The 71,637-nt window shown below is 48.8% G+C and overlaps 1 long non-coding RNA gene across 4 annotated transcripts; it reads left to right on the forward strand.

Annotated features, from left to right (window-relative positions):
• The first annotated feature begins 20,517 nt into the window (after positions 1 to 20,517).
• On the forward strand, positions 20,518 to 42,706 carry LOC122231972. Of its 4 annotated transcripts, none has more exons than XR_006209290.1 (7): positions 20,518 to 20,548; positions 27,001 to 27,091; positions 30,063 to 30,130; positions 30,330 to 30,443; positions 41,526 to 41,651; positions 42,012 to 42,123; positions 42,448 to 42,706. It is a non-coding gene; the product is annotated as an uncharacterized LOC122231972 (long non-coding RNA). The 4 variants fall into 4 exon arrangements; XR_006209288.1 differs by lacking the exon at positions 20,518 to 20,548 and adding an exon at positions 22,996 to 26,863; XR_006209289.1 differs by lacking the exon at positions 20,518 to 20,548 and adding an exon at positions 22,996 to 26,333 and having other exon boundaries at positions 26,737 to 27,091.
• Positions 42,707 to 71,637: the final 28,931 nt, after the last annotated feature.

A 71,637-nucleotide genomic window follows, 5' to 3' on the forward strand; every position in this document is an offset into this window, starting at 1 on the left:
GTGCTCTCCACCCCCACAGGCAATCACCATCCTCATGACTGAGCCCGTGCGTCCCGCGACAGTCACATGTACTTCGGGCTGATGTTTGTCAAATCAGCTAAAATGGTTCTTGAAAGCTAAAGACCACCGTCAACTCTTCACCTTATTCATAAAATCCTGGGCTGGCCTTCATAGAGCTCTGCTGGTTGGTGCTTCTCAACCCTCTGTGTGCCTGTCAGTCACCCAGGGCACCTGTTATATTCCGGGTTCTGAATCAGTAGGTCGGTGGCACTGGGTGAGAGTTCTTGATGTTAAAACCCAAGTCAGGCACAGGTGAAGCAGATGTGTAACAGAGACTCGTGGTGGCTCCACTTAAAGAGAGTTTCGAGGCTCCTGGGTGGCTCAGTTGGTTAAGTGTCCGACTTCAGCTCAGGTCACGATCCCATGGCTCCTGAGTTCGAGCCCTGCGTCCGGCTCTGTGCTGACAGTGCGCGTCCTTCTTCGGCTCCTCTGTCTCCCTCTCTCTCTGCCCCTCCCCTGCGTGCTCTCTCTCAAAGATAAATAAACGCGAAAGAAAGAAATAGAGTTTCACCCCAGCTTCTTCTGAGGGCTTCTTCCCAGCTATTCATTGACATTTTTATGTCCCTCGAGGCTCGCTTCCAATCTGGCACACCCCTACGAGAATGCCAGAATCCTCTCAGAGGCCGGAGAGCGGTGACGTACCCAGCGGCACTGGCCACTGCAGAGAGGAGGCGTTCTGATCATGAGCTGCTTTTATCTGGAGCTCACTGACCAAGCGGTTCCACGTCCCTGGGGAGCATTTGATGGACAGCGCTGCCTCTAGAAAGTGATAGAACTTTTCTGTTGGCAGAATTTGTATTAAAACCTCAAGACGCTCGGTTCTTTTCATCTCCGCTCCTCCTAATTTATAAGACAAAGCCTAAAGTGCTTGATCTGTAACATGCATCTTGCCAACGGCAGGCAGACTTAGGGAGAGCCTCCTCGGCCAGGTAGCTTTCATCTTCAGGGATGTACAGAGCCAGGGAGCCAGGCCTGACATGCAAATGATTAGGTAGTAGCATAAATCATATGCAATTGGGCCCAAATCCATCATTCTTACTTTCAGAAAAAAAAAACTTTCTAAATAAATAACATGTTTTCAGTCTGAAACTAACATGATCCCAAACCATTTTAAAAAAAGAATAAAAGAAAAGGAAAAAGAAAAAACTCGCTCCAGTACATTAATAACCACTGTTAAATGCAACAATTATCAGCATTTCGTTGTAATATTCTTTTGCTTTTCCTGTGTGTCCGTTTTCATGTGTAGACTAATTTTTCCGTAATTCTGACATACGATATGTGTCATTTTATATGCTTCTTTTTTTCACTCACTGTTTTATCTGTCATAAGTATTCTCCATGTGATTATAGCCTTTATCACCATCATTTCCATGTGCTGCAAATTACTCCATTGAATGGTTATACCAACGTTTGTTAATTCAGTTATTAATGCGGCTAAACGTATTAGGCATTTAAGCTGTTTCGAAAGCTTTACAAATACAGTTGGGGCACAAATGTAATTTATCAAGTGTCTGCATACAGAATACAGTGTGTTTCAATATTTTAATGAGCTTGAAGTCCATAACAGATGTATTGATCCAGATTATATGTGTATATATATATATATATATATATATATATATATTAACGCTTACTTATTTTTGAGAGAGACAGAGACAGAGTGTGAGCTGGGGAAGGGGCAGAGAGAGGGAGACACAGAATCTGAAGCAGGCTCCAGGCTCTGAGCTGTCAACACAGAGCCTGACACTGGGCTCGAACTCACGAGCCCTGAGATCATGACCTGAGCCGAAGTTGGATGCTTAACCAACTGAGCCACCCAGGTGCCCCGATCCAGATAATGTTTTTAAAAATGTATTTATGAGAGAGAGAGAGAGAGAGAGAGAGAGAGAGAGAGAGTCCCAAGCAAGCAGGCTGGGCACTGTCATCACAGAGCCTGACACGGGGCTTGAACTCACAAAGCGGGGGATCGTGCCCTGAGTGGAAATCAGGAGTTGGACGCTTAACCAGCCGAACCACCAGGTGCCCCAGATACAGATAATTTTAAAGAGGTATATAACAGGTGACACAATTAAAGCATTTATCAAGGATCTCGAGGAAGCCAACAGGGAACAGACATGGCCTGTCAGCCTCTGCCACGGAGAGGGCGTGGGAAGGGGGGAAGAGGCAGGGATGGTTGCAGAGAGATATGGAGTCCCAGGGGCCAGGGTGAGCGACCACCACTCACCTGGACGTCACCCCATGCCCATGGGTCAGTGACTTCCCTCCCTGCGTCCCAGCCTCCCCATCTTTTTTTTTTTTGAGAGAGAGAGAGCAAGAGAGCGAGTGAGCATGAGCAGAAGACGAGCAGAGAGACAGGAAGACGCAGAATCCGAAGCAGGCTCCAGGCTCTGAGCCGTCAGCACAGGGCCCGACGCCGGGCTCGAACTCAGGAACCGTGAGATCATGACCTGAGCCGAAGTCGGACGCTTAGCTGACTGAGCCACCCAGGTGCCACCCCAGCACCCCCCCCCCATGTAAATCAGATCGGTGCCTACCTCAAAGGACTGTGGCAAGGATGAAGGGAATCCACAAAGTGCTTAGTAGGATACGTGTCCTGGTGCGCATACTCAACGAGGTCAGAAAACACCATTGGGGCAGCGATCACAGGCATCGGGAGCTGCCTCCTCCTGCTGTTCACCAGGTCTCCTGCTCTGGTGCCACATGTCTAGTTACTTAAAAGCAGTAAATGAGGCCAATAAGCCATTTAAAAAATGTTTTATCCTCCCACCTTGATATGCCTTCATGACACAAAAGAGAAGACTCTTTATAGAGAGGCACCTGGGTGTCTCATTGGGTTCAGCGTCCGACTCTTGATTTCGACTCAGGTCATGCTCTCACGGCTCGTGAGATCGAGCCGTGCGTTCAGCTTTGCGCTGACAGCACGGAGCCTGCTTGGGATTCTCTCTCTCCCTCTCTTTCTGCCCCTCTCCCTCTCTCTCTCTCTCTCTCACTCTCAAAATAAATAAATAAACTTAAAAAAAAGGGAACATATTTATAGAGCTATGGTTTTTCTATGACTAAAAAGTAGCAAAATATGGAAGGAGGAGGAATATGATCCTTTGTAAGCCTGTCTGGGATGTTGTTTGGCAAGCGTTGGTTGGATGACTAAAGAATAAAGACATAAATTTATAATTTTTTAAATGTTTATTTATTTTTGAGAGAGTTAGAGACAGAGTGTGAGCAGGGGAGGGGCAGAGAGAGAGGGAGACACAGAATCCAAAGCAGGTTCCAGGGTCCGAGCTGTCAGCACAGAGCTTGACGCGGGGCTCGAACTCACAGACTGTGAGATTATGACCTGAGCCAAAGTTGGATGCTTAACCGACTGAGCCACCCAGATGCCCCAAGACATAAATTTATAAATTATTATATATTTATTTAATAAAATTCATCTTCTTACCTTCATTTCAGTAAAATCATTAATTATATTCTTATAATCAAGAGTTTCACAATCTGTGTTCCAGTGATAGCAGCAATCTAACAGATTAAAAATAAATGTAATTATATTAAAATATACAAAATTGTAATATATTTTAATCAACATGTAGATTAGCATCAATGTGAGAAGCTAAAAATTTAATTATTTTAGATATGTTTTCACAAAACTAATTTTTATTCCAAAATATTCAAAATTATCCATTGTAACTGAAATGCAAATACAAATTACTTAGTGAATATGAAAAGTTAAAATAAAATTATTTAAGTAGATCTGAAGGTTTTTAGAAGATTTTTTTTAGTATATAATTACATCTCAGTGTGTATTTTTATAAAAATAAAACTATTTGCAATTCTAGTAAAATTTGTTTGGCTGCTAATGTCAAGAACTGCTTTTACACAGGTGCACCCGGGTGGCTCAGTCGGTTAAGCGTCTGACTCTTGGTTTCGGCTCAGGCCATGATCTCAAGGTTCGCGTGTTCGAGCCCAACGTTGGGCTCTTTGCTGACAGGGGAGCCTGCTTGGGATCCTCTCTCCCTCTGTCTCTACTCCTCCCCCGCTTGCACTCTTTCGTGCTTTCTCAAAATAAATAAATAAACTTAAAAAAAAAAAAGAACTGCTTTTATACATCACGTATATCTATCTAGGACTATATTTGTGTATATAAGTAATGAAATATGAGTTATGTGGTATTGCAAAATGTATGTGCAATTGTCGGGTATCCTGTGTGTAATTTTTTAGCACCCCAGGGACCCTGGGTTGGAATGTGAAGAGAAGAAAATGGGACTTTCAGCTCTACTGGGAAATAGTTATTGATTACGCAAGAATTTATTACATCTTTGCTATAGGAGGGGAGAATTAACAAGGAAAATATTTTGTGTTTCCTCTTCTCCTGGCATTTCTGCTGCTTGAATTCTCTCTACGCCTCGGAGTCATGAGTCATGGTCATTTCCAACGTCAGTAGTAGTGCGAACACACCTCCTTGGCACTCGGTACTCGGATGCAGGGCCTTTTACTTCAAGGCCAGAGATGCAGGAGGTGTCCCTGGGGCCTGAGCGGTATTGGTCACAAGAGTGGATCTTTAGGATTATTGGTTGTCATGCCTGCATTGAAGCAAAAATGGACCTCGAGTCATGCTTGCACGCACGTGTGTGTGTGTGTGTGTGTGTGTGTGTGTGTATGTCCAGGATCAGAGACTCTCTTGTAAAGGCAACTCTCCAATAAAGAAACACAGGACATCGTGCACAGATATTTCTTGGGATAGATTTTCCACAGTGTGCAAATCCTTCTTATAAATACCATTAACCACAGTTGTTCCCTCACTGACTTTGAATCTATTCTAGAGTCCCGTGCCCACCCTGCATGGCTTGACGTTTAAAACACTGTGTCCTGTGTCCGTTTTGACAATTTATTAGAAAAGGTAGAGGAGAGAAGCTCCCTCCTTTCTCACCACCAGGACCCATTCCAGAATTCAACAGCCCCCGGAATCAGAGCAGCCCGTTGGCGGGAAGGCCCCAAGACCTAGAGCTGCCGAGCAAACGTCCGGAGGAGGAAGGATAGTCAGCAGGTCCAGATGCGGCTCTGAGCCACCACTGTGTTCATTAAGAAGCTCTTCGAAGCTTGCCCCTTTTTTTCATTATCTCTGAAGCTCAGTTGGACTTTCCTTCCTCTCAGAAGCTTCCAGGCGTTTGTCAGGGGAACAAGACTCCTAGGAATTTAGGGGAAGTATGTTTGGATGTGAGGCCACTGTTCTGACAGCCTGGGCTGGGAGAAACTGTTAGGGCCGTCTGCGGAGCTGGGGCTCGGAGCCCGGGAGCAGCATCGGACATCAACCTGAACTGGCCCGCAGAGGGGATCGGAGCCCACACATCCAGGCCCCGAGTCCCACGCCACAAGCCAGGAGGAGCGGCCCGGTGTCTAGTCGTCTAGAAAAAGGCAAAAGGTAGTGCACGAGGCTTTGAATTCAATCAATTCTTCCGTAAAATAAGTCACATTTCTCCTAAAAATCGTTTATACCTTTACCCCTGGCTTATCTTAGATCTCTAGCCTACACTGTTTGAATGCCATCATTTCAAAATGGCAGGTTTTTCTTCTCATTCAGTTAAAGCAGTGACCTCATTTCCCTCCGTGCTACCTTAGCTTTCAAATCATCCTTCTCCCGAGGTATGTTTAAGGGCAGCGTCTCAATACACTGCGTGTTGCTTTATGTGTGATATAACTAAATAATTATATCCTATAACGTTGATACAGATGGCTTTCAGGAATATAAAGACTGACGGAAAGGCAGGGAGAAGGGGAAGAGAATCAATCTACGTTTCCCCTGGGAGATGATAAGTCATTTCGGTGAATCTCTTGAGAGCCCACTGTGTGTCTGCCACTGTCCTAACGCTCGGTTCGGTTGTATATCTTCTCCCGAGCTGCTCGTAATCTTGGAGGGAAGAGAAACCACGTATACCAACGACTGTGAATTAAGGGAGACCGAGCTGAAGTTATGAGAGAAAGATAGTTCAAACCGTCGGCAGCTCTCTGTATGGATCAGGAAGTTTCGTGATGGGTGTCTGAACAAAGGCGTATGAGCAACGTCACGGGGGCCAGGAAATGTCGGCTGCCTCGGGAACTCAGCCGTGTCGGATAGGGTTCGAGATGCCGGGCTGACATGCGTGGCTTCCTTTGGTGGGCAGTGGGGAGCACAAAGGTGGTTAAGCAGGGAGGAGTCTGATGAGAGCTTCCTTTAGGAAGCTAAATCTGGCAGCAAAGTAGACAACAGATTCAAGTAAGAAGAAGCAGGAGATTGAGAGGCCTGTCGGAATGTGTGATGGGGTCTTGACATGGAAGAAATGAGGGTCTGAGCTAAGAGGGAAGACAGGACACTGGCCAAAGACTTCTGGATCTACCGGTAGGGATACACTCCCATCTTCAAGGCCGAATGATACTCCTACCCCCGCCCACGTCTGTTTCTGTTATGCTTTATGCACATCAGTTGCAGGTGTGGACCATGTCGAGAACCTGACCAGTGTGACTTACGTCCCAGGTTGGGACACTCCAGGCACTGTCAGGGTTAAAAGAAGTGTCGCAGGAAGAACACAGCTCTGTTGTTGGCTGTGGGTGTAGGTGAATCCCACAAACACAGTAACGAACACCAGAAAATTCTAGCGAGCCGAAAGGAAAAGAGAAATGAGCCAACAGGCACACAGCGGTGCCAAAGGCCAGGTGGACAGGAAAACTGAAACGCTGGGATGGGTTTGAGACCACAGCCTGCATGAGACCTCCCTTTGTCATCAGGACATGAAGCCTTGCTCAGCGACGTTTGATTAACTTCTGCGTTAGGCGGGATTCCTGGGAATCTGGGTCTGAGGCTGCAAGGTGCACACAGGACATTTATCAGGGAATGCTCTTGGGACTAACGGCCGCTGGGGGTGTGGAGGAAGCCGAAGGGGGGACAGGGAGGGGTGTGGAATTGTGAAGTAGTTGCAATAGCTCTGGAGTCAGGATGGTCCTTAGGGCTTGACCCCAGCTGAGGCCAGAAGGCTGGGCCTGTATCCCCCATCCATTACTCGGTGGCTGCCACTGTTCCCCAGAAGGGTGGAGGGGGACCTTGGTGACTCCCGTCAGGCAGGGGTGGTTTCTGGAGGGAGTCTCAGCTGTGAGCCCTAGGCAGCCAACGCTTCCAGCAGCGGGGGGAATAAGAGCCTCCATCCTGGAGGAGCGATCTCAGAGGCAGGCCACGGCATCTCCAGCATCATCCGCTTTCTGGGGATTTGCCGCGTCTGTTGGGAGACTCTTGGGGTGCAGGCCGGCCGAGGGAACGCTGTCATGTAGAGCTCTGGGCTCGTCCAAGCCGACACATGGTACAAAGCCAGCAGCTGAGGGACACAGAATGGCAAGGCCAGAGCCTCCGAGAGGGCCCAGCCGCGTGACCTTGGGGACACGACTTCATCTCTTTGTCCCTCAGTTTCTCCATTTGTCCAATAGGGACAAAATTAGTACTTACCTCATGAGTTCTTGCAAGACTAACTGAGACAGTGCATGCGAAGCTCGTCGCACTGGCCCATCATATGCAAGGATCTGTGGACAGTGGCTGCCAGAACGTTCATTGCTGCTCATCATTTCACAAACTTGGAGAAAGGCCTGAGACGAATGTTGAGAGCCCAAGTCCTCATCCAAGAGGCCTAAGAGTTAGGGAAGTCGGATCCATCCCAGAAGCGAGAGGTAGGTTTGCGCAAGGCAGGGAGTCCCGACAGATACCCAGCCCGGGACTATTGGCCCTTGACCTTTACATGTTTGTTTTCAACTGGGTTCAACTTGGCGGAGACAGCCCTACCGACAAGACAAGAGCGAAACCACATATTTCTGGTGAAAAAGTTGCTGCCTTCTTCCTTCTGCCCTATTCCTTTAGTTAGGTTTAATGGCAAGCTTAGCCTTCCCACTGAGTTTTCTTCTCCCTTGAACTTGAAATCCTGGCTTTGCCACCTGTCACCTGTACGGCCTTGTGAAAGTCACAGAACCTCTCTGAACTTCAGTGTCCTTGTCCTTAAAATGAGACGGATAGTACTCGATCTCCCTTGGTGGTTGTGAGATTTGAATGAGATATTTGGAAGCAGTTCGCAAATTGTAAAACACAATGTAGATGTCACGGTTATTGGGGGTGTTCTGCTGACTGCTTTTTCTTTTTTCTCTCTCTCTCTCTCTGGATACTGTGTTCATGACCAATAGAGAGGCTGGGGAGGACAGCCACAGGTTAATGAACGCGAAAGAGTGAAAAGCCCCCGGTGAAACTGATCTGACAAGAGCTTTCTTCTCTGAGCAAGGACGATGCTATCTTTTGTCCCTTCATATACGAAGGGCCTTTTTTGTGCCAGAGCCTGTCCGAGGCCCTTAAGGTCTAGAGAGAGAAGACCTCCATTATCTGAAGGTATTCATGTCATCTGTTTTGTCATGTGTGCTAGATTATTTTTCCATTGGTAGCAAAAGATTTGCACACGTTCACCCGCGCTCTATCTCCTCGCCCCTAAGCCATCTAGCTAAAGCCCTCATGGGAACAGTAAGACCCTCCCAGGCCTATGACATCCTCAATTCTTGCCACACTCAATGTGGCAGCAACCTTTGATGGAACACCTCACTTCACGTGCGGTGATACCCACACCAACGCATGTTTAACTTAACTCAATTGGAGTGGAGAATGGGGTCTTCTGACGAACAGAAATTTCAAGGCTTAATGAATTTTAATTCATCGATCTTTCTTTTAGGAGTGGTGCTTGTTGTTATTGTTGTTGTTGTTGATCTAGTTTTCAAAAACCTCTCCCTACTCCATGGTCTTGGAGGTTTGGTTTTGTTTTTGTTTTGTTTTGACATTTGGACCTGAAATGTGACTTGAGTTAGCTTCTATGGCTGTGTGCAGGAGGGGATCTAATGTCTTTTTTTCTCCAAAGGTGTATTTTTTTTTTTTTTTTAAGTAGAGGACACTTCCATGATGATAGGAAATGGGAATGTGTTGTAAGAAAGAAACAAACAGAACTGGGTAGAGATTCCAGGCAGTTCAGAAGAATAGGCCAGTCTCCAGGGTTTATTAAGATAAAGCTCTGCAGGCCAAGGGGTAATCATGGGGGCTAATCCCTATCCTCAAGGAGCTCACTGTCTCAGTGTGAACACGTGATTATGACAGATTTTCATCTATGGCCGGGAACCCCTCACCTTCATTAAAACTTTCACAGTTGGGGCGCCTGGGTGGCTCAGTCGGTTAAGCGTCCGACTTCAGCTCAGGTCACGATCTCGCGGTCCGTGAGTTCGAGCCCCACGTCGGGCTCTGGGCTGATGGCTCAGAGCCTGGAGCCTGCTTCTGATTCTGTGTCTCCCTCTCTCTCTGCCCCTCCCCCGTTCATTCTCTGTCTCTCTCTGTGTCAAAAATAAATAAACGTTAAAAAAAAATTAAAAAAAACAAACAAACTTTCACAGTTAACAAAGGATTCCTATATGTGCTTTTTCACAATGTATTCCCGACCACGTCTATACCTGTAACTGGGATTCACAGAAGCTCAGGGACTCGCCCAAGGTAACACAGCTAGTGAGCACAGGGCCAGACATACAATCTGGAATGTTTTCTCAGCCTGGTGTTTTTTCAGCCACGCTGTCTCTCAGCTTGATCTCCACTTTCCAGTGGCTTTTATTATACAATGAAATCTGCTAAATCTGTTTCTGTCTCTCCATCTATCGGCCCTATTTGTCCTATTTGTCCAGCCACCAGTTTATCTGTCCGTGTATCTACCCATTGTCTATGCATTCATCTGGAATGCAGTCATCTGCCTATCCGCCTACCTATCTGGGAAGGTCGGGCTGGTGATGGCAGAGTACTGGGAGGGTGGGGGGAGGGGGCACCTGAATTCAGCCAGATCCCAAGCTCAGATCCCAAGCTCACCCCCAGCCAGTTGCCTAACATCATGCCGGTCACCTCGTGCGTTTGCAAATCAGTTTCCACGTGTATAAAATGAGGTGTTTGGACTCAACGCTTTTTAAAATGTGGCCCCTTTCTAACTTGATTTTTCCGACTATTGTCTCTAATACTATTTTCTTTACTAATAAATAATTTACTTCACCTCCGTGCACCTTTTGTCTACAGCTTACCCTCATGCCCCTTCCCTGCTTCTTTGATTGCAAGCAATAAATACACAGCTCATAGTCACGCAGGCATGAGGCTGTTGGTTTACACAGTTCAAGTACCGGGTTGATCACAGAGTTGAAAGGAGTAACGGGTAGAAGCAGGGTCTCTGAACTGGAACTGGGGGTTCTAAGTAGCCATCCGTATTTTATTCTGATTATCTGTTCCTGTTTATCTGTAGGTCCTACTCTTTTAAAGGAGGGCCTTTATCCACACTCTGGGAAATATGGCCCCTGCCAGCCCCCGATAAGCAGATCCAGCAGAAAAATTCTCATGCTGTGTATACCATAATTGAAGGGGGAGGGTCTGACTGTCCTCTACCGGGTTTTATGGTTGGGGGACAGGATGATTATAGCCAAGGGCCCTTTAACCCATAACTCTAATGGAACTTTGTGGAATAAAAGAACATCTCTTTTCCCCAAAAAATATATTGAACAGGCCCCCAAAATGTCCTTTACACGCACTGATCCAATAATAAGGTATGGGTGGGCCAAAAACCAACTTGGAAAAGTTAAGGCCGAATAATGGTTAGGATCATGGGCCCTGGAAACAGTTCTCCTGGATGAATTCGAGGAAATTCACGTTGACAAGCCAACGTGGCCAAATTATATATCCTCTTTAGGAGAATAACATTACCTATGGCAACAAGTTATTGTGAGGGCCAAGGACAAAAATGAGGTTGTCTGTTACTACTGTTACTACTGCCACAACTACCCGTTTGAAGAGTGTCACAAATAATAGATTCTGAACTAAAATGATGCCTGCTGATGCCTGACCTAGAACTCCTCCCACCGTCCCGTGATTTGGAAGGTAGCAGATGAAGCAAGACGGAAATGGAATGAGCAACATTGTGACGCTGGCATTTCTGGATCCTTGTCACAGGCCGGTGGCCAGCGTCCCCTCTTTATTTGGCCTCTTATTGCCCCGTGTCACAGAAGAGGGAACTGAGGCATAGAGTGATGAACGTCCAGCTGGGTCACACAGCCAGCTGGTGGTGGAGGCTCCGTTAGGGGCGTTGCTGATGGACGGACAGAAGCATAAGCGGGGTTTCCTAGAGTCTCTGGCCAGACGGGACGAGCTTCGACGTCGTCTCTCTTCATTGTGCTTTGCCTCGTGTGCTGTTGGGCTCGCTGTGGGCGCCCTGTCTTTTCAGAGAACACGCGGACGGATGTCGACCGCGGCAGCTGATGGAGAAGAAAACAGCAAAAAGGTACAACTCAGACGCCAACACTTGTGGGTGAATTTACAGTTGTAGGGAAGAGAAACTTCCCAGGTAAATAACATTGTTACTGTGAATTAAATGCCTGGCTTTTATGCAACCTTGGGATTGATTTCTGCTACGAAGGAACAGTGAACGTAAACCTACTTCAGACTCCGTCATCCTTAGTTTTTACCATCCAGGGATTTCAAAATCAGAAAGGCGTGTCAGGTCATCCATAGACCTGTTGCTCTTTGTTATTCAACCCTGCAGTCTGGCGGTCCGCTCCAAATTTCTGCAGGATGCCTCATCCTGTACCTGCCGCAGAGCCGTGACTCAGCCCTATTGAATAACTCCCTTTTCCCCCGTATGACATGTCAACTTCGTTTCATTGCTATGGCATGTTTCTTGCCCTGTGGCTGATAAACAAGGCAACCCAGGCAGGAAACCAAAGCAAATTCCCTACTTCTGATTCCAAGCGGGAGGTCTGCCAGCATAGACCTGGAAGACACGCTCCCTTACCTTGCCCAGTCCCCTGAGGAAGCTGGTTTTCTCTCCCTTAGCCTCCATCCCTCCTCTCGTTCCTGGCCCCCCCGCCTCCCCAGGAGAGGACCACAAAACCCTGGAGCTCTTTTTACCTGAAAAATAAATCCAGGAGCAAGACCTTTTACATTACGTTTATCAAAAGGGAGGATGTTCGTCTCATGACTCCTTTAAAATGAAGCATTTGTGTCTGAGAGGTTTCAAGTGACTGGTGTCTGTAGGACCGGGATCCACGCTAGGATTCTCTGACTACATCACAGCCGGGTGGCCATGCGGAAGTCTGGGCTCAGAGAGATAGCACGGTGTCATGCGTGCAAAAAGAAAGGCTTTGGGGTTTCCGAGCTTCGCTTTTGTTATCTAAAAATGGGGATTAAAAAACTTTCTTTTTGGGGCGCCTGGGTGGCTCAGTCGGTTGGGCTTCTGACGGCTCAGGTCATGATCTCACAGTTCGTGGGTTCGAGCCCCGCGTCGGGCTCTGTGCTGACAGCTCGGAGCCTAGAGCCTGCTTCGGATTCTGTTTCTCCCTCTCTCTGTCTGCCCCTCCCCTGCTCACGCTCTGTCTTCTGTCTCTCTCTCTCTCTCTCTCAAAATAAATAAACATTAAAAAAAAAAAAAAACTTTTTTTGGGGGATTGTTGTAAGAATGAAATGAGAGTACACATCAACCACATGTGAAGATATATCCCAGATCGGCGTGATGGTAACTTTTCTCATGGACATGTTGTGTCGCGTTCACCGTCATACTGGTTTCTGCCTTAATTGTTTCAAATGACAAAACAGAGCTAATTATAGTTGCCACTAAATCATGTTTTAAAAAGATTGAACTAGTGAAAGTACAAATTCGTAGAACTTTTCTGGAGGCAAATTAGTATTATCTATCAAATAAATATATATGTGTGTATATATATATTTTAATAGAATTTTACTCTAGGAATTTGTTAGGAGAGTAGGCAGATGTCATTCATAAGTATGGTAATCGTGACATGGTTGACAATATGAAAATTTACGAACAACCTATAAATTCTGCATAGGAGACTGGTTAGGTAAATTATTATACATCTATACAGAGGAATACCGTCTAGGTAGCCATTAAAAATCATTTATTCTTATGGGAAATATTCATTTGTGTATCATTAAGTGAAAATTGCAAAGAGTAAACTGGGGTACACTGTTATGTTAATAAATAAGAAAAGCACGTATATACAACGGAAAGAAAAAAAGAAAAAAGGAGGGTTCATACCAAAACATTAATCATAGTTTTCTTTGGCTGGAATCCAAGTGATTTTTGTTGTCCTTTGTGTTTTCTGTATTTTACTAATTTCTTATACCCCATATACTTTATTTCTTTAATTAGAAAAAAACCATGAGTTTAAAATATGGCCACTTAACTCATCATGTTTTCAAATGAGCATTAAGTTTAAGTTTAAAATGCTTCAGAGAGGGGGCACCTGGGTGGCTTCGTTGGTTGGGCTTCTGACCTCGGCTCAGGTCATGATCTCACAGTTCATGGGTTCGAGCCCCGCATCGGGCTCTGTGCTGACAGCTCAGAGCCTGGAACCTGCTTCCGATTTTGTGTCTCCTCCTCTCTATCCTTCCCATGCTCTGTCTCTCTCTGTCTCTCAATAGTAAGTAAATGTTAACACAATTTGTTTTAAGGCTTCAGAGAGACTTTGAAAGAACTTATAAATGTGTACATAGAAACAAAGCTGAGAAGAAACACCTCAAAATGTGCATAACATGATTTCTGTGTGGTGGTTTAGGCAGTCATTTTATTATTGATCTTTTATTTTGCTGAATTTTCAAAATTTCTACAGTCTACATGTATTACTTTTATGAACAGGGAAAATGCTATCAGAGTATCTGAAAAATTGGATAATTATTATTTACTAAGAGTAATATTTTCTCAGTGCCTTCTGTGATTTCTGGTTGATTTGAGCTTTTTTTTTTTTTTTTTTTTTTTCTCCTTTACTGAATTTAGTTTATCTTGCAAGTAAATAAACCGACTCAGAGGCAGCCCGTTTGTCAGTTTCAAGATGTCTAATTTGAAAAAAATCGAATTTCTTTTCTTCTTAAAATCTCTCATTCATATATCAGGGAGACTTTAATTTGTAGCATCAAGTTATTCAAAGCCCAAGTCCTAAGCTGCTGGAGGGAAGACAGTTCCCAAGCACAGCCAGCTGAATCTGAGGAAAGCCTGAAAATCTTCCGGGCGAGTCTGGCCTCACAGGATTGTCAGCCTGATTTTAGATCAAAGGGGCTCAGATAAACGCATTAACTTTCGACTACTTCTCCTCCAAGCCTCAGATCCCCTGGACGCTTGCCCATTTGGGCTGAGACCTGTAGGCGGCTGTTTTTGGAGCAAGGGTGCCTTGAGGTCACAGCTAACGCACAGATTTCCATGTCTGGTAAAACAACCAGCATGTGTTTACCAACATGAATGGTATTTTTCAAGGTCAACCCTGGGTTCCTAGCAAATGGAAAAAATAATTGGTATGCAGGATAGAAAAAAAGCCAAGAAAGTTGTAGGCCTATTGTTAAAGCCCTCTGTACAGCACACAATTTTAGGGAGGCCTCTCGCGGGCCAGTCTGCCATGTGCACTCCACCCTCTCGCCCACAGATTGGATCTCACCCTGGACATGTACAGGGGAATGAAGTTGGGACATGATTACATTTTTCCCCATCTTTTGTCCTCTTCTTACAGGGTCACAGTTATTTTGGTATTGGATAAGAGCTCTTACTGACAAATACGAACAAGGCCGACATGTGCTTAAATACCATCGCAGGTAAGAAAATGAAAAACGAGAAAACTAGCAACGTATTTCTTTCCTGCATCCGTGCGCAGGCCCAACTTAACCCCGCTTTCAGAGACGCCCTTATGGGATGCAAACCTAACTACTGTTCCCCCTTCAAACCTGCTTCTCTCTGGGACAGGACCTGAGCTCCTTGGTGTAGCATTTGGGGGTCTTAGCCACCGCATATCTCTTTAGCCACCTCTACCCCTCCCACTTCACACCCAAACTTCCTGTCATGTCCTGGACCCCAGGAGGGTAGGTCCATAAATAGCAGGACCCAGAACACGGTGAAACAGCAGGCCCTTGTTCAAAACAAAAATTCAAGGATAAGATTAAAAATTTCAAGGGGCTCCTGGGTGGCTCAGTCGGTTAAGCGTCCAACTTCAGCTCAGGTCATGATCTCGCCGTTTGTGAGTTTGAGCCCCAAGTCAGGCTCTGTGCTGCCAGCTCAGAGCCTGGGGCCTGCTTCGGATTCTGTGTCTCCCTCTCTCTCTCTCCCCTTCCCCTGCTCGTGCTCTCTCTGTCTCTGTCTCTTTCAAAAATAAATAAACATTAAAAAAAAAAAAGAAGAAGAATTTCAAAATGGCGGCCACAGAGCATTAAGCCCCAAGTACAAGGCCCATGTGACTTTTTGGGTCAAATGCCCATGAAGTCACCCTAACCTGCAGCACGTTTTCACCTCCGTTTCCTCGCTCCTATGGTGTGTGGCCTGGAGTGTCCCATCTATTGTCTGCTTCCCTCATCTTCCCTCCTCCTTATTCTTTAAGATTCACTTGGCTTGGGTATCTGTGCCAAAGAGTCTCCCAAACTTCCCTCCCACAACCCCGCACCCACAAGTTGGGGTGGGTATTCCTCTTCTGAGCACCTTTTAGACCAGTGATTCCCAAAGGCTGAGCCGGCCACCACCTACTGTATATGTACCTGGGGCGGTTGTGAAAATGGATTTGAATCTCAGGGAGAGGAGCTTAGGCATCTGCCCTTTGAGAGTTCCAGAATGGATATGCATGCACACTGAAGCTTGAGAACGAATGCCCCTTGCTCAGTGTCCTTGCCAAGCCTGTGTTCAGTTCCCTTGTTTCCTTAACATCTGACCCTACCTACACGTGGTTCCTTGTCTGCTGGACGGAGCTAACTGTTCCCATTTCAGGTCTGCCTTCTTTCCGCTCGTGCTTCTCACTGGCTCCCGGGTCCTCAGAGCCTCTCCTCCTTTCCCTCCAGAGTTAATGCAGCTCCACGTGGCCTCTCTGGCTGGCCCCGGACCCCAGGAGTGACCCGTGGGGTTGGCACTTTCGGGACGGAGCTGCCAGGTGGTAACGTGGTAAGTGCCCAGCCTCCATGATTGCGAACCCCAAAGGGAGACCCTAAGTGTTTGCTTCTTGAGGACCTCCAGCTGGAGGAGAGAGAGAGAGAGAGAGGGATGACCCTCTCTCCACAGAGGTGCGCGTGAGAGAGCATCTCATTTTCTCTGTGGTCAGGGGCCCTCGTGTGAGACCTCAGACAGTCTGCAGGCCGAGGAGACTACAGATGGCACCACCAGGCCCCAAACGGCCGGCATGTTGAGAGGCAGCGGTGAGCTTGTCTGTGGATGGGTTTTCTCGGGTCCCGGCCCACATGTTGGGAGCGCTGATCACAGAGGAGCTGTGCACAAGGCCTGGCAGAGCTCCCGTCCCTGTGCCTCAAGCCCGAGCTTGCAGAGGAGGGCCCAGACACTGGAGAGATGTGGATGACAGACCACCCCAGCCCTGAGACTCAACACAGGGCACTGGATGTTTCTTTTGCAGGAAGGGGGAAGAAGTGCCTGGGGGTGGTGCGTGAGCAAAGGAAACAACGGCTTGAGGTGGCCTCCCCGGTGGACTGGGGGCATGAGCTGTCCGTGTGGCCCCCATGCTGGGCTCACCTCAGCTCAGCCCCGAGGTCTCGGCCGGCCACACTCTCAAGACCACCCCAGGGCCTCCGAGACCCGTGAGCCCCACAATGAGCAAGCCAGCTCCAGGTCTTGGGGCTCCCCGTCGAGGCATCTGGGGCACGACGACACCAGCTTCCCTCGGCCCTGTTTTGAGGCCTGTCTACCAGGAGCTGGAAGACCGCCTCCGGAAAACTTGGCCCTCTCTCTCCTGTTTTGATTAGTGTTTTTGCTTTGTTTAACAAATATCTCACGGCTGTTGTTTCAAAAATTAGTTTTTTCTCATTCGGGGCATCGTCAAATCTGGATCCCGTGCCAGCCAAACTAGGCAAAAATTTCTAGGCCTCCAGGAAGCTGTTACAGAGAGGGGAGCCCTGTGGTTCCCACAGCGTGAAGGAGGACAGGTCACCCCACGGACCATTAAGCAATTGTCTGGGAGCCAGTTGTCTGCTGGTCTGTGAACAGTTGCCTGAGTAAGCAGATGTCTCGCGGATCATGAGGTAATTGGGGCCACGATACCCAGTGCTTCAGCCACACGATTTCTCCGTCTCCCCTTGAAATTTTCCTTAATCGTCATCATCATCCTCACTCGCTGTACGAGCTTAAAGCTACTGAGTGCTTAATATGTGCAAGGCACGGTCTTAAGCTTCTCCTTTATTAAAATTTTTTTTTAACGTTTTATTTATTTTTGAGACAGAGAGAGACAGAGCATGAACGGGGGAGGGGCAGAGAGAGAGGGAGACACAGAATCGGAAGCAGGCTCCAGGTTCTGAGCCATCAGCGCAGAGCCCGACGTGGGGCTCGAACTCACGGACCGCGAGATCGTGACCTGAGCTGAAGTCGGACGCTTAACCGACTGAGCCACCCAGGTGCCCCATCTTAAGCTTCTCCTTAACGAGTCTCATTGTTTCCCATCATACCCCTGAAGTGTTGCAGTTATAACCCCTTTTACGGATGGAGTGATTGAGCCTCCGAGGTGCAAGTGTCCTGTCCGAGGTCAGACGGATATCAGGACTCAAACATCCCACGTGTCCTAGCCATAGTGAGCCTCTGCAGATACGATTCTCTCCAAGTGCAACCTGGTCCGAGGACCGCTTCCACTTTGTAGCCTCCCGTTAGCAGGCGGGGCTCGCAGTTCTCTGCAGCACCTGCCACATGCATTTATATTTCTGTCTACCTGTGGTATAGTAAAAAAAAAAAAAAAAAAAAAATGTATATTTTGTCTTTGTCCCTGGTTCCTGGCACAGAGCTCTTAAAACCCTTGGGATTTCCTGAGTGATAGGAATGTTACTTATTTATTTTATTATTTTTTTATGTTTATTTATATTTTTGAGAGAGAGAGAGGCAGAGAATGAGTGGGGGAGGAGCAGAGAGAGAGGGAGACACAGGATCCAAAACAGGCTCCAGGCTCTGAGCTGTCGGCGCAGAGCCCGATGCGGGGCTCAAACTCACAAGCTGTGAGAGCATGACCTGAGCCAAAGGTGGACACTTAACTGACTGAGCCACCCAGGCGCCCCAGGAATGTTATTTATAAAGATCCCTTTGACCATACCTGAGTTTATGCTAATGAGGTGACTCCTGAGGGCTCCCAGAGGAACCAAACACGTGATTACAGGGTAGGAACTTTCAGTCCCACCCCACCTCATCCTCGACCTCCAGAGAGGGGGGGAGGGACTGGGGATTGAGTTCAATCACCAATGGCCAATGCCATTAATCATTAATCAGCGATGCCTACTTATTGAAGCCTCCATTATAAAATCTAAAGGACAAGGACAGAGGAGCCTCTGAGTCGGCAAACACACTCATGTGCCAGGAGGGTGGTGCGTCCCAACTCCATGGAGAAAGAGGCTCCTGCGCTGGGGACCTTTCCAGATCTTGCCCTCTGTACTGCTTCATCTGGCTGTTCATTTCTACCCTGTGCGATAAACTGTATTCTAAGTATAGTGCTTTTCTTTTTTGTTTTTTGGTAATGTTTGTTTATATATGACAGAGAGCACGAGTGGGGAAGGGACAGAGAGAGGGAGAGAGAGAGAGAATCCCAAGCAGGCTCTGTGCTGTCAATTCGGAGCCCAGAGCTGGGCTTGAACTCATGGACCGTGAGATTGTGATCTGAGCCAAAGTTGGATGCTTAACGACTGAGCCACCCAGGCACCCCAGCGCTTTTCTGGTTCTGTGAGTCCATCCGATGAATTGCTGAGCCTGAGGGCAGGTGGCAGGAAGCACTGACCTTGTAGTCAGCCGGTGGAGGTACAGGTAGCCCCGGGACCCCGCGAAGGGCCGGTGTCCGATACGGGGGCAGGATCGTGGGGTCGGTTGGCGTTGGAATTGGTTTGAGTTGTGGGTCACCCAGCTTGTGCCAGAGGACTGGAGAGTGGCTGGTGTGGAAGAGCTACCCCAAACCCCACCGGCCAGTGAGACTTGTAGGTGTGGGGAGGGGCTCGTGTCGCTGGTTAAACGACACGGCGGGGGCGGGGGGGGGGGGGGCTGCAATGCTCAGCATGGCTCACTCCTCCACCTGCAACTTCAGACTCTCAACCCCCAGCGGGAGCTTCTGGAACCTCTCTTCACCTTCAGGGGTTGAGACAGATATCCACTGGGTTGGTTACAGTGAGCCCGACCTTCAAGTGACGGGGAGTAGTAAGTTTCAGCGCCAGGGTCACACTGATACTTGGTGACAGAGCAAGGACCGGGCTTCCCAGTCTCATGACTGACACACCTCTACCTCACCATCTTTCAGCTTTCCGAGGTATCCTTCCTGATCCGATGCCACAATTCTCTGGGGCCAAAATGCAAAACGAAGTCACCGTGAAGCTGCCGTCGACTCACTACGGGACACTGGTTTCCAGGTCGGTGTCACTTCCACTCCGCACTCCAAACTGGACTATTTCCCATCAGGGGGTATAAATGGCCCTTAGGTCTCAGCTTCCTCCCCTCGCCCACCAGATGTTGTGAATCATAGGCCTATGAATCTCAAGGCCTCCGTCCAATAAAGACGCAGGAGCTAAAGGCAGGTGGCGGGGGGGGAAGATCTCGGAAAGTCCCCACTACTGTCATGGCAGGGAGCTTCCATGGCAGGGAGGATTCACCGGGCTGGCTGGGTCCGGAGCTTAGGGGCCAACTGAGAATCTGTCATCAGCTCGCTCTTGTCCCAGAAACAGCTTCTTCAAAGGGGTCTGCAGCAGCGGTGGGGAGGCCTGCTCAGAGTCTCTGGGATTGTTGGAAGGTGGAAGGAGGAGAGGAAGGTGGGGAGGACGCCTGGAGCCCTGCCACCCGAGTGAGGCCGGTGACAGGAAGAATCTATCGATCTTGTGTGCAGAGCCAAATATGGTGCTGGGGCTCAATAGGTAATAAACAATGGTCACATTGCGGGCTCGACAAGGAGAGACATGACAGATGAGAGCCAGGGGCAGCCTGACGTCACTGTGTGCGGCCGAGCCGGCTGGCTCACCCTGGGCTGCAGAAATTCCATATTTGTCCTTTTTGAGCCCACATGTGCTTTCTTCTCCATGCGCTCAGAGCAGGAAGGGGAAACTGAGGCCCGTGTGTCGCTTGGGAGATGTATCCCCGGGGGTGTGGTAGGAATTGAGCCTGTCTTATATCGTGACTTGCTTTTGGCAGTCTTGTCCACATGCAGCCAGGCCCTTAGCGGCAACAGCAAGAGATCCGTGAGTGGAAATCACCAGAACTGGCACTTCAAAAAATTTATTATTATTATTTTTAATGTTTGTCTATTTTTGAGAGACAGAGAGAGAGAGAGCACGCGTGGGGAAGGAACAAAGAGAGAGGGAGACGCAGAATCCCAAGCAGGCCCCAGGCTCCGAGCTGTCAGCACGGAGCCCGACACGGGGCTCGAACCCACGGACCGTGAGATCATGACCCGAGCCGAAGTCGGACGCTTAACCGACCGAGCCCCCCGGGCATCCTGAACTGGTACGTTTGTTAATGAAAATGGTTTAAGCAGACATTAAAGTGTGAGTTTCAGATACTTCAGGACCGGTTTGTTGGGGGGTGGGGCGGGGACACGGGGACACCTAAGGCTGGCCGCTTCTCAGAGCGCTGAAGACAGTCTAGCTGGAGACCAGCTCTCACACGTACAGATCTGAGAGCAGGGCACGGTGTCTTCCCATCCAGGCCAAACGGTTGGTGCGCGTAAGGGCAGTGGGGCCAGGAAACACCCACGCTGTCTTCCTGCACATCACGAATAAGGTGGCACATATTCCTTTCCCTGTGCCTGTCTGTATTCAGGTTTTCTTAACAATGAGATTTCTCTGGAGCGCGTGTCCTATATAACTGCAGAGACGAGTAGCTGACGAGGGAGGTAGTGTCGACTCGCACAGGATTCTGAGCCAGAAAGTCCTGGCTTTGTGTCTTAGAACCCCAGCTGTGCCCATCACCAGCTGTGAGACCTTAGGGTGTTCACCTCACTCCCCATAAAAATGGGGCAATCTCGGGGCGCCTGGGTGGCTCAGTCGGTTAAGCGTCCGACTTTGGCTCAGGTCATGATCTCGCGGTCCGTGAGTTCAAGCCCCGCGTCGGGCTCTGTGCTGACAGCTCAGAGCCTGGAGCCTGTTTCAGATTCTGTGTCTCCCTCTCTCTGACCCTCCCCCGTTCATGCTCTGTCTCTCTCTGTCTCAAAAAAAAATAAATAAACGTTAAAAAAAATTTTTTTTTTAAATAAAAAATAAAAAAAATTTAAAAAAAATGGGACAATCTCTTCCTCTCTGCAGGGCTTTCGGGAGAGGCAGAAAGAGCCTCCAAAAGGGCCGAGCGTGGTAGGTTCTCAGGAAATGGAATGAATTCAGGTTCTCCTACACTGAAATCATAAACTACCTGTAGGTTGTCATTGGCTAGAAACCCTCCTCACTCCTGCTTAGAGCTCTCGAGAACAGGCTGTGGCTTTAAAAATGCAGATGCCTTCTGCAGAAGAGGAAAGGCTGTGTGAGGAAAGCCAAAGGGCACCGTGTCCTAACTGGCACGACTCTGTCTGCACCCTGATGCCTGCCTTGCTGGTCCCAGAATGCTGAGCAGGGACCCGGACCGGGGCTTCTGTGGTTGTGGGCCCAACCGTGAGGCCAGAATACATCACCATTCTTTCCCCGATGGTCATCCCCAGGGAAAATGCACGGTAAGCCTCAGAAAGCCTTCAAGGGGGTCAGCAGCACAAGGTGTGGGAACCGGAGGTGGGGGTGGGGAAGATGCAGTTCCCGGGCTGCCCGGAAGCGACTGGCGCTCTGGAGTGTGTTGCTGATGGCAATATGGCCGCCACACTTGGCGCCGGAAGCGATGGTCGCCATATACATTTTATGCCGTCATGTTGATTAGACCCGCTCCTGTTTGCTCTCTGCAAATACTGCCTGAATGGAAAATTAGGAGAGCCACGTGCATTTGCTTTATATTGTCCAGGATGGAAAACCCCGGCCCTTTGTGCCAGAAGGAAAATATCTGAGAGGCTATTGGTCTAAGTTTGTTTTTTTTAATGTTTATATATTTACTTTTGAGAGAGAGAGAGAGAGAGAGAGAGCGCACAAGTGGGGGAGGGACAGAGAGAGAGGGAAACACAAAATCCAAAGCACGCTCCAGGCTCTGAGCTGTCAGCACAGAGCCCAACATGGGGCTCGAGCTCACAAACCGTGAGATCACGACCTGAGTGGAAGTCAGACACTTAACCGACTGAGCCCCCTGGGCGCCCCGATGGGGTCTGAGCTTTCAATGTCACGGAGAGAGAATGCGCCAGAGCGGCATCAATGCTGATGGACCAAAATGGTGAGGAAAATGGGGTAAAAATGGGAAATAAATTAGGATGTCTGAGAGGAGGTCACTAACACCAGAGAAGGATTAAACCCCAAACACTACTTATGAGTTTTATGTGTAAGTTTGCAATTCATATTAGTCCCACAGAGAAGCTACATTAAGAATAGTGGATTAAATAAATAAAGAAAGAAAGAATAATGGCAGACTGTGGCGATTGTCGTTTGTCACCCATAGTACTCCACGTTTCCACTCGGTGGCAACAAAACCAGTGATCTAAATGTTAGCAAGTGGAACACACGATAAACATTTAGTTATATATTATTATCCCTGTAAAGTCATTACAACAGAAATAAAAACTGTTTTTTATTTTAACTATTAATATTCATCAAATGTTAATGAAAATACCTAACAAATAATTATGAAAAACACATGGCTTAAGTAATAAAGATGAAAGAGATGATAATCGTGAATATTTAATCTGCAAAATAAAGAACATACCATTAATAAGACTTAATTATGTCATTAAATATTTAACTTCACTTTCACTACTAAATTTTGTTTGCACTTGGCATATTTCAAATGCAAAAAGCTTTTCAATAAGATTTGTGGTTTCAGCAACATCAAATGCCAGCGCATCTAAGTTTGACTTACTGTCTTCATCAAATTGGTCAAACATCATTTTATTTATCATTAAGTGAAATGAACGACGCTCTTGGCGTTTACTGCGAGTTATGCTTTATACAAAAGAGGGGTTTAATAATTGATTCTAGGTTAGAGCCACAAAAACAGTGTTTTCTAGTGGTGAGGAAAAATAATTGCTTCTCTCTTAGTTTTTTTGTTTGTTTTGTTTTGTTTTGTTTTTGTTTTGTGGAGTATCACACTACTTTGTGTATTCCCTACCGTTTGCATAGAAAAATGCAGATCTGATTCTGCCTTGGCTTGCTAGAGAATGGATCCTACAGCAGCCACCAATAGACCCACCCATTTCCTCGGAATTGGTCCCTTATAACTCCTGTTTCCCGAAACACGCTTACAAGTAACAGACGGTAAGATAGGTTCCTGGTGCCGCTGAAGGCACTGGGAACTCCCGCCCTCCCCCTGGCATGAAGTGACAGCCTCCTCTCCGTCGCCCAGTGCAGGGCTTGGCCGTATCGCTCAGTGGGCACAGCCAGACCACGCGCACAGCATAGGGACACAGCTGGCCCTGCTCGCACAGCCAACTACGAGCATCTCTTCACATTCTGCGTTCAGCGGCATCACACTGGTGGCTGGAAATCAGCCATGAAACGTTTACACCAAAGAAATGGGCAAATACTACTCTGGGCTCCACCGCGCCCCCCACCCTAGAGGGCCCGTTAAACGTTTACTAGCGCGTCCCTGCATGCACATGCAGGGATCTGGACGTGATGCCCGGCCGTCTCCTCCTGTGCCCTTTCCCTATCCGGGCCTCTGATGACCCGAAGCTCAAACACTCTGTGGTCGCCAGCAGGGCAGGGCACCAGGCACCCACCTCAGGCAGCTCTCACTGCGCGGTGTGGCCGCTCGGTCTTTCTCCCCTGGCCTCTTGAGTCTCCTGACCAACTTTTCTTCCTGGTCAGGCAGCTGAGGCAGGGGCGTAAACGGCCTTGGCAGGCTTTTCCTTCGCTGACTAGAACATAAAGAGCTCTTTGTTGGGAGAGGAAGGCCAATCCTTTCATGGAAGTCTCTAGCTATGTTTGCTGCTCAGTCAGTACCTCAAGTTGGGCCCTGAGGGCCAAGCAGGAAGCTGGACGAGAGGCAAGGGACCCACTGTCCCAGTTGGCCCAGGACTGAGGGCCTTACTGGTACTAAAACCAAGGGTAGTTCCAGATGACCCTAGCTGGTTGGTCACCCTCAGGGCGTCTCCCATCACTTCTCTCTCTCTGAGGCTGGACGCTGGGTGACATCAGGAGGCCCAGATCTTTGGAAAGGCCTCTTCCTCCTCTGATGGCTGCCGGCAAGAACAGGAGAAAGCAGGGAAGAAACCAGAATTCCTGAGGGGAGATGCAGTGTTTCCATCCTGGGGCATAAATGAAGGTCGTGGGCTCAATCCGTCACCCATTAAGGACCCCAGTTACCTAATCTCCAGGGCGTGAGCCCCAGGTGCTGGGAGAGGCCTGCAGGGAGGCTGGTCTGGCCTCCCGCCTCCTGACTGTCAAGCCTGTGCAGGCCCATTGATATTCCAGGGCGGTCGGCAGCCTCAGAGTTTCCCAGCCCCCACAGACATGCTCTTCTGACTTTCCTTTCCAACTTGGCTGTCGGTACCTGACTGGCACACTGGTCCGGCCCTTGGGGGCAGCAGCCTGGCACGTCAGCCTGTCGATACTAGACAAACAGGCCCATCCTGACCCCTGTGGCAGCCTTCAGGGATGTGCTGGCTCTTTTCAGAGGAAACATTGGTGTCTGTGCAAAACTTCCAACTTTGAAAGAATGAACGGTGACCAGAATAATAATGGGGCGAGTCGCCCGGACTCCTCGTGCTCAAACTTGTCTTAGAGTCGAGCCGTTTTTGATCGTCTCCCCGTTTTCCCATCTCTGCGGTGAGGTGGGCAGTCAGGCGGGCCCCAGGGCTGCTGGGCTGGGGGTGGTGTTGGGTGGTTCCCCTTACTCCTGAGGGGCTCTGTCCACATAGGGGGTGCTCGTGCACAGGCTGGAGTCTGTCTTGTTAGCCAGCAAGAGACTGATTAACTGTCCCTAGAGATTCAGAGGCTGGGACGGGTGACTTTAGTCACCGCGTAAGGCCCGGCCACTCATCGGTTTTGCCTCCCTCCACCTGCCTGCCATTTGCCAGCCCTCTAAGGGTCTACTCAGGGACCACCCCTCCGAAGTCTCAGCAGCTCAGTCAGAGGCTCCCTCTCCAGGCTCACCTGGCACTCAGTGCTTAAGTCTTTCATGGCCCTTGCTCATATCAACACTATTTTTTGTCCTCCTTGAGCACTTCTGGGCGGAAGGGAGCTTTTCGTATCATCTCTGTATCGATAACAGCGCCTTATACTCAGTAAATGCTCAATAAATGCCCACCGAGGGTTTTGAATGCTTGCAGGACTCCCTTTGAATCACAGCTCAAGGGATTACCTCTCCCGGGAAGCTTTTTTGGGTTAATCAAGGGTACCTTCACCTTTAAGTATGATCCCGACCCTCCCTTATGTTGGGAAGTAGTGAATATGGTGTAATTAGTCCTGATAGCTAATGTGAGTTGAGCACTCACAACATGCCAGGTGCTGTGGGAAGCACTTCACGTGCCTTTCTGTCCTTAAGTGACAACACCCCACTGAATTAAGTTCCGCTAACATGGTCCCCATTATCCAGATGATAAAGCAGAGGCACCGAGAGGTTAAGAAACTTACATAAGTTGACTTGTCTGGGAAGTGCTGAGGTCAGGATCGAACCCATCTCGTCTGGCTTTCGACTGGCTCGCTCACGATGTCCTACTCTCTCTGAGTTTTATATTTGGTTGCATACTGAATGAATGGTTGAAGTCCCCAGGGTGGCATTTCTGTGATGAAATGTGCCTGCACAGTCCAACCGGCAGCCCCTTTTCCCGTGGGGCTGCTGAGCCCCTGAAATGTGGCGAGAGTGTGCCCAAGAAAATAAAACGTTTACGTTTTAACTAACGTCAGTTTCAATAGCCTCATGTGACTAGTCGCTACTGTATTGGACAGCACAGCACAGAAGCTGAAGGACGTATTTTGACTATCTTTTCTAAGTCTCTTACCACGTAGTCCACGGCCATCCAAGAAGAACTTGGAATGGCTAGTCTTCGTGTCTTTCAGTGCTGGGAAAACACCCAGCTATTACTTGCCCTGAATTCATGGACTAAGTCGATGTCCATCCTTACAGTGTTTTTTTTCTACCTCCAGTGGTTTCCCGCACACGAAGACATGCAGAGCTCTAGTTTCTTCATTCACAGAGCCCTGGAGAAGAACAGACGGTCCAGGGCGGACTGGTAAACTAGCGCTGAGACCAGGGACAGGAAGTGAGCTACCCTAACAACACCTACTACGTGCTGGGCCTTGCGTTGGGCATTATCTTATTTACTCCGAAAAGCGATTGGGCGGCCTCACTAATTCCCATTGTATGGTTGGGGAAAACTCAGAAAGTCACACTCAGGAAGTGACAGAGACGTGGCTTGAGCTGAGTCCGTGTGACTTCACTGGCCCGTCAACTTTCATCTTAATCACAGAATGTTCACTGTTCCACGGCAAAGGGGAATATTCGAGACTGACCACCTGTTCGAAGTGTGTGTGTGTGTTTATTGTTCCAATAGTGATACAAGGCAAGTGGTTAGAATTTAGCGTCCTAGCAAAATGGACCTATTTTGTATTCTTACCTCTCTGTATTCCTCATAGGGTAGAAAATTCTAGAGCTGCAATGTCCAATACAGTAGGCAGTAGCTACTGTGGCTGTGGGCCCTCGAAACGTGGCTCATCGAGATGTGTTACAAGTATAAAACACACACCAGATTTCAAAGATTTGGTATGGAAAAAAAAAATATAAAATACCTCACTGATGATTTCTGTATGGATTATACTGAAATGATTGCATTTTAGATATATTGAGGGTATAGAGCAATTGATGTTCTTTCTTTTTACTTTTTTAAATATGGCTCCTAGGAAAATCTAAGCGGCCTCTGCGGTTCACATTATATTTACATCGGAGAGCGCCAGTGTCTAGGGGAGTGTATTTGCGAATTCTGGATAAAAGGTAAGCGGCTTGTTAAAATTCTCCTCAGCCTCAGAAAACGCTTTCGTGCCACTAACACGGGCCCCGAAAGGAAGCAAAGTTGGGAGGCTCAGTCGCGGCGTGGGCCCGTGCAGTCCTCCTGGCCCCCCGCGGGCCGCGCTGGGGGCTCCGTCATGCTCGTGCCCTTAAACTGCGCCATCATTTCTTTTCTTGAGCAAAGTGCTTCGTCATTCCTCTCTGGGAGGCAGGTAGGTGATGAAACCACGGCACAGAGAAATGACCTGATCTCTCCAAGGTCGTTATGGAAGGCCATGGCCAAACCCCGCGGAGCAGTCTACCGCAGAGTTTACCGGCCCGAAATGCTTTTCCGGTGGGTGATCTTAACTGCAGGGGAGCAGGTTCAATGCCCGGGTGGGGGAAGGGATCACAGTGTCTGCGAGTGCCTGACCCCACCCGTCCCGCGCGTAGTACTCACCGCTCCCTGGGCTCAATAACTTCCATTCTCCTAACGGAGATGGAAAGTGCCGTCGTATCCCTCTTTGATGATTTAAAAGTGTTGTGCGCCTTTTCCTCTTTCCTCTTTCTATCCAGCCCTCTCCCTTCCCCTCGCCGCTTTTCACGTTTCCATAGCAACCACCTCTATTGTATCCGTGACTGTGAAGAGAAATCTTGCAGATGTTAGTAGAGATCCAACACCTTCCAGCACCTATTTTGATTCACAGTCTCCTTATCTCTCGGCGCTGATTTTCTTGTCCTTTCTTCTCCCTACAGCTGCTCGCTTCCCCCCCAAGTACCTGCAAGCCCTTTAGCGTGGCTCCCTCTGTCCTCCAGGAGCCTGGGTGAGCTCGGGGCAGGCCGGCATCTCTGGGGCTCATCAGAAACCTTAATTCTTCAGGTGGCTCTGACACAACATGCTAGACGCGGAAGCTCCAGGGGGGTGGCATCAAAGGCCGGAGGGCAGTGGGGTAGGATCTCCAGATGCCCCTAGACGAGCCCCCTTACCTGAAGGCCCGCAGAACACAGGGAGGGCCTTCCTCGGCCATCCTTCCCGCCTACCACATCCGGCTTTTTCCAGCTCCCGCTCGCCTCCACCCCAGCCTCGTGGAAAGCTCGGGACCACACCCGTGCCTTTGAATGTCTTCATTCTGTGCATTTCCCGCGGAGGGATCAGCCACCTTTCCTTGCTGGTTCAGAGGACAGGGCAGACATGGGAACACGCACACGCACACGCTCTCGTCAGGGCTTTGAAGACCCACGACACCTGAATCCCCCACCTCCCCTCTCAGGGCCAGGCTCAGCTGGCCATCTGGAAAGGCCATCAGAATGGGGCTTTATCGTTCCCCTCCCGAAACTGTTTGAAGAGTTCATAGCCTACAATCCCTCCTTGGAACCGGGCATTATTCTCTTGATTACACAAGCCTGACAGCCTGATCATAATAAACATGTAACTGAAGAGAACCTATTCCTTTCCAGCGGCATTATTTATTCACCTAAAGCAAAGGCTGAGCTATATTTAGCATATGATGTCAGTGGGTTGTTTGGATTCTTGGAAATTGGCAGGAAGCCACCTCTCACATGATATATGAAATCACTGATAAATGCTTCTTTTCACCAAAAGAAAAACAGCTTAATAAATGCGGTCCTTTTCTGCTTTCATCTTCTCCCTCCCTCCCTCCCTCTCCTCCACCGTCCTCCCTCCCCGCCGGCCCCTCCCCCTCCACCTCCTCCCGCCCCTTCCACGTCTGGGATTTGTCTTTCTGTGGCACAGCTCAGCAGAGCCTGTGAAGTGGAAATGAGTTGCTCAGTATCACAGATCAAAATGAGGCTGTTGGGATGCTCGGGATGGTTTTTTCCTCTCCTAGAGCCTGGAAGGCGGCCAAAGCGCGAGTGAATCAGACACACACGCACAAAAAGGCAAATCTATACAGCAGTGGCTTTATGGGGCCCAGTATTTATGGTGCAGCACTCGCTCTGGGTTGCTATTTTGCAGGCGAAGATGGGAAATAGATAGTGATTCAGGATTGCCATTAAGTGTGGAAACAGCCCCTGTACAGATTGTGTGTAATAAACCAAGTACGGAGAGAAGCCGTAAGAAGCCCAGGATTTGCCACACTGGATCAGCCTTGAGGCCCATCAAGTTCAAGCTCCTGATTTGTGTGCTGGCTAATACCTGGTGCTTGGAACAAATCTTGCTGCCTTCCCTCTGTCATCCCCGCCATGTGCTTGGTCCATTATACAAGGCTGTCGGAGGGCTTGGGCGGGCCTGTGTGTTTGGAGTTAAATTAATTCTTGCCCTCCTGTGGAGATCAGTTTATATGGCCCGAAGCGGAAGATTTAATTGCCCTTCTCTTAGCTCCTGTAAAAAGCAGCGTCATTACTGATCTCGTGGATTCACCCAGGCCCTTTCATAATCAGCTGTCGCGTTTAACTCAGTGACCCCCAGCAGGGGCCTGGTGGGTAGTTTTCCTGGCCATGGGGAATGGGGAAGGCACGGCCCCCAATGGCGGTGGTTCATTTACGTTTGTCCTCAGTGCCGTCCCGCGGCCCCCCGGTCCTGGCATCGGAAGACATCCTGAAGACCAGAGATGCACTTGTTTTCAGCCCCTTATTATTTGGGGTGTCTTCATCAGGTGCCTTCTAACATCCGCTCTGTCAAACAGTCCTGCCTGTAACCGCGGGCGTGAGAGTTTCAAAGATGCCACCGTGACACTGGCTGCTGCTGGCCTTTCTTCCGCACCCGCCCCTGGGCTGAGCCGGCTCCCATAACTCTTCAATCTTCAGCCTCAGTGGGAGAGGAGAACCGAAAGGGAGGAGGAGGAGGAAGTGAGAGCAAACCAAAGCTGTGTTCCTCCTGTACCTGCCTCGGTTCTTAGTGGGGTGCGGGATAGATGGACGGGGACAATAGGCAGATTAACCGGGACAGAGGGGGGATGCACCCTGGCATCAATTACTCAGTCAGCAAGAAATCCCACCAAATGAACTCTGGTTGCAGGTCAAAGCTGTTCTCCGATTCCACGGTCAAATTAGCCCTCGCTTGGGACTCCATAATAGGGACTGCAGGTGAGTGGGGAGTCTTTGTTTCAGCTGGGATTATTTGTTTCCTTCTCAAAATGAGGGGTGTTGGACCCTGATGACCCGTTAGCTCCCTTCCAGGCTCTGAAATTCTCAGGTTCTGTAATTGTATGATTCTGTGACTTTATGAGTCACCCAGGGGGATTTAACTCTTTCCTGGGAGGTCACCGCCCTCCTCTCCCTGCAGGTGAGGTGAATGAGCTCTCAGACACAGATGCTTCAGGAACACGCCCTGAGGAACAGAGACAGAGACAGGAACAGGAACAGGGCGCCGAGGCTGCTGTGGGTCCTGAGCGAGCAGGTAAATACGCTTCCTCTGGACGCACATTTGCTCTCACTTGGGGACATGGCTCACTCAGGCTCTCTGGAGGGCCAGATCATGTTTATATGAGGATGATGATTGCTGTTTTCTGCAAGGAACGATTCTTTTGGCCCAGGCTGCTTGAGAAGCGGACTGCCTCTCTGTCAGCCCTCGATCTCACATAGTGTGGTACCATGGCATCTAGCAGGGCATCACGTGACGGGGCCAAATAACCTATTTGCCCATCCCTGGAGGCTGGCCCACGGTTCCCCTAGGGCTGGGCTACAGTCACTGTCTGTTTTATCACATGACCTTGGGTGAGGTGTGGAAAGACCAGATGCAGGTGAAGACAGAGAGAGACTAAGAAATTTTAAAGATTTTATTATAGTCACGGTTCCCTTGAGAGAGCACGGGACACCATGCAGGGTCTCCTGGGTAAGCACCGGGGGCGGTCAGGGAGCAGAAGGAGGGGGCATGTGTGGTTTCCATGGGAGGGAACAGGCGAGGCAGGACAAAGTCACGCTTAGGATCGGCTAGTGTTTGAAACTGGCCTCCCTGTGAAATCTGTGTTCACTGGGACTGTTAGAGTTTATAGTTTAAAGCTATCTGAGGACTCCAAATGTTTATGGGTATATTAGGGTTCTTCAAGGAAACAGAACCAACAGTGTGTGTGTGTGTGTGTGTGTGTGTGTGTGTGTGTGTGTGTGAGAGAGAGAGAGAGAGAGAGAGGGAGAGAGAGAGATTTTAGGTAATTAGCACAATTATGGTGATTATGGAGGCTGGCAAGTCCAAAGTCTGCTGAGTAGGCTGGCCGGCTAGAGACCCAGGGAAGAGTCAATGCCACAGTTCAAGTCCAGAGACAGTCTGCTGGCAAAATTACCTCTTGCATGGGGATGGGTGTGTGTGTGGGGTGGGGGTGGGGGTGGGGTCAGTCTTTTGTTCAATTCTGGCCTTCAACTGATTAGATGAGGCCCACCCACATTATAGAGGACATTGGATCAGAGTCCAATGATTTAAATGTTAATTTCATCCAGATACACCCTCACAGACACGTCCAGAATAATGTTTGACTACATGTCTGGGAACCGTGGCACAGCCAAGTGGACCCTCAGACTCGAACTTCGCATTGGGAGAGTCACAGTTTTGCCTACGGGTCGCTAATAGACCTCCCCCCCCCCCCCCCCACCAACCCCAGGTGGCTGTCAAAGCATGCGCTTTACAGAAATTACAAGTTTGGTTACTAGACGGTCATTGTCTCCATTAAGGGGTAGCTCTCACGTGGCAGGATCTCCAAGGTCTCCTCACCTCTCAGTGCCTTCGAACAGGCAACTCACAGCTACCCCAGGAAAACGCATGGCTTGCAGAGCACATTCCCTCCCATTATCTCCTTGCGTCTCAAGACAGCCAGTGAGGGCAGCAGTCCCGCCCTCCTCTCAGGAACCAGAGAACGTGAGCGGAGAGGTAAGACACCTTGGCCCACTCAGGTCACACAACTTGCAAGTGGAGAGAGCCAGATTTGACACTCATCTTCCAATTCCAAGTGACGGGGGCTGGCTTTTCGGGAGCCATCGTCACGTGCCGGGCATCCCCCTCGATGCTCACACGCGTCCGTCGGCCCGACTTTCTGAACGACCCCGTGGGGGTTGCTTCACCCTTTATGCGCGGGGAAGCTGAGGCCTTCCCACCGCGTCGCACGGCGGGGCAGGGGTGGGGGCCGGGTGTGAGGCCAGGCTGGAGTCCACGATCTTCGCCACCTCCCCCGCGTCCAGGGCTAACGCCACCCTCTCCGCCCGACACACTGCTGCTGCCCGGTCACACCCCACACCCATCGCTGGAGACCAGGAATAATCGCCCGGTCCGGCCGTGTCACTAAAGGCCATGAGAAGGTTGCATGACGTTTTCGAAACCCCACAAGGTGGAGTGAGGTCCCGAGATGAGGCCAGGGCTCCGGAAAGCAAGTGTCACTTCCCCCAACCTCACAGCTGGGGGTTGGTCCCAGGTGCCCCAGCTTATCGGGAGGGCCCCAGGGCCTTGCTTCCCTCCGAAGCGTTCGTTTGGTCTCACGTCTTTTGCCGTGTCCCCACGTGACCTGCTGGGCCCTGACTGCCGTCGCCATGAGAGGCCAAATGTGGGAGACACGTTCATACGATAAACCTTTACCAAGTGCCAGGCACTGTGCCGAGAGCCAAAGCTGAGAGATGACGAAGGGGGCAGATCGGTCAAGCAGACGGCATCAACCGGATGGCAGGGCCACCAGGCCACCTGTCCTGTCAGGCCTCCGGAAAGTACTCCGGACCCACAGGCGGAGGCCTCACCAGCTCTGCCCAAGGGATGCTGGCCGCCCTGCGGGAAGGGGGCGGGTTGACCTGGAGCCGAAACGCCAAGTCCACGGATGGAAGAATGAGGGAAGGGCAGCCAGGCCAAGGGATCAGCCTGTGCAAAGGCACAGAGGCGCCAAGAGCATTCGGTTGCACACAGCTGGAGTCTACAGCATGTGAGGCGTGGCCAAGAAGGCCCAAAAGTCCGGCTGGATAGACCGTCAATAGCCTGATGTCCCGCCGAGAACAAGCTTGGATTCGTTCGCTGAGAAATACGCTGGCTGATCCTGGAGCAAACCCTCCAGTACCGCTGAATCTTTGTCAGCGGTGTGTGAAGGTCTCCGATAGACTCCGGGCGGTTATTGAGTCTTGGTTTGTGCTCAGCCCTAGGAAGGAGCTTCGGGGCACGCAGAGAGGGTTAGGTATGGGTTCCTGACCTCAGAGAGCTTACAATCCAGTTGAGGAGCAAGATTAAGGACGTGAACCATTTCGAAGCCATCCCAGGAAAAATCAGCAGGTATCAGGCAGTGTGGCCTCTTGAGTAAGTGTGGCCAGAGGTGGCGAAGGACGGGACGGTTTATGACGCGGGAGAAGTCACTGCTTCCTGCTGCTGACCCGGGAACGACCACGTCCCCTGACCTCCCCACGAGCCCCTGTCCTTGTCCCCGGCGGATGCTTCACGCACAGCCTCGCCAGCTGTCATTGGCCTGGACGCCACTTTCCCCTTCCCTCCCGTACCTCCCATCTCACGCCTGTCGGAGCTGAGCATGCTTGTCTCGGACCCTCCTACGTTTGCGGTTTGCCTGCAGCCACCCAACTCCTCCGCGGAACGTGGGCCTGGGGGAGAAAGACGCTCTAATGGATTCTTGAATGATGGAGGTGTCCGATATGAGGCTCCGCGTCCTAGGCGGCTCTCTCTTTCTGCCAGAACCCATTTCTTATGGGCTCCTCCGAAGGCACTCGTTTGTGGCTGGCGGAGAGCTCCTTAGCGCGCCCGCCCGTGTGTCTCAGGGCTGTTGCTTCAGAGCCAGGCAGTCGTCTCGGTGCGGGCCCGCGGCAAACGCGTCACCTGCACGCGTGGCCCGTCTTCTCCCCTGCAGCGCGAAGCGGGGATGATTGAAACGCGACGTTTTCAACCCCAAAGCAAGTTACGGCGAGGAATCAGTGTGAAATTACTCTCTTCTGCCCAGAGTTCCTTTTTCAAAGTCAGGCAGCAGCACCCGGGATGAAAGTTGGCCTGTCAGACAAGCCCATTCAAGCTTGCAATTCCTCTGTCATTTGCCCGACAGGCTTGTGATAAAGAGCAAGGATTAAAAAAAAAAAAAAAAAAAAATCTGCCAAAAATAGTGCCACCGAGAACCCTACACCAGGGCAGGCTCAGGAGCCAAGGCCGCCCCAGCGTGGGCCTCTCGGATAGGATGGCGGCGGCGTGGACTTGTTCTGACAGCGATGTCGTGTGACCTCGGATTTCGGCACCGGAGCCGTGGAGAGGAAGCGGGGCACGAAGCCGCATCTGTGAATCAATCCCTGAAGAAAGGAAAGGGAGAACAAAGTTTACATTGAAAATCTTGACTTTCCAAACAGCGTGTCGAGACAGCCCCGCAGCGGACAGGTTTGCTGCAGGCCTGGGATGCGCCCTGGGCTGCTGCAGGCCCGGAGATTCATCTAGAAAGAATACAAGGAGGCTCGTTCTCCCTGGTGCCCAGGGCACTCCCCTTTGCGCTCTTTCGGGGGACTTCGATTCCACTGGTTGGGGGGGGGGGGGTGCCTTGGGGGCCCGAAAGAGGGCGCGTCCCCTCTGCGGCCGGGAGCGCGATGGGCCCAGGAGAACATGGAGGAAGACCTGTCACCTGCGAAACTGTCAAAGAGGCCACTGCAACCTGGTGGCAAATGCTCCAGGTTACAGGGGACGGGCAGATCCTGTTCCAGCCCTGTTGCCAGCTCTCAGGGGGAGGTGGCAGGGCTTCCAGGGCTCGACGCCTGCTCCCAAGGCCGAGGCCGAGGCCTCCAGCCGCCCCCACCTGCCAGGTGACCGTGAGGCTTCTCGCCTCCGAAGCTAAGAGGTCACGCCTGTACCCAGATGCGGATTTTGCTGATTTATCTCACCTCCTGGGGCTGCGTGCTTCCTCTGACGGCCCCTCACCTCCCCGAGGTGAGGCATCGTTTGCTCCAGTCTATAGATGGGACCATTGAGTCTCAGAAAGGTTAGCTACTGTGGCCCAGTTCACACTGCTAGGAAGTGGTTGATCCCAGAGTCCAATCCAGGTCTTTGGGATCGAAGTCCAGTGACTTCCACACAAGGAATTCTCCCAGCCTGCCTCAGAGGCGGCGGCCCATGTGCAAATGGGGAGGGTCACGTGGTCCCTCTGGGTGGTGATTTCACCGTCGTGGGATTGAGCTTCATGTTGGGGTCTATGCTGAGTGTGAAGCCTGCTTGGGATTCTCTCTCTTTCTCTCTTCCCCTTTCCTGCTCTCTCTCTCTCTCTCTCTCTCTCTCTCTCTCAAATAAATAAAAATAAATAAAGGCCAAAAGAGCTGTGACGATTCCAATATGGTAGCCATTTTGCAGCCAAGTCCTTACAGGGGCCACAGCTTCAGAACGGTTCGATAGGCCCCACCGTCTGTGATAGTCAATGTCACCGCTGCCACCACGGTCCTCGTTACCACCAGATTTTACACGTGCACGGTGCTTCCGATCTCTGGCCACCCGGAGAGTTCACCCGGGCCGGGCTGTGCCCACTCCTGCCGACTGTCTTCTGTGTCACTCACAGCCTCCTGCAGGCAGAGACTTCCCTGGGGAGGTTTCCCCGGGGGACCCTTTTCTTTGGCATCCTTGAACAGCTGTCACCCTGTCCCAGTTGTTTTTCAAGAAAGGAGGTCCCCAGGGTTTCGCCGAGCCACACTCAAACTTGACCCCACCATGTCGATTGATTCACTTCTACCCCCTCTGGGGGAAGGGGCGCCAAGCCCTGGGTGCCCGCGGCCAGATGCATCGCCTGTTGTTTCCGACCCGGAATACGAGTTCGGCCATGCGGGGATCGCAGTGGTTCCCGCAAAGGGAACCTTCTCTAGCGGACCCCAGGACCTCTGGGCAGACCGGCTTCGCGCCCCAGGGCGGTCAGCAGAGCGGTGAGAGCAGGGCACGTAGGTAATGCGGTACAGAGGGTGGGTGAGGGAGGCCGTCATTCAGCACGCGATTCTGAATTGGGCATCTGCCAAGAGCTTCTCGGTCATTTCCGTTAGCCATGACTTCTAAACATCCTTGGGACGTGGGCAGGAACTGTTGCCTCCGTCTGGGAATAAGGAAATGGAGAGAGAAATGTCTCCAGGGACACATCCACAGGGTGAGAAGAGGTCAGAGCCCTTTGTAATGACCACTGTCTTTCAGCCCTGGCCCTGCGTGCATCCAGCAAGTTCATGGGGGAGGGCGACCCTGGAGCGTGGCTTCCATCCAGGAATCGTCTGAAACATTAACTTGCCACAGGCCGGGTTGAGGTCTGGGTAACTGTCACACGGCACGTAAGGGGCAGGCTCAGAGGGGTAAGGGATCGGCAGTAAATCACAGAGTGACTGGCACCTTCTCAGCATGGAAAAAGGAGGCTCTTACTCCCCAGCCACGCCTAGGGCCAGCTCTGAAGCAAGATATATTTTTAAACACAAGCCTCGTAGAGAAAATGTTCCCTAGCATGTCCCCATGGCCTACTAATGGGGCAACTGTTGGCAACCAATGCCATCAGCCTGTGCTAAGGGCTGTGTTCTCAATTTTTGGTTCTATTCTTGTCCCCTGGCATACGATAGGGCTTGTGTCCCAGGAGACTGCAGGCCACTGACGAAAAAGAAGGTTTCAGTAGGTTCTCGCCTGCTCTCAATTTCAAGACTCTCTGATTTCGTTCAGACGTCGGGCCTGTGCGCCTGTGCTCATTTACCGAGTTGGAAACTTCTTTTTTTCTTCCTCTTCTACTTCTTCTTCACATAGATGCCATGGAAACTGCCCGATGCTTCCCAGAGGCTGGGGTACCCCCCTGTTTTGCCTCGGGGCGGCGAAGGGCTGAAGTCTGAGAAGGTCGGCTGCCCCTCCGATGCCTGGGCAGGTAGCCACTGTGGTCCTCCCCGGTTTCCCAGCGGCTCTGAGTACCGAGAGAACCACCGCAGGTGACTGGCTTCCCTCCTTTGCAAATGCAAAGAATCATTCCAGGGTCAGTTTTGTTTCTTCTCGCTCTGATCAGGGTCTGTTGCTTAGCCGGAGAAAAGAAAGACACCTTCCGGTCCTCATTAGAGTGGCTCTGGTCTAGTTTATTCAGGGTATCCTGCTAAACCCTGCTGGTGTGCCTCTGTGTGTTATTAGTGTTGCTGTAGTCGGGTCGTTGTTTTAAGGAAGCCCGTTTCTGAGCGGGGCGGGAGGAGACGCCCTCTGTCTGCCTCTCGGCCCTGTGGTCCTGGCCCTCGCCAAGGGAACCGATCTCGCGCTGCTGTGTTTATTTGAGTTATGTAATATAAACAGCTCCAAGGAGATGAGCTCCTCCACGTTTGTGTTTAGACTCAGGCTTCACTTGTCCTCCGCAGAGCTCATCACTTGGGTGGTTTCCTCTCGCCTGCTCTGTTTTGCTGCCGGAGAACAAAACAGCCTGCCCTTGACCCTTCCCCAGGACCGGCCCTTTCCTCCCCTGACCCAGCAATGAGAGCAAGGCGCTGCTGATGCGTGTCCTCAAAGGCTCTTCACAGGCCGAGGGCAGGGGCGGGGGGCCGTCCAAACAGAGCGGAGACCATCGGTGTAGGTACTGACTTTCTCTGTGGCTTCTTCACGGATACGGGGTTCCCCCATGCCAGGAGTATCCCTAGAATATTTAAAACCTAATTCCACTTAGCATATGGATTCACACTCAAGTTTTCAGCAACACCCCCGATGTGTAAAACGTGTGAGGACAGCCAGGAGGAAAGTTCAAAAGGTATTGTAGACGCCCGTTCCACATTATTTTATGGTACACATCCATTTAAATATTTTCAAAGCATTTCGTTGCTCATTGGACCAAGTTCATGGCGTGTCCCCCCGATGACTCCACACTAAGGAAAACATCTTCTCGTTGAGTTTGTGCATCTTCTCGTTGAGTTTGGCTTGGCACCGTGGTCCTCAAGGCCCAGTTGGGTTGTGATACGTTTTTAGGAACGGTTTTCTCGAAACAACTCTCCAAGGGTCGAGTCACTTAGTTCTTTATTTATACAGTTGTCTTAATGCAGATCACAGATATTTTCGGAATCGTTACTGGCTCTCCAATTTCTTATGGAAAGATGTCATCTCTGTCTCTAATAACCCCTGATGCTCATGCTTGCCATTTACCGGGGCCACCAACCTCCTCGCGGTGCGAAGAGTGTTTGCTCTTGTCGTGTCTTCAGACCTGTGAGCTTGGGGAGGCAGGACTAGCAAAACAGAAGGCCTAGAGGTTTGAGCAACAGGGGATGTGGCAGCCACACTTTTCTTCCCACGGTGTTCCCAGAAAATTATGAGAGGAAGGAGGGAAGGAAGGAAGGAAGGAAGGAAGGAAGGAAGGAAGGAAGAAGGACGGAAGAAAAGGAGGAAGGAAGGGAGGAGGGAAGGAAGGAGACGGGGGGGGGAGGGTAGGGAGGAGGGAAGGAAGCAGGGGAGGAAGAAAGGAAGGAGGGAAGGGAGGAGGGAAAGAGGGGAAGAGGGAAGGAAAGAAGGAAGGAAGGAAGGAAGGAAGGAAGGAAGGAAGGGGGGAAGAAAGGAGAGAGGGAAGGAGAAAGAAGGAATTTATAGCAATGAGAGGAGGGGGAAATGGAATTGGAGCCTTGTGTGTTCAATACTCGGAGGTCTACCAGCTGAAGCCCAGCCAGGACCTCTGACAAAGCCACGCAGCATCCCCGGGTGCCTTCAAGCCCTTCAGGACTTCCGTGCATTGTTCCGGCAGCGGCTGCAGCAGCTTCCAACTCTTGCATCCCCTCTAATTTGTGAAGTCCCAGCTCTTACCCTCCCGTCTCCCTCTACATTCCTCTCCTTCAAGGTCAAATCCCAGCGCACCTCAACTTTGCCGTGTTTTCCGGGGCGGTGGCGAGAGCCCCTCCCCGGGGAAAAGGGGGGGGGTGCCGGGGACGGCGTTGCGAGCGGCAGGGCTGGAAGAAATCTGCTGGGGCCTTGACTTTCTCACACATGTTTCAGATGTGCAGGGTGTGATTGTAAACAGCGTCTTCTGCGCTGCCAAAGCTGGCCTCCCCGCCCGAGCCCTGTTCCCAACACCCCAGGGGTTCCAGTAATAGGGCGTAAAGCAAACAAAGAAAAACAGTAATCTGGTGTTCCAATTGCATTTTTCGTTTTTAGAAAATGGTAATGATAGGTTATTTGATTACCCTGGGTTTGGCTCTGCTCGCTCTGTATTAAGCACATCTGGTATTTGGTAACAATATAAGTAGCTGGAGATTTTTGGCTCTTGAAAATAAGCTTATCCAACGTTGCCATGCAGTTTGGAAACCCGTCAGAGAGGCCAGCCAAACTTGTGGAGATACAAGACTTTTTCTGTAGGCTGGGCAGCTGGCCAGGACGGCTAAAAAATGTGAATTGGCTAAGCACGGCTGCCACGCAAACACTTCTGGAAATTTCTGTGCTCGGGCCTGCCAAATGCATTATGCACAACATGAATTACAAGAGTTTCTAGCTCTCCCAGCAGTTGTGTTTTGAATTTAATTCTCCTGCGCGCTTTATGAAACATACACACACAACCAAAATGAGAAAAACACCGCAAAAATCCACTACTAGGTTTTTTTTTTTTTTTTTGTCTCTTTCCATTTGCATTGCCAAGCGTGCAACTTTTCCTGAATTAGGAGAAATGGCCTCAAACTTTGGTTTCAATTACATTAACTCTAACACGTGGGAGGGAAATGTGCTTCCTGGAAATTCTAGAAAGGAAGGATGTCTCGCATCATGGAGACAGCCTAATTTCTAAGTAGGAAAAACAATAAAGCGCAACCAAAGGGCTCAGAAGGAGAAAAACACATACAGCCTGCAGTGCTCACGGCCGGTGATTGGGACTGGGGCCTTGCCGAAGGGCTGTAGTCCGAACGGAGCTGTCAGCAGAATGTGTCTCTCCTGTGCCCGAGACGGCATCCTTGCACAAAGGTCCCTGGTTCGGCCCGGCCGGCCGGCCGAACTATCAAGCTCACGAGGAAATTTCGAGGTGGAGGACGGGCCCCGGAGGACACGCCACAGCCGGTCAAAGGGAAAGCGGGCAGGAGAGAAGCAGCCAAGCCTTCCAGACGGATCCTGGTTCTGCCCAGGCTTCCCTCGCCTTGCAGGGCTGAGAAACGTTTGCATCATCTATTTTGTGATTCCAAATTGAGACTTGCCTCTTTCTTGTGATTCAGATGAGCTGGATTGCTCAGACTCTCTGCCCAGGATTGTAAAAGGGCCTGGAGCTCTCTACTTCTATTCTGGAAATGACATTATTCATAGGACGCATATAATTCAATGCGAAATAATCACACCAGCACATGGAGAAGACAGGACGTCGTACGGCGAAATCCTTCCGATTCCTACCAAGTGTAATGCTTTCTTGATATACGGCCTTTCTCGCGAGAACTTAGATAATCGTGTCAATATTAGTAAGCTGAAACTCTGAAGAGTTCTAACTGAGGGCTAATGCTCCCACCTGCGTCATCTGTCAAGCCACTACGCTAGTCTGTGCCTCCGTTTCCCTCTTGTGTTTGCTTGGCCCTACCGTTCTCCCAGGGTGTGGGAAATGTCTTGAGTTTGAGCATCAGGTCCTGGCTGGGACCCTTGTAACTCTGTGACCTCCTCCCGGTGGCAAGTCTCAGCATAGTGTCCTCACTTGTAAAACGGGGACAGTGGCATCCTTCTGCCCCGGCACGGTCACGAGGAACCCAGTGTAGTAATGACAATGCACCTGTTTTGCGAACTGTAAAGCGGCATACAAACGTGGGTTGTTATTGGTACCTTTCAAGTCCTAATTATAGAACTTTGATCACTTAGATTCCTGTGAATGTGATAGAGAGCGTGTGAGGCAAAGGGGTCCATGCACGTGTGTAATGTGATCTGGGAATGTATTGGGACTGGGTGGCAAGGAGGGGAGACCGTTGCTTTCTGCATATGATGTAGGTTGACCTCTGTCAGTATGACTCTTAATTAAAGTATGTCACCTGCCTCCCCCTCCCTCTTTCTCTCCGCGCCCCCAGCCCCCCCTCTCCACCCCCGCCCCCCCGCTTCCTCCCTTCCTCTCTCTATTCCTTTTTTCACAAATCCATTGGCAGCAATCACGGTTAATGTGCCATTTGACTATGTCGACCTTGGATGGAAGGTGAGCTTGCCCGAGCTAATTAAATTTCCTTTCCCGTAGTGAACTGTATCCCAGAACTATCGTTCACACTAAGCAGTGAAACAGGTTTGGGCATGTGAAAAAAACAAAAAAAATAAAAAGCTGGGGCCCCAAGAAAGTACTCTTGGCCTCATTTCCATTTGGCCCACATTGTCCTGTTCTTGGCTTAAATTTGGATCCCAGGACACATTTTCTCAGTTTCCTTTTCTCATGTTCCTGGATCTTTGTTGTAGAATTGTAGGAAACACAGAGTCAGGGGAGTCAGCCAAAAAGGATTTCTCCCCTTCCCGGGAAGGTCTCGGGTCCTGTCTCAGACACTACAGTGTGGGCGGCCCCCTCTCCACACGATTATTGTTTTCTTCGCCGTGGCCAGAAGTGGGGGGCTTTGAATTCACCTTGGCCAAAGGGGCTTTTTCTGTTCTCAGTTTTAAGGAGCCCCCCCGCCCCCGACTCCCCGCGAAGCACGGCACCCACCAGTGAGCCAGCCTGGTCCGGCTTTGACCTCCAGGATCCGGGGCTTCTGAGGACAGATCTAGAGCTCGTGAACTGGGGTAAGTGTGGCTCAGCGGAAGCATGAACAAAAAGGAGACAGAAGGCCACTGTTGGGCACAGCAGAGGAAGAGAATGGGGCCCGGGGGCGGGGTGACAGGGGCGGAGGAGGGCATGACTGGAAAGAAGGCCGGGCCGCCGCCACTGCCATCCCAGGCGAGGACGGTGACAATAGGCCAACAGCTCACACACAGCACAAGGGCTGCCTCTGCCGGCCCAGCACTCCCTGTTGAAACCAGCTGGCACTGGTGTTAGTGGGGTCACGGGACCAACGTGGAATTTTCTGGAATAAGAGGCAGATTGGGAAGCATTCCCCAGACATTGCAATATCCAACCAGCCCCTCCTGCCATTTACCTTTCAGGCTGACCGCTGTGAATAATAATCATGAATATTGACTGTGCGCCCTCCCTCTCCTGGCTCGCCACTGTGAATTATTTTAGTCTCATGGTCGCGCGGCACAGTTTTGCTATGAGGTAGGCACTGTCGTTATCCCTGGTTTTCAATGGGAAGAACCAAAGCTTGGGTGGTGGGTTAAGTGACCTGACCAAGTTTACGCAGCTCGTAGCAAATGCCGGGCTTCTCTTTGGCGTCCCGTTTATGGTTACCACACGGCCACCGCCCGAGGCTTTGGACAACTGACCTCTCACCCCCATCCTGTGTCGTTAATATTATTTTTGTATTTGGTGGCAAAATGGGCTTCCCGTGGGAGGGGGTGCGCGCAGAAGTGCATATTCTCTGTTCCTTCTACCGGTGAGCTCCGTTGGTGCTACCCGGTTTCCTTGGTTTTGTCTTCTCAGTGGTTGCACCAACTCTGGGCAGGTGGACACATCTCCACCCGGCCAGGTTACTGTCGCAGCCCTCGCTGCATTCTGCTCCCCAGCCCTCGTGACAGCGAGAAAACCCCACGCTTCTACGAAAAAAGCTCGTATTCGAAAGGATCGCTAAGCTTTCTAGTCCACCCCACTGATGACCGTTTCATAGCCAGACCATTTCATCTGACATTTTTAAAGTGAAGATGATGGGTGCCTGGGTGGCTCGGTCGGTTAGGTGTCCAACTCCCGAGTTCGGCTCAAGCCACGATCTCGCGGTTCGTGAGTTTGAGCCCCACGTCAGGCTCTGTGCTGACAGCACAGAGCCTGCTTGGGATTCTCTGTCTCCTCCTTCTCAGCCCCTCCCTGACTTGTGCCTTCTCCCTCCCTCAAAAAATAAACTTAAAAAAAAAAAGTGAAGATGATCTTCCACTTTTGTATATTCAATATTTGCCGAGTACTTACTAGGTGCTTACTGAGTTCCTGCTAGCACAAGTACTGTTTGGGACACTGTCTCCAAGAGTCTGCATGCTTAGGATGGGCGTACTCTCGAAATCCTGGTGTTCCGGGGAAAGCATTTCTTGTGATTTTTCCCACAGCACCCACTCTTCCTCTCCAAGGTGACCCCTCTAAGCCGTGAGAGAAATTAAAAATGCCTTCATGGAATCATTATCCCGTGATCCTCAATGGGATTGCTAACGTTACCACTAGGACCTTTCCGCAAGTCGCCGGTTGAGCACCTGTGTGTATGAGACCGGGAGAGAATGAGGGAGAAAAGACTGCCGTCGCTATTGTTCCTAAATGACAAGATCGGTTTTATCACCATGGTGTAATTATTAGTGTTACGTATCACCTTTACCTCTTATTTATGTAATAGTTCAGAAGCTAAAAAAAATTCTTTATTTCTTGGCAAATCTTGGATTCAACGGCCATTTGTTAAATTGGGTCGAGCACGAGCTTCTCAGATCCTAAGTGTATTTGTTTTTACTGCCGCGTAAAGTTACCATGAGCTCAGCAGCTCGAAGTGACACACGTTTATTATGTCTCATCTTCTACCGGTTAGCTGGGTCCTCTGCACAGGGTCTCACAAGACCGTAGTCAGTGTGTCCACTGGAGCTGGGGTCTCCTCTGGGCGCAGGGTCCTTTCTCTCCCAAGTTCATAGGGCAGAATTCATTTCCTCCCAAGCGTCTCCTGGTAGGTTTGCTTCTTCCAGGCCAGCAAGTGCGAGAGAGGATCTGATGCTTGCTTTGTCTCTGCCCCTCTAGATTTTCTTTTAAAGGGCCCATCTGATTAGGTCAGACCCACCCAAGATAATCTCTCCTGTGATTCACCCAAAGACACCTGATTAGAGACCTTCATTACATCTGCAAAATCCCTTCACCTTCGCCGCTCGCATCATGAAACACAGGGATGAGTGATACCCTTCCACCTTTGCTGCATTCTGTGGTTAGAATGCAAACCAAGGCCCTGTTCGCACTCAAGGGGAGAAGGTTACATATGACCAGGGTGAGGGACACTGGGGATCATTTTAGAATCTGTGGATAGCAAGGTTGTCTGCGTGCTTTTTCATCGATTTATACTCAGCGGAGCAACAGGCATACAATGTAAAAATAATTGACGGGTCCTGAGAATGTAGCGATTGGAAATAAATTCATGTTTTTGAAGGCGCATTGACAGGTCCTGAAAATGTAGCGATTGGAAATAAATTCATGTTTTTGAAGGCGCACTCCAGAGCACACTCTGAAAAAGGTCACTTTCTCCCCCCAGCAGGTCTTAACAGGGGAGGGTGGAGGGAAGCGTGGGTAGGTGACGGTTCAGAAACCACACGAGCTAAAAGAAACACGAGCCGGAAAAATCTAGGTTCCCGTTCTAGTTGCTCCCGAGAAAGCTGTGTGAGCTTCCCCTATCTGGGGAGCAGGGTGGGAGGGAAATAGTAGCTGCCTTCCCTTGCAGGTCTGCTGAACAGGCAGAAAGAGACCAACAAACCTTTGTGGGGACAAAGGTCTTCACTGTCCTGACACAGACTGTCGGGAAGCTGGTGGATCACACTGTGCTTCTGTCTCAAAAGGCGGGTGCGTGATCACATCACCAGGAGCCGTTTTTGTTTTTGTTTTACTTTTTTAAAGTTATTTATTTATTTTGAGAAAGAGAGAGAGAGGGAGAGAGAGCGCGCATCAGCAGGGCCTGGGGGCGGGGGGGTGGGCAGAGACAGGGAGAGAGCGAGAGCGTCCCAAGCACACAGCCCAACACGGGGCTCCGACTCACAAACTGAGATCACGACCCGGGCCGAAATCAAAAGTCGGATGCTTGACCGACTGAGCCACCCACCCAGGCGCCCCTGTTTTCGTTTTTGTTTTTGGCGATAACCAGTGAGGCGTTCTTGAAAGGCACCCACGTCTGTCCCATAAACTGGGGAATGCGTTCTCTGTGCACACGTTAGGGGAGAGAAGAGCCCCTTACACACTCCCTCCAAAGTTGTACCTTAAACTTGAGGTCCAGAACCTCTGATGCAGCCTCTACAGCTGGCTTGCACGGTCCCCTGCATGTCTCTACAAGGCACACAAAGGAAGTGAGATAGGGAGGAGTGTGGGGCCATTCTCGGTCACGTGAGAATTGCTTCTCAGTTAGCCAGATCCGTGCAGCTGCACAAAACAAACACACATACAGTCCAGGCTGGGGAGACCGCCTGCAGAGTGAGCTTCCCTCCTGCAAGGAAACAGTCGTCTGATAATGTGTTAAGATCAGATTAATGTAGGAAGTAAACATGTAATAAATAATGATAGTGTAATAATGGTGTCTGTTGAAAATATGAGACCCGGAGTATGGATTTCTTAGGCTAATTTTGCCCTTATTTAAAAGAAACTGACAGACGTGCTTTATAAAATGGAAGATAATTTAACAAGGAGAGAACAGAAGAACACCAACTCATTTTCCTTGTTTAACCGTTGCCTTATTCTTTTGGCTTAGAAAGGACAAGTGAGTTTTTGCTTTCTTTTCTTTCTTTCTTTCTTTCTTTCTTTCTTTCTTTCTTTCTTGCTTTCTTTCTTGCTTTCTTTCTTTCTTGCTTTCTTTCTTTTTTAAAAAACAATTTTTTTTAACGTTTATTTATTTTTGAGACAGAGAGAGACAGAGCACGAACACGGGAGGGTCAGAGAGAGGGAGACACAGAATCTGAAACAGGCTCCAGGCTGTCAGCCCAGAGCCCAACGCGGGGCTCGAACTCCCGGACCGCGAGATCATGACCTGAGCTGAAGTCGGCTGCTTAACCGACTGAGCCACCCAGGCGCCCCTCTTTCTTTCTTTCTTTCTTAGTTTATTTATTTATTTTGAGAGAGAGAGAGAGAGAGAGCATGAGCGGAGGAGTGGCAGAGAGAGGGGGGAAAGAGAATCCCAAGCAGGCTCCCCACCATCAGCACAGAGCCCGACATGGGGCTCGGTCTCACGAACAACGAGATCATGACCTGAGCTGAAATCAAGAGTCAGACATTTAACCAATTGAGCACTCCAAGTTTTTGTTTTCTTAGAGAACTGATATTTAAATTTCACCCTCCACATCTCCCACCCTGTCCTCAGTTTCCCCACGCCATCCATTACAGATACGAGGCCATGCCTGGGTTCAAAATTCTCCGGGAAGCCACAGGACTTCACCCTCGATGCAGGAAAGAAAACAGGCGTTTTTAATGATCTGGAAGCCAGGTCAGTTTCTGATTTGCACACCTCAGAGCTTTCAGTTAATGGAAAGGCCCCAACAGCGTTATCGCAACGTGTTGTTGCTGACTCATCAGAAAGACCAGTCCTGTGATGAAGGAACCTGGGTCGTTATTTCTGTCGTATTCCTGTATCAACTGAAACATGCATTCTAGCACATGAAGCCATCTGAGTAAGCCACCTAGCTTTTGAGTCACACACCTGAGATATTTTCGTATCTGAGATGCGTAAAGCACAACTACACGTGACTCAGAGACACAGGCAAACAGTGGCCCCGTAAGAAACAGGAAGGGAAACGTCTTATAATAACCGCCTGGTCTGGACTATGGACTTTGTTGGGATTTTCAAATGAGGGGATCTTGTTGGTTTTGAAAGCCGTGTTGACAAACTGATACCGTATTTTTAGCATGCCTTGAATGGAAAACATGCAAGATATGTGAACAATATATTTCCAAATATGACACATATTTATAAAACACAGCAAACGCATGACAGATTGAGTAGGATATGTGGAAAAAAATAACAGCTGCGGTACACCCTATTTCTTAGCAAATTCACACACAACAAATGACATTCATGTCCCATGGTTTGCAAAATCTATTTTTTAAGCATTTTAGGAAAGGAGGTACGGAATGAAAATAAAAGTTTGCAAAAGAAAAAAAAAACAGAAGGTGGATGTAAATTTAAGTGACGTGTCATGTAATTATCATGCATAAAACTAGTTCTGGATAGGTTATCCCCTACCCCCCAGCATGCTGCCCTTTGATGGAAATGATATTAAATGAGGCATTAGAAGTGATTTGCATTTTCAGGTGGGCTCAAATGTCATGTATAAGGGAAGGCATTTGGAAAATTTCAGTATAAAACAACCAAGAAGTGTGCAAAGGTGTTAAGATTTACTTGGATGGAGGAGAATTGGTGCCGATCATAGTTTGGGTTCTGAACTGAGACAAATCTGGGTTCTGAACTGAGACTGGGTTCTGAACTGAGACAAATCTGACCAGAGACACTTGGATTTGGATAAAAGGCCATAGGGATCCATGGTCTGTTCTAAAGCAGGGACTTAGCACGAGAAGCAGTGTTTTTAGGGGGATAGTGTTAGCGCCTGTGAGCACAAAGCAACCTCTGAGGACAGTGGTATGAATTCCTTATATGTGTAATATAGGCATTTAGGATTTACAAAGGAGTTTTCTCATTTTCAAATGCATAATCTTATCTGAGCTATGGAACCCCCTTGTGAGGCATGCATTCATCGCACACACAGTCCTAACAAAGAAATCAAGAGTTGTGACTTTGGGGTCACACTCAGAGGAGGCACCAATCCTAACAACCAGGATGTTTGTCCCTTTAGGATGATCCCCGGGAGACATGAGGTTACGGGTATTTTTTTTTTTTTTCTCTTCTTCTTGTTACTTCTGTGTTTGTCCAAATTTTCTACAATGAGAAAATATGATTTTATAACTCTAAAGTGACATGAAATATTATTGCTGTAAACAAGGGACAGAATCCCCCGTTGTCATTCCTTCTAGACCATTCCCTTTGCTCCACCCCCTACTGGAAGGTGGGACCCACTTTCCTATGCTATTCATTGCTGGCCTCTGCCCCCAGCTGGAGCTCTCCCAGAACTCAGGGCTCTGTTCGTAGGCTGAGCTGGTGTAAGTCAACTTAGAACAGGTCAGCCTGGGAGTCTAGAGGACTAAATTTGCATCCTATTTTCTACAATGCTGGGAAGTTCCTTCATATCTGTATGCCTTAGTTTCCTGCTCTGTATCCTTTTTGCCAGATATGGAGTGTTTCAAGATTCCCAAGCAAACATTGCCTTATCAAAGAAAGGTGATGCGAAGATTACATTCTTGTGGGAGACTGCTAACGTGTTGAAATACCGCACTTGTGTTTTCTGCTTGGCCTTGGCCTTACCGAAAGGAGACTTTGGGTAACAGAAGTAGGGGGAGGGAAAGGAAGGTGGGCATGAGAGACGGTGGAGAGGGAGGTGTACCAGTTGGACCGAGGCTGGAGTCATCAGCGGGCGTTCTGAGCTCCTCTGGCCCTTCCTGGGCGGGCGTGGCTCTAATGGGACCTCCCTCACTAACGGACACGCCACAGAAACTCATTCAAGGAGGCCATCTGATCTAGCGTCATAGATAATAACAGACCAGACTGCTTCCTTGACCTTGGGCAAGCAACTTAGCCTCTCAATTTCCCACTTTCTCTACCTGTAAATAAATGATCTCACTGGGAGGTGAAGGATAATTGAGATCGAATTTCCAAAGGATTTTTAACTCCTTCGAATGCATCAGTTTTAAACTTTGGGGAAGGGAGGGTTCTTGGAACCCTCTGAGAATCTAATGAAGGCCAGGAGGCTTTCTCCCAAAACGACATGTACCTGGCCATCAACTTTCATATATATTTGTACGGTTTATAGATTCCCTGAAGCTTAAACTTCCTCTAATTTAGGGGAAAAAACCCACACCTGCCTTAAAAGCAAAGTGCTATAAACATGTAAAAGATAAATAATGTGTCATTTTCGTGTCACTGCCGTCCTGTGCATTTCATTCGTGAAGCTCATGTGTTGTTATCACGACTATCCTCCTTGCATTATTGTTAAAAATACTCTGGGGCCCCTGGGTAGCTCCGTTGGTTAAACGTCCAACTTCAGCTCAGGTCATGACTCATGGTTTATGAGATCAAGCCCTGCATCAGGCTCTATGCTGGCAGCGTGGAGCCTGCTTGGGATGCTTGGGATTCTCCATCTCCCTCTCTCTCTCTGCCTGTCTCTCACACTCTTTCCAAAAAAATAAATAAACTTAAAAAAAATACTCTACTTTCTCTATTGGTTTTCGTCCTTCCCCGACACCCACCACCAGATTATTATTATTATTATTTACATTAAGCACGTTGGAACCAAGGATGCTTTGCTACTGGTGTTCTGTGTAAAACGACCTAGGTCTCTTCATCTAAGTATAATCTAGTAAATAGATAAGAATATGTATAATTAAAGTGAGCTGCTAAAAGGAGTTCTTTTTTTTTTTTTTTATCACTCTTGGACAGTTAAAATTGCAATGCTTGAGAGAAAATGAAAAGTGGCCCCTCGTCATGTTATAGAGGGCACTTGACACAGGCATTCAATCTGAGATTGATTAAAATTTGCATACTTCTTATTATTTATTCTAAAATAATTGAAAAGCAGTGGTCTTGAAGAGAGAATTTTTTTTGAAGAACAATATTTTATGCATTGGTTCCAAAGGAACCAGCCCATTTATTCAATAATGAAAAAAGGCATTATTTTCACATCGCCACCTAATGTCTTCTGTTTTCTCCCGTCATTATTTAGCTCAGCTGGAAATTAGGCATCTTCTTCCGTGACGCTTAAAAAAAAAAAACAAAAAAAAACAAAAAAAAACTTGTGTTGTGAAATAGCACTATCCTTTGTGGACGACTGGACTTCAGAAAAAGACACTTGGCATGGGTTAACATGCTTCTTGGGCTTATACTGGACCCTCCTTTCTTTTCCTTTTCCGTTTTTGGCACAATGGATAGGTTTTTAGCACGCCAGAATCTGTAGTTCTTGTTCTCTGAGATGTATGTGTATATATATATATATATTTTTTTTTTTCCTTTTTACTATCGTCTATAAAAGGAGCCCGCTATTGATTGTAGCTGACTGAGTCGCTTGAGTTGATATCTAAGCAACGCTAACCCAGATAGGGATTAGCATTACATCAGCTGTCAGGCGAGGAAGCCTGGCAGAGTGCCAGCCTGTAAAAAACGGAACGCGTTTGCGTCACTGTTCCCTTGGTGATGCTTCTTGGAGCCTTGTCAGCTGTCCCCTGAGGTTGTTTCCTTAATATGTCAACAGACATTCCTGAATCTTTAATGCTGGATAGCTCTTTTCCTCTTCCAAAAACACTTAGGTGACCAAGCAGCTGGTGCTATGATCTTTCGAAATGTATCTCTTTCATGAAATACGTGTTTGCTCTGTGTTTTGCTCTGTTCGGAACAGTCGAGGGGATTTAAGAAGGTTTGGATTCCTGCTTCTCCCATGTTGGAGGACCTATTTTTGAAGAAACAGGACAGCCAGCTTTAGTGCTGGGAGCTGCTTCTCTGCTTTTATGTTCCTTCGGAAAACCCCATATTCCCTCACCAGCTTATCCAAACCCTCCAATTATCCTGTTACACTGTGACATCTCATAGAACAAAACAGCTGGTTGAAAAGACCCGGCTGGAATTTGCCCCCATTTATGATTTTCTCTCTGACCTGGCTCTAAGAACATCCGCGGGACAGAAAAAGGTGTGGGCAGTGACCTTGAGCGTCCCCTGCTTACCGAGAACCACGTAGAAGAAAGGTTTGTCACCCGTTGCCCACGTGAAATCCATTTCCTCATTTTCCCGACGTCTTTTTTTTTTTTTTTGCCATCCTGGCAACTCGATCTCTACTTCCATCTTGGAAAATTTTACACTGAAAAGTAAGTGGGTAAAGCCTCGCACTAACATACCTTCTCTCTCTCTCTCTCTCTCTCTCTCTCTCTCTGTCTCTCTCTGCAAGTAAACATAGCCCATTGAAACTGGGTTATTTCTCCCTGCTCAGTAACCCTCCAGATCATTATGCCGTGGCTATACCAGTTAATTACAGTCAATAGTTTGAGCAACTTAAATTTGGAAAGAAGTCATTCGGGTTTTGGAGGGGTAGTGTGGCGGTGTTATTAAATTCATTTAATCATAAGTGACCATGATGGAGTACGTAACTGGGGGGAAAGCCACTTCCACGGTGTGTGAGCCTCAGACTCCGCTGTCAGAGGAGCGCCTGTCGTCGAGCGGGCACACATCTTGTCCTTTGGAGACACACTAAGGGCCCCGAGAATTCCGTGGCCGTGGAAGCTGTCTCTGGGCTAGGTCTCCTGGGACGGCCGCTTCCTCATTCTGCCAGCTGATGTAGCAGTCGGGTTTCTGTTCCGCAAGTCCTGTGCCCCCGGCGCCCAGCCTCCCGGGAGCCCCTCGATCACCCCCCCTGCAGAAGGTCCCCATGGCTCTCCGGGGGACAATGGGAACAGAGCTGCCCAGGAGAGGAGGGAGTTAGGACCCTTGGGTTTTAGAATTGAAGGGAATTTTTAGAGTTCGTGAAACCCAAGCCCGACATTCATTTTAAGAATGAAAAATCTGAAGTTTGCTGGTGTGGGCTAGCTGGTATCATATCTGGGAGGAGGACCCATCTCTCTGCACTGGCCTTTGTTTTTCTTAGTTTATACTTAAAAAAAAATATTTATATTGAGAGAGAGAGAGAGCATGAGCAGGGGAGGAGCAGAGAGGGGGGGTGGAGAGAGAGAATCCCAAGCAGGCTCCATGCTGTCAGCGAGGAGCCAGATGGGAGGCTCGAACCCACAAACCTCAGGATCATGGCCTGAGCTAACGTTAAGAGTCAGATGCTTAACCGACTGAGCCACCCAGGCGTCCGTGCCCTGCTTTGTACAGCAGCAGCTCTTGTCCGGGGGCAGAGCCAGGCTGGGGCAGCACAGGCCACTCTTCTCCCCGGTTCAGTGTCCTGTCCAGTGGAGTCAGTGGCTCGAGGACCACTGAGGCCACATGCAGCGTGGAACTGAGCACTACGGATGGGGGCTCCACTCCAGCAGGCTGTCACCCAAGCACACCTCTGTTTTTCCTCACTTAGCCGGGGGCCCGCAGGAGAGCTTCGCTGTGCTGTGTGCACCCCACTTACAGCAGCGAGGGAATGCCATCCCCGGCTGCACACACCCCCTGGAGGGACCGACGAGGCAGCAAGAGTTAGCCCAGCCGTTGCTTTGGGGCCAGAGGCACAGAGTCTGGATGGTGCCGAGGACAGCATGTAACAAGACTCCTTGTCTCTTCCCCTTGGGAGCCAGGAAGGGGAAAAAAAAAAAAAATCACAGACACCTGTAAGAAAGTGGAAAGAGGACTTTTAATCCTCATATAGGGCTTCCACATCCGGAATAAGATTTCCTCGCCCTTACTTCTTCCCTTGTTGCCCCAAACTCCACGCATCCCCCATGGGCTGGGCTGGCGCACGGCTGGCTCAGCTCGGTGGCTGTGATTCGGAGGGAGGGCTTGGGGGTCCGACCTCCTGCGTTCCAGTCCCCGCTCTGCCACTTGATAGCTGTGCGATCTCGGGCCAGATTTTCTCCTCTCAATGTCCTCATCTGGGAAATGGAGAGAACGCTATTGAGTTTGATGAATATACCAGAAGGATTAAGTGAGGTGGGGCCCCGTAGCGTGCTTGGCAAAGCGCCCGGCCCAGAAGGGGTCAGTACGCCTCAGTCGCCGCTATTGACATCGCGCGGAGAACGCTTGGAGAGAATTCTCAAGGCAACTGATAGACACACATCTTCTCCGGTTTGGGGTGGGGGTGCGTTGGGAACCAGTGTACCGGCCTGGCGAGCAGGAGGTGAGCCGGAGACGACAAGACGGGCTGGTGGGAACAACACAAACGACCTAGACCTTGACCGAGCTGCATATCAATATATATCCCGCCTAAAGGGTTGGAGCCGGCTTGCACTTGCCTGTGGCGGGGGGCACCTGGTTCTCCCACGCAGTCTGACCACTGGACACGACTGCGGGGAAAAGAGAGAAAAGAAACGCCAAAGTAATAATGGTTAGCATCGGCATGGCACGGTCACAGTCTCGGGAGGACCTTCATCTCTGTAGACAGCGGAGGGTTTTACACTACCCTCTTTTTGCAGATGAAAGAAACACTTTCTTAGACTCTAGGGACTTGCCTCAGATTGAAGAGTGAGTAACTGTTGGCGGTCAGGCCTGGACTCCCTTCTTTCTCAGAATGTTCCTCCCGGCCACACTCACTCAGATGCACGCGCAGGTGCGCGCACGCTCCTGCCCGCATACACACGCACACACGTGTGCACACACATGGAGGCACACACGCGCACGCTCAGATGGGCACGATCTAGGCCAGGGAGACCCGGCGTCTGCAACGTGCTTTGCTCGCTCCAGTTGCCGGGGGTCCTGTAGCGCTTGGAGAGGTGGCCGCAGAGACCGGGGTCCGGCCCGCTGCACCGAGGCTCAGATAAACCCGGGAACCAGGAACCAGGAACCTGTCACCCCCTTCCTTCCCCCGAAGGCACCGGGGCGGACAGACTGGGCACGGGGAAAAAAGGCAACGTCCCCTTTCGTGTTTCCCGGACGTGCCTTTTGCCATCACGACAACTGCGAGTTGCTCTGGGAATCAGTCCTTCTCCCTCAAGCTCTGGAATGAGTCATTTGGCAAAGAGCTGCGTGCGGAAATTACAAAGCTTCCGTGTCACCTATGGAAACCGCGGTGGGGCTTTTGTTTGTTTAGGGTTTATTTCTGCCGCTGTCCTCACTTCCGCTGTGTGAGAGGCCAGTGGGGAACCACACGCTTCACACGTGCTGCACATGCGCACCCCGCCTACACGTGGAGGCCTGGGGCGCAGGCTGGAGGGCCCCGGCTTTCCTCTCTCTGCTCGCCCTTCCAATTCCTCTGCGATCGCATCCGCTGCAGCCTTGCCCCGCGGGCCACTGTCGCAGGAAAGCAGATTGGGCCAGTGGAGACCACCGTGGGCTGGGCTCGGCCCCACTGCGGGAGGCACCTGTGCGAAAAGGCTCCACCTGGGACGCTTGGGACATGTTTTAAGGGGACACTTTCTTGCTTCACGTCCTCTACAGGCTTTAGGGGTTTCTTTTACCATACATCTTTTGTTTTAAATTTTATTTATTTATTTTTAGAGAGAGAGAGAGTGTGTGCCAGAGGGGCAGAGAGAGAAGGAGACAGAGAATCCCAAGCGGACCCCAAGCTCAGCGTGGAGCCTGATCGCGGGGCTGGATCTCTGAGTCGGAGGCTGAACCGACTGAGCCCCCCCAGGTGCCCCAAACCATAAACTTTTTTATGCCCTTGATACTTAATGCTCTTTTCATGGTTGGCTCACTGAAAAAAAATTTTTTTTTGTTCCTGGAAACAAGAAAGGAGCTCGTAATTTTTTTTTTAATTTTTTTTTAACATTTATTTTTGAGACAGAGAGAGACAGAGCATGAACAGGGGAGGGGCAGAGAGAGAGAGGGAGACACAGAATCCGAAACAGGCTCCAGGCTCTGAGCCGGCAGCGCAGAGCCCGACGCGGGGCTCGAACCCACAATCCGTGAGATCACGACCTGAGCCGAAGTCGGACGCTTAACCGACCGAGCCACCCCGGCGCCCCACGTAATTTTTTAATAGCAATCTGTCTCTGTGGCTGTCACACATACAAACTCTGTCACTTGGGAGAATTTTTAAGCACCTTCTACGGCTCAGGCACGGTTCAGGGAGCTGAGGGTATAGCAGTGAACAACATGGACAGCTCTCGTCCTCGGGGAGACTAGGCAATAAATGACTGAGAAAGCTTCTTAGAGGGGCGCCTGTGTGGCTCAGTCGGGTGGGTGTCCGACTCGACTTTGGCGCAGGTCGTGATCCCAGGGTTGTAGGATCGAGCCCCATGTCTGGCTCCACGCTGAGCATGGCGCCTGCTTAGGATTCTCTCTCTCTTTCTCTTTCTCTCTCCCTTTGCCCCTCCCCCCCCATTAAAAAAAAAAAAATCTCATAGATATTTCACAAACCGAACTTAGAATTAAGGTCAGTAACACTGAATCCGCTTCAACGTGATGGCCTATCTTTATTCATATATTTTTTTTTATTTTTTTTTTAACGTTTATTTATTTTTGAGACAGAGAGAGACAGAGCATGAACAGGTGAGGAGCAGAGAGAGAGGGAGACACAGAATCTGAAACAGGCTCCAGGCTCTGAGCGGTCAGCACAGAGCCCGACGCGGGGCTCGAACTCACGGACCGTGAGATCATGACCTGAGCCGAAGTCGGACGCTTAACCGACCAAGCCACCCAGGCGCCCCTCATATATTTTTAAATATTGTTACCTAGTCACTGGTGATCTGGATTTGAGGATTGGGACTTTAGTTCTTTTCGGAAACCCTGAGCCGGTCTGGTCTGTACACAGGTGTCCACCAGGCAGCTGGCTGATGGAGGCTGTGTCACAGAAAGTCTGAGAGTCTGTGACTTCTTCTATGGTGATTATGGGAGTTTGGCTACCGGGCTGACAGGGTGCCCCCCCCCCCCCCAGCCTATGGAAAATTGGGTTTTGCTGCAGGTTGACCTTGGAAAAGAACGGGTAAGTAAATATAATTTAAATGGTTCATTTATTTTTTTCTTTAGGGACATGGAAAACAACCAAGACCCTTAGCTGTAGAGAACAAAGTGATGGTCACCAGAGAGGAGGGGGGTGGGAGATGGGTAGAATAGGTGATGGGGATTAAGGAGTGCACCTGTCGTGATGAGCTCCGGACGAAGTGTTCAATCACTATTCTGTGCACCTGAAAGTAACATAACCCTGGATGTTAACTCTACTGGAATTTAAAATAAAATTTAAGAAAAAACACACGCCTTAAAGAAAGATGCTGCTGAAGGAGAGTTCAAAAAAAAAAAAATAAAGGTTTACATAAACTGCTTATTTTTGCAAAACTGGCCCTTGCTGATTTAACTGGTGGCTCACTCGTTCGTTCATTTACTGACCGCTGTGGTGGGCCAGGCACCCTGCTCTGTGTCAGAAACACAAAGTTTAATAAGACATGGTCCCTGCCTTCAAGGCGCTCATAACCCGGTAGGAAAAGCAGTTGCAGAGACGATCGGGTAACTGTGGTATGTGCTGTACTTGAGGCTGAGTGATGGGCTCCACCCAGCGTGGGGCAAGGCTTCGGAGAGAGGACAAACCGTGTCTTTAACGTGGGTTTAAAAATAAGTGCCTTATAAGAGCCAGTGCCTTGTCTCCCTCCTCCTCTGTCTAACATTTGTCCGCGGTGGCTCGAAGGAATTTGGCCACGTTATCCGGCTACGAGTAAACAACTACGCCAGCCCTTCTATGGGCTGATCTGCTTAGTATTCTATTTTGTGCAATCAGAGATTAAATTCCAAATTCACTGGCACTGAAGATGAAACAGCTAATTACATACAGTAATTGCATTTAAAATCCATGCCTTTGAGTGACTGATGAAATCTGCTTTTTAAATGCTCCTGAAACTCAATGTACCCAGCAACTGACTGTGGTTAAGGGGCAGTGTATTTTTAGTCCTGGAGTGTGGGCACGGCTTCAGCCTCTTTCACCCATGTCCCTTCCTTGAATTCAGTCTGTGCACTTAAAAGAATACTTTTGTCCAAAAGGAAGAAGTAAAGTTGGCTCTGTTTGCAGGTGGCATGATATTACATATAGAAAACCCTAAAGACTCCACCAAAAAAAAAAACCACCCCAAACATTAGAACTAATACACACGTTCAGTAAGGTTGCAGGATATAAAATCAATATCCAAAAATCACTTGCATTTCTATGCACTAACCACAATCTATCAAAAAGAGAAATTAAGAAAATCTTATTTACAATAACATCAAAAAAGATAAAATAGGAATAAATTTAACCAAGGGGGTGAAAGATCACGCTGAAAACTACAGAACATTGGTAAAAGAAACTGAAGGAGACACAAATACAGGGAAAGATATTCTGTGTTCATAAACTGGGACAGTAAATATTGTTAAAATGTCTATACCACCCAAACTCTCTACGGATGCAGGATTATCCCTATCAAAATTCCAATGGCATTTTTCACAGAAATAAGAAAAATGAGCTTCAAATTCATATGGAACCACCAAAGGCCGGGAATAGCCAAAGCAATCCTGAGATAGAACAAAGCTTAACAAAGAGGCACTGTACTTCCTGATTTCAAACAAGCCTACAGTAATCAAAACAGTGTGGCATTGGTCTCAAAACAGACATACAGGTCAATGGAGCAGAGTAGGCAGCTCAGAAATAAACCCACACATATATCATCAATTGCTGTTCAGCAAAGGAGCGAAGGATTTACAAGGGGGAAAGGATAGTCTTTTCAATAAATGGTAGGGGGAAAACTAAATATCCACATGCAAAAGAATGAATGAAATTGAACCTTCATCTTCCACCATACACAAAAATCAGCTCCATATGTATTAAAGGCATGAACACGAGACCTGAAAACATAAAACTCATTGAAGAAAACATAGAGTAAAACCTCCTTAATATTGGTCTTGGCGATGATTTTTTTTTTATTTGACACTGAAAGCAGAGGCAACATAAGCAAAAGTAAACAAGTGGGACCCATCAAATTAAAGAGCTTGTGGGGGCGCCTGGGTGGCTCAGTCGGTTAAGCGTCCCACTTCGGCTCAAGTCATGATCTCACGGTTCACGAGTTTGAGCCCCGCGAGGGGCTCTGTGCTGACAGCTCGGAGCCTGGAGCCTGCTTCGGATTCCGTGTCTCCCTCTCTCTCTGCCCCTCCCCTGCTCGTGCTCTGTCTCTCTTTCTCTCTCTCAAAAATAAATAAATCATTAAAAAAAATTAAAGAGCTTCTGCACAGCAATGAAACCATCCACAAAATGAAAGGCGACCTACAGAATGGGAGAAGATATTTGCAAACGATATGTCTGGTAAGGGGTTACTATCCAAAATAGACAGAGAGCCCATACAACTTAATAGCAAAATAATAATGATAATAATCCCAATTTAAAAAACGGGCAGAGGAGTTAAATAGACATTTTTCCAAAGAAGACCTACAGGTGGCCAACAGGTACATGAAAAAGTGCTCAACATCCCTCATCATCAAGGAAATGTAAATCAAAACCACAATGACAGATCACCTGACACCTTGTCAGAATGGCTAAAACACAGGAAATAACAAGTGTTGGGGGGCACCCGGGTGGCTCCCTCAGCTAAGTGTCCTACTTCAGCTCAGGTCATGACCTCACGGTTCGTGGGTTTGAACTTCATGTCGGGCTCTGTGCTGACAGCTCGGAGCCTGGAGCCTGCTTCAGATTCTGTGTCTCCCTCTCTCTCTGCCCCTCCCCTGCTCATGTTCTGTTTTTCTCTCTCTCTCTCTCTCTCAAAAAGTAAATAAACATTTTTTTAAAAATTAAAAAAAAAGAAATAAGTGTTGGCAAGGATGTACAGAAAAAGGAATCCTTGTGCACTGTTGGTGGGAATGCAAATCAATGCAGTCACTGTGGAAAACAGTATGGTGGTTCCTCAAAAAACTAAAAATAGAATGACATATGAGCCAGTAACTACACTACTGGGTATGTACCCAAAGAATATGAAAACACTAATTTGAAAAAATATAGGCCCCCCCCGTGTTTATTGCAGCATTATTTACAATAGCCAAATTATGGAAACAGCCCATGTGTCCATTGATAGATGAATGGACAAAGAAGATGTGGGATGTGTATACAGTGGAATATTACTGAGCCATGAAAAAGAAGGAAACCTTGCCATTTGCAACCACATGGATGGATCTAGAAAGTGTAAGGCTAAGTGAAATAAGTCAGAGACAGACAAATACCATGTGATTTTACTCATGTGGAATTTGAGAAACAAAACAAAGAAAAAGAGAGACACGCAAGAAATTAGACTCTTAACTATAGAGAACCAGAGGGGAGGTGGGTGGGGGGAGGGGTGAAATAGATGAAGGGGACTAACACTTACTAACACTTAACCGTGTTGAGCACTGAATAACGTATAGAAATGGTGAATCAGGGGCGCCTGGGTGGCTCAGTCAGTTAAGCACCTGACTTCGCCTCAGGTCACGATCTCGCGGTCCGTGAGTTCGAGCCCCGCGTCGGGCTCTGTGCTGACCGCTCAGAGCCTGGAGCCTGTTTCAGAGTCTGTGTCTCCCTCTCTCTCTGACCCTCCCCCGTTCATGCTCTGTCTCTCTCTGTCTCAAAAATAAATAAACGTTAAAAAAAAAAAGAATTGGTGAATCACTATATTATACACCTAAAGCTAATATAACACTGTACGTTAATTATACTGGAATTTAAAAAATAAAGATTAAGATAAAATTTTTTTCAAAAGGAAAGGAAGACTAATAAAATTTAGGAGCCCTGAAAAAAAAAAAGAAAGACGAGATAATAAACGCTGGCGAGGACGTGGAGGAAAGGGAACCCTCGCACACTCTTGGTAGGGCTGGAAATTAGAGCAGCCCCTGTGGAAAATAGTATGGAGGTTCCTCAAAATATTAAAAATAGAACTACCATGGGATCTAGCAATACCACTTCTGGATATATCTCCAAAGGGGAAAAAAATCATTGTCTCAAAAGGATATCTGCACACCCATGCCCACAGCGGCATTATTCACAATGGCCAAGGTGCAGAAACAACCTATATGTCCTTTGACGGATGAATGAATAAAGAAAATGTGATGTATCGCAATGGGATATTATTCAGTCCTCAAAGAATCCTGCCATTTGCGGCATGGGTAAGCCTGGAGGGTATTATGCCAAGCGAAATAAACCAGGTAGAGACAAATAATGCCTGAGATCACTTATATGTAGAATCTTTAAAACCAAGTAAACAAATAAACTGGGTCTCAGAAAGAGAGTTGAATGGTGATTCCCATGGGGGAAATGGCGAGAGGTTGGTAAAAGGGTACCTTTCAGTGATTCGATGAATAAGATATGAGGATCTCCGGATGCCCGGGTGGCTCAGTCAGTTAAGCAACCGACTCTTGATTTCAGCTCAGGTCACGATCTCACGATCATTAGATCGAGTCCTGCGTCAGGCTCTGTGCTGAGTGTGGAGCCTTCTTGGGATTTTTTTCGCTCTCTCTCTGCCCCTCCTCTGCTCGTTTCCTCTCTCTCTGTCTCTCTCTCTCTCTCAAAATAAATAAACACTTTAAAAAAAAAGATATGAGGATCTCATGTATAACGTAGTGAGTATAGCTGATAATACTGTATTGTATAATTGAAACTTGCCAAGGGACGCCTGGGTGGCTCAGTCTGACAAGCGTCCAACTCTTGATTTCAGCTCAGGTCACGATCTTGCGGTTCGTGAGTTCAAGCCCCGTGTTGGGCTCTGCGCTGATAGCATGGAGCCTGCTTGGGATTCTCTCTCCTCTCTCTGCCCTTCCCCTGCTTGTACTCTCTCTTTCTCTCTCTGTGTCTCAAAACAAATAAACTTGAAATTTGCTGCGAGAGTAGAACTTATGTATTCTTACTAAAACAAGTGAATGTCTGAGGTGCTGGACATGTTCATTAACTCAACGGTGGGACGACTTCACGACCATCACATCGCCATGCTCATAGCGACTTTTTTTTTTTAATTTTTCTCTATAATATGGGACGTGTTCATTAACTCAACGGTGGGACTTCTTCACGACCATCACATCGCCATGCTCATAGCGACTTTTTTGTTTTAATTTTTCTCTATAATATGGGACGTGTTCATTAACTCAACGGTGGGACTTCTTCACGACCATCACATCGCCATGCTCATAGCGACTTTTTTGTTTTAATTTTTCTCTATAATATGGGACGTGTTCATTAACTCAACGGTGGGACTTCTTCACGACCATCACATCGCCATGCTCATAGCGACTTTTTTTTTTTTAATTTTTCTCTATAATATGGGAAGGCTTACAGTTTCAATATGTATCATTTGTAGCACTTAAAAATATATTTAAGACCCTGCCGTGTTGTTACAATTTTAGTCATTAGCTATTAAAATGTATTCACTGATTAGAATTTATTCATAGAATCCATTATTCATTGTAAACATCTGGGGAAGGAAGGTACATAGACCTTCTCCGGCCCCGGTGCCCAAGCTAGTGCTTCTGCTGGGGAATTCAACTCAGGACACGGCTGTATGTCTGGAGGACGTTCCCTTTAGTTTTCTCTCCCCTTCATGCCTAGTTGCGGCTTTTGGAATCGTTTCAGTTGGACAGAAAACCGAGGAAGTTATGTCAGATGAATCATTTCACTGTGCGTTGCTGTATAGAATCACTTCCCCTGGATAATTAATAAAAGATTGACAGGAAGAATGTTCCTGGAATAATGAGCAGGCAGTTTCAGAAATGGAGCTTGTATTTTCCTCATTTTGCTCGAGCCACGGTGAACGCCCGGTTTTCGCCACTTGAGGATTTTTGACAGAGGTGAAAACGGCCTTCTGAGAGCGACCGCACGGCTGGTCTTCGGTAGGACGCGGCCTGGGGACTCCCGGAGCGGAGACCCCCCCACCCTCCCCGCCGCAAAGACACCACAGAAGGCTGCCACGACCGGGCAGAGCCCCTGCCAGACCCCCAAGGCCGCCTCTCCGGGATCACCCGCTTTGCACACCGGTTTCGGCATTTCGTGGCTCTGATTCACATCTTTATAATCTCTTATATTCACATCATTATAATTCTCATCTTTATAATGAGAAGAGGTTTCCAGTTTGTAGGGAAGTAAGTCAGGCAGTGCAGATTCAGGTGGCATATAAGTTTTTTTTCTGTTTTTACATAAGATGGTGCAAAAAAAGTTTTCGCGGACTACACCAGGAATCCTAAATCCTGGTTGGTCAACACCGCGTAGGGTTCACGTTACATCGAATCGCTTTAAACCCTGTAAACTAATGTGGGGACCATAGAACTGATTTGCTTTTTGGTCAATACGCTGACCTGACTATAGCCCCTCTTTTTCCTTACTGTGGTTTTCATATTTTTGCCTTTTAAACGAAGTTTGTTCCTTTCTGCGATTACGCTCTCCCCTCTCTTTTACTTGTACGTGCTGAGACACGTCGAAACTTCATGAGTAATCTTGATAACATCACTCAGATTAAAAAAGAACTCTGGCGCTGATCTGAACCGTGACCTCTTGCAAGTCGCTGCAAGGCTTTGAACTTCGGTCTCCCAGACTGGAAGAGGAGGCGATTGGACTAGAATGTTTCTGGTTCCTTCCAGTGGAAAAAGGCTGTGGTCCTGACGTGCGCCTGGGTTGGCTTGGGGCCGAGCTTTACGGCTTCATTGTGAGGTACCTGAGGGTTCCTCGGGGATCCCTCTGGGGACTCTGCCCTCCCTTCTCTCCACATCCCCTCCACCTGTCCCTAGGTGCTCACCTCCCAGCCTTTCAGGACTCTGCTGCCCCAGGCCAAGAGCTCAGACCGCTCTCGGCTGCCACTGGGCCACGCAGGACTTGACCCTTATCTCTCTCTGCTCCTCCCTCCACCCCTAACAGAGCTGCTGTTCTGTGCCTTCCATGCTGGAAACTCATGCAGGGGTCTTCAAACTGGATCCCCTAGGAGTGCCCGAGACCCAGAAGACGTAAATAGGTTTCTCCGCCCAGAAGCACACAATTGCTTTGAAAATGTGTGTTTTCTCTTAAAAGTTCGTGGGACGCATGCATTCCAGTTCGAAATGCATCTGTTTGTTTCATGAGAAGAATACTGCTTTAAATAACAGAGGAACGCTAATCCACAGGTAAGACAGAAGCTCCAGGAGAATATTTGAGAAATGTGGAACAGGTTCGCTCAACCACTGGCACGGCTGGAGGAAGAGCTGTTTGCGTTATCTTGCGGTCCTTCGAGCCCTGCCTCCTTTCTTACATGCGTGCATTTTGCATGCATGCAGCAATTTTTGCGTACGTTAGTGAATTATTTCCCCGGATATGGTTTTGTGTGTGTGTGTGTGTGTGTGTGTGTGTGTGTGTGTTCCAGCCCACATGGTAGGGAGGGGGACACGATGAGGGGACGCTCTGGGGGGCAGGGCATGCCAGGCAAGGGGGGTCACCGTCTTTGCCCAGCTGTCTGGACTGCTCCGGGTGACTTGGACCCGTGCCGCTCTGGGCAGGTTCCTTTCCTAACCTGAGACGACGGGTCACCCTGTTCAGCCTCTCCCACAGGCCACCGACGTCTTGAACGTTGTTGGAAGAGCTGCTGTTTCGACAGTCAGTAGAACCGTAACTTAATTTTCACCCTTTACGTGGCCAATTGCACGTACGGATGATGGTCCTGTAACGTCTCCCGACAGGGTGTTGGCCACTCCTGCTCAGATCCTTGGGGGGCTGGGGTCCCGGAAAGGTACCGCTCGTCTACACTCTCGGGGGACTGCCTATACCTCCAGGGCCGGAGTGGAGGGGATGGTTCAGGTCAAAGGCAAGTGTGCCTTAGCCAAACCCCGTCAACCCCTCGGCTGCTCATTGACGCCAGGGTGCTAATAAGGGACCTACCTCACCGGGGGGTGTGGGCGCACTTGAACTGATTTTATGTAGCAGGACACAAGTGCTAAGTATTATTATAGTTATAGGAAGAGAGCCACCATTAGCATTTTTAAGCCCTAAGGATACTTGAAAATCAGAACCTCACGGAGGTGCGGATAATGGCTGCCTGAGAGCTGGAAACTGCTTATACACAATCACCAAGCTGCCAGCGTTTAACTCATCACGGTGCAGAGTAATTTGGGCTACATCAGCCCGAAAGGGGGCTGGGGAACCTGGAAGGGGTGGTAATTAAAAAAAAAAAAAAACACATCCTTTTCTATGTGTTCATTTAATCAACCACTATCGGCAGAGTGTCTGGATTTGATGCTGGCAGGGGGTTGAGGGGCCCCGCAGCACAGCCAGCCTCCAGGAAGGGAGGGACGATCCTGAGTGGGGTGCGGGGGGGTTATTCCAGAGCTGACGGAAAGGGGCAGGATCCTGGGGCAGATGGACAAGTGCTGGGGCTCCGGGAGGGCCTGGCACCCTGCAGATCCGCCCCCCCCCAAACTGTTCGTGGAGTGAGTGAAATAAGCAAATAAAAAGGAACAACGGTCAGAAAGTCCAGGTGGGGGTGGGAGGTATTCGGGCAAGTTCGAGGCAGCAAAGCCCAGGACAAACCATTGAGTGACAGGGTGTGCTCGACCTCAGAGGGATGGCACAATGGCGGCAGAGGTCCCAGGTACGGACCTGGGTTGTTCACAAGAAGCCATGGGCACAAAAGGACAGAGAGAACAGGAGCAGGGCCGGGCCCTGGGAAATGAGCTGAGCTGACAGCTGAGTCCCCCAGACACCAGCGAAGGGGACTTGTGGCTTCATCTCTGAGTCCCAGCACACCACACCGCATGCCCCGTCGTCTCTGTTCAGGTGGGCCTCCTCCCAGGTTCCCCGGCAGGAGATTTTTGACCCAGTCTTCCATTGCCAGCTTGCCAGGTGCTTTATAAATATTTTTTTCAGTTTATCCTCACAGCAGTGAGTTGGTGGTCAGCGTTGGCCCAGGTTTTCCAGTGACGAACCTTGGCTCAGAGAGGTTAAGTAGCTTGCCCGAGGTCACACAGCAAGTAAACACGAGCGCTCGGGGTTGGCACCAGGAACGTCTGACTGCAAAGCCCAGATTTGTTCTCTATCAAGTCCTTTCATGGACTCATGGAGCCTCCAAGCCGGGAGCGGTCCGGAAGGTCATTTTGATGAGCCCTCTCAGCAATGCAGCAATATTTCCCCCCCATTCTCCATAAATTGCTTATGCTCTTGCTCAGAGAAATGGCAAACAGGGACAAAAAGAAAGAGGAAGCAGGTGAAGGGGGAAGAAGGAAGAAAGGGAGGGGGAAAACAAAAGTCTGGCTTCAATGAGCATATTTAGGATTTCATTGACAAAAAACAACCTAGCAAGAAGCCACTTTACTTTCGGCATACCTGAACAGTTTGGATTTCGTGTTTAGTGTTGTCTTATATCAAGTTACATTTGGAGACGGGCCCTGTCACCTCTGGGGCTCGAAAGTCCCAAAAGGGCCCGATCTGCTCAGCTCAGTCCTGGCCTCTGAGAAGGGCCCTCTCCCTCCAGGCAAGGCTTTGTCTCCTCTTGACAAACGTCCTAATTCGCTGCCCTCATAATGGAGCTTTTCTATCACATCTCCCAGTTTGACCCCGTGTCTGTAGCAGCCCAGAGGGCCCCCGTCCCGCCTGCCCCGGCTTCCGGAGTGAGACAAACCCAGGGTGAAGGTAGGAGACAGGCCGGAGATGCTCCCCCAGCCGGTGGAGATAAGAGAGAGTAGCTTTCCCGGATCTGGGACCTCGGGGAGACAGAAACTCTGAGAGCCTAGAGTTGAAGTGGGGTGCAGAAAGGCGAATCGGTCAAGGCACGAGGGCTTTAGTTCTGTCTAGCATGGAGCTTCTAGAATTCCAGGTGAAGAGCAGACAAGGCTGTGACCCGGCCAGGGTGGCTGCCACGACCTCCTGTTGCCCGAAAATGTGCCGAAGGGCACCGGGATCCTGAGAGCGCAATGAGGCAGGCTGCCTGCCCTCGGGTCGCCTAGAATCTAGGCCAGGAACCAACTAGAAGCGACATGAAAATAACCATAAGGGCAAGAGGGATTTAAAAAGGAAGGGACATGGGTAGATGCGGGTAGCTGGAGGACCTTCTGGCGGGAGGAGAGTCTCGAGTGAGGACATGAGGCCTGGGATGGTCTGGGCAGAGGGTGGGAAGATAGGAGGAAGAAGGACATGGGGAGGGCTAGAGGGGAGTTGAGGGTGTAAGAGCCAGAAGGACGGACAGAAAGTCCTCGCCAGGATGTGAGAGATCCAGACAAAAACACAGCGCTACCTTACGTTTATCACGGATCTCAGGGTAATTCTATATATTGTGTCCTGTGACTTCATCTCGGCCTGTCAACCTTTCTTGACGAGTTTAGGAAGATATGACCCCGATCTCTGAGCACAGCCCATAGGGGTGAGGGTTGGGGGCCGAAGTTGGACTTTTGGATTCGAAAACCCAGCGTGGTTCACAGGTATTTCTCTCTGGTGGCTGAAGCCGTAAGAAGCCACATTTGGAAGACTGGAAAAGTAGAGGCAGGAGGGCGGAAGGGAGGGAGAGAGACAGAGAGAGGGAAGGGGGAAGAAGCAGGTGTGCATACATCCAGGGGAAGCAGTCCTATGGTTCCCTTGCATAAGCCACTTAGGTCTACAGAAAGAACGAGGCTCGGTGAGAAATTTGCCCCAAACCATCAGCGAGGAGGTAATTCAACCTGGATCTCCAATTCAGATCGGATCTCAAAGCGTCTTCAAACGCTCGCCGCCACAGCGCCCTGTGTTAGGTGGCCAGGGTTGCTGTGACAAAGGGCCACAAACTCGGTGGCTTTGACAACCGAAGCTCATGGCCTGGTGATTCTGGAAGCCAGCAGTCTGAAATCAGGACGTCACCAGGGCCTTGCTCTCTCCGCAGCCTGGAGAGAATTCTTCCTGGCCTCGTCTGGCTTCCAGACTGGGCGTCTGGCTTCCTGGGACTGACCCAGGGCTGCCCAGCCCGTCCAGCGGGAGCTGCTGCTCTGAGCTGGCTCTCACCTCTTTCCTGTTGCAGGTGGACAGGTAAAGCGATCTTGTAGGCACAGGGGAAAAGGCACAGAAAAGAATGGAAATTTGGGAGGGGTGAGCAAAACGCGGACATTTAAATCTTTGATGATGAAATGAAAAGGTCAGCGGGGGCCAGGGGTAAGGGAAAATGGGGAGCCAACAATGAAATCACAGCAAATCCGTCTGGCTGGCTGTTCACTTATTCTGTATGAAGAGCCTCACGTGTGCACGGTGCTCGAGGACACATGTGCCACGCAGCAAGCTTTCAGTGGGTGGCTTGTGCATTTGTGCCTTTGTGCATGCAGATGCCCGCTTCACAGCTTTCCCTCCTATTCTCTGTTACGTGCCTTTGGGTAATTCTGAAAGATGACTGTGCTTTACAGTCGTGTAAGAACCAAGATGTTGGCCTTCTCCTTAGGTTTTGGAGATGGGTGGTGAATTTTTAAAACTAACATCTTTTGGGAAGAACCCAAATTAGCCAAGCAAGAGAAGAAAAAGGTAATGAATTATACTAAATATGACAATTCAGTTCATCCCTGGAAACCCTAGCCAGCGGCCATCTCAAAATATTCTTCATATACTACTCTGCGCTAATAAAGATCTTGCTACTATATATATATATATATATATATATATATATAATGTAATACCATAGGCCTTAAGGATATGTGTATGGGTATATGTGTGTATGTGTGCTCACACACACACATAGGCCCTAAGTATATATATATTTATGTGTGTATATATATATGACATGTGCACATATATGTGTGTGTCTACGTGTATACATGTGTGTGTATATATGTATAAGCCCTAAGTGTATTATATATATATAAAAGTGTGTGTATTTATGTGTATATGTATGGTATGTTTGTGTGTAATATATATGTATACATATATATGCCCTAAGTATATATATGTATTTATGTGTATATATATACGGCATGTGCATGTACATATGTATATGTGTGTGCATGTATGTATATATGTATGTGTACATATATATGTATAGGCCTTAAATATGTATATATTTACTTGCATCTATATATGTATATATGTATATATTTATGTGTGTCTATATATGTATACATGTGTGTCTATATATGTATATATGTGTATATATTTATGTGTCTATATGTGTTTATATTTATGTGTGTCTATATATGTATACATGTGTGTCTATATATGTATATATGTGTATATATTTATGTGTCTATATGTGTCTATATTTATGTGTGTCTATATATGTATACATGTGTGTCTATATATGTATATATGTGTATATATTTATGTGTCTATATTTATGTGGGTCTATATATGTCTATATGTGTCTATATGTGTATTTATATGTATATATTTATGTGTGTCTATATATGTATATATATGTGTCTACATATGTATATGTGTGTATATATTTATGTGTCTATATGTGTCTATATTTATGTGGGTCTATATATGTCTATATATGTCTATATGTGTCTATATGTGTGTTTATATATTTATGTGTGTCTATATTTATGTGTGTCTATATTTATGTGTCTATATTATGTGTCTATATATATATATATATAGACCATATATATATGGGTCTATATATGTTTATATATGTCTATATGTGTCTATATGTGTATTTATATGTCTATATTTATGTGTGTCTATATATGTATACATGTGTGTATATGTATATATGTGTATGTATTTATGTGTCTATATTTATGTGGGTCTATATATGTCTATATGTGTCTATATGTGTATTTATATGTATATGTTTATGTGTGTCTATATATGTATATATATGTGTCTACATATGTATATGTGTGTATATATTTATGTGTCTATATGTGTCTATATTTATGTGGGTCTATATATGTCTATATATGTCTATATGTGTCTATATGTGTGTTTATATATTTATGTGTGTCTATATATGTGTATATATGTGTCTATATTTATGCGTGTCTATATATGTATATACATGTGTCTACATATGTATATGTGTGTATATATTTATGTGTCTATACGTGTCTATGTTTATGTGGGTCTATATATGTCTATATGTGTCTATATGTGTCTATATGTGTACTTATATGTATATATTTGTGTGTGTCTATATATGTGTCTATATGTGTCTATATTTATGCGTGTCTACACATATGCTGCATCACTAGCATGTCACGCTTTTAGCCATTTGATTAACCACTTAATAATTTAGCTTATTTTCTTTCCATACTCTGAGGACAATAAAGTATCCTCTCGAGTAAATGAGCACGTTCGGACTCCCTTCCTTAGCATTCGCGCCTCTCATTTGCCCTTCCCAGCGACCTCTCAGGATTGACAGGGCATCAGCAGGCCCAGCTGCGCTTTGATTCCTGGATCTCCCCTTTCTTCTCTCTCCTGTGACCTCAGTCGTAGGATTGCTTCAGGACCCAGCAAGCCCACCTCCTCTTGTCTTTGAACTTCCCTCATCTTGCCACAGCATCCAAAAGAGGCTCCCTCTGAACTCCTGATGGTGCCTCTTGTTTGCCACTTTCTTCTCTTCCGACCAGATAGATACCGAGCGAGCGTCTGATACGGACCACCGCCGAGCTTTTGTGCCTCGCCGAATCCCCCGCCACGAGGTTTATTCATAGATGTTGGCGGTAGATTCCAGTCCCAAAGACGCAAAGGGAGCAGTCAGCGCTTACCTTCTTTCACTGAACCAAGGTGCACCATAATTTTGAAAACCCATCTCTCCACTCACAGACGTGCGAACCCTCGAGCCCTCTCTCACATAACCGAAAGAATTGAAAGAGTATTCTAAAAACCCTGAACGAGGACAAACATGAAAAGAAGCTGAGCTTTTCAGCACTTCCCATTAAGCGAGCTGCACCTTGGATGTACGAACCAGTAAATTATCGCACAAAGTGTTTTTCTACTCGCTTAGTCCTAGGACTGAATATTTGCGTAGACTTCCACCATTAAAGGAAAGAAGAAACTAAGAAAACCACAGCCCCATTACTTTCTAAGAGATGTACCTCATTACAGCACACCTACGTAGTTGGGTTCTTTCTCTCTTTTGAAATAGAAAACAATATATGTGGAGAGGAGGCAGCTATTAATTAATCAAGGACTGATTAGCCAGTCTGGGTTTGACCCAGAGGCTTATTTTTCTCCTTTATTCCTTTCTCCCGCCCTCGTGGATATTCCAGCCCCCCACGGACAGCCTGCATGGGAAGGGAGGCCATCACTTGTTTACGTAGCAGTTTGGACTTGAATTCTTGCAAGATCTTTGCATGGAATTCGTACCTGGTTTCTTCATGATTTCCTTGGTTTCCTTAATTAAACTGGGTCATTTCAGGCTGGTTCTTTAAAGGATCTTGAGGATGTATCTATTTTTAAGTTATTTATTTATTTACTTTGAGAGAAAGAGAGCACGCGAGCAGGTGGGGACAGAGAGAGAGAATCCCAAGGAGCTCTGCACTGTCAGCACACAGCCTGATGTGGGGCTTGAACCCGTGAGCCGCGAGATCATGACCTGAGCCGAAATCAAGAGTCGGACGCCTGACCAACTGAGCCACCCAGGCACCCCCGGCCCGAGGATCTTGAGGATTTGTTTATTTTATTTATTTATTTTTTAATTTTTTAACATTTTATTTATTTTTGAGACAGGGAGAGACAGAGCATGAACAGGGGAGGGTCAGAGAGAGGGAGACACAGAATCTGAAACAGGCTCCGGGCTCTGAGCTGGCAGCACAGAGCCCGACGCGGGGCTCGAACCCACGGACCGTGAGATCATGACCTGAGCCGAAGTCGGCCGCTTAACCGACTGAGCCACCCAGGCGCCCCTGAGGATTTAAAAGAAAACAAAACAAAACATTCTCCACTTGGCCATGGCCTTTGAAGGGCGCCTTCTTGTCCTTCCTCCGCTACTGTGGGACGGGAGTCCGGGAGATCGGATCCATGCCTTGTAGAGACGAGCAACCTTTGGGGGATGCGCGAAGGGGCTAGCCCAGTGGCCTGCCTTACAAGGGTGCTTCCAGGAGCTACTAGTTGGTGAGTATAAAGTACCGTAGAAACCGAAATTGTTTCTGAAAATGCCCAACAAGAAGACATTTCTCCAACCGGGACTCAGATATTTTACAGGAAATCCAACTCAAGCGGAGCCTCACACAGCCATTATCACTTAATTACCAACATAAATCTCACTAGCAACTTCCATAACTTCATTTGCAAATGAATATGCACACCTCCTAAATCACTCCCTCCTTTTCCCTCTCCCTGAAAGCCATTCCCCTGGAGCTCCGAGAAAAGTCTGCCGGGGGCCGTGATTTGCAGAGGCTCCCGGGTGCCCGGCGTCAGGCCAGGCCTGCGTGCGCCTGGACCGGCCATGCGGGCCCCGGGGGCCCCGCTTCCCGCTCACCCCCATAAACCCCTGCAGGCACCCGTGGGTGCAGACACGTGGCAGAAGCCTGGCTCCACGTGCTCAAAAGGTTCACAGACCACAGTGAACTTTTTAGTGATCTGAGGCCAAGTTTCCGCTGTGTAATGAAAACCGAAACCTGGTTTTGGGTTTCCTCACCAAATTCACGCAGACCGAGTCATGGCAAGAGACGTGTGAGGCAGGACGAGCCCCACTGAGGCACGAGCGAGACGCACAGCGTGAGTTCTATTTCTGGCCGTTCTGCCAACTTGTGTGGCCTGAAACTGCCCGTCCACTCTCACTCCACTTGGCCAACTTGTCCTCGTATGGAGACGGTGCTTTTGACCACGACTTACCTTTCTGGGACGTGGGCGGTGGGGGGAGGGGGTACGAGGCAGAGTACTTTGAGCATTCCTCTGAGTCCTATAACACAGGACACACAACTTCAGGATACTACGGCCATCCCGCCCCAACCCACATTTGCATGTTGCCCTCTGTCTGCATTCTGAAGCGTTGCTCCGATTTCTTCTAGGCTTTGCCAGGCACATTTATGACTTCTTTGCCTTTCCACTCCTGGAGAGCACCAGAAGAATGCCTCCATTATTTCGAGGGTTCACCTAAACGGTCTCCCAGCTCATTCCCGACTTGGAGGTCCTGCGACTCCAGGAAGTGCCGTGGCGGAAGGAGAAGGAACCCGGGCTTTGAAGTCAGGCATACCTGGTTGCGAGTGCCGGCTCTCGAATCTACTAAGCAGTGTGACTTTGGGCAAACTGTTGAACCTCTCCGAGCTTCATAGCCCCATCTGAAAAACTGGTCCGATGCCAACTATCAAATTGTTGCCGTAAAGCTCAAGAAAGTACTTACGGGACGTGGGAGAGAGTGCCTAGCTTAGTGTAGATGCCGATCTCAACATCAGATTCTGCTTTTCGTTATTCACGT

Source organism: Panthera tigris, chromosome D2 (assembly GCF_018350195.1).
Source record: "Panthera tigris isolate Pti1 chromosome D2, P.tigris_Pti1_mat1.1, whole genome shotgun sequence".
Lineage (NCBI taxonomy): Eukaryota > Metazoa > Chordata > Mammalia > Carnivora > Felidae > Panthera > Panthera tigris.